Source organism: Mercenaria mercenaria, chromosome 5 (assembly GCF_021730395.1).
Source record: "Mercenaria mercenaria strain notata chromosome 5, MADL_Memer_1, whole genome shotgun sequence".
Lineage (NCBI taxonomy): Eukaryota > Metazoa > Mollusca > Bivalvia > Venerida > Veneridae > Mercenaria > Mercenaria mercenaria.
In genome coordinates, this window is record NC_069365.1 from 81,346,920 (window position 1) to 81,409,467 (window position 62,548).

At 34.4% G+C, this 62,548-nt stretch overlaps 1 protein-coding gene across 1 annotated transcript; it reads left to right on the forward strand.

The window, feature by feature from the left end:
* The first annotated feature begins 31,992 nt into the window (after positions 1 to 31,992).
* LOC123559174 (uncharacterized) lies at positions 31,993 to 41,562 on the forward strand. Its single transcript, XM_045350990.2, has 6 exons — positions 31,993 to 32,122; positions 32,604 to 32,744; positions 34,121 to 34,218; positions 34,770 to 34,835; positions 37,032 to 37,182; positions 37,705 to 41,562. The coding sequence occupies exons 1-6, from the start codon at positions 32,072 to 32,074 to the stop codon at positions 37,852 to 37,854; spliced, it is 657 nt and encodes a 218-aa protein (XP_045206925.2). The 5' UTR covers positions 31,993 to 32,071; the 3' UTR covers positions 37,855 to 41,562.
* The last annotated feature ends 20,986 nt before the right edge of the window (positions 41,563 to 62,548 follow it).

Here is a 62,548-nt window from a genome sequence, read left to right on the forward strand (position 1 = left end):
ATATTGTACTATATATACAATATAATATAACAAAGCACTTGGATTAAAATTTGCATATATAAAAACGTACAGTTGTTTTCATTTTGAAATTTTTTTGGCCAATTATACAAAACGTTATCATAAAAGGTATTTATAGTAACAACAAGGTGAAATTAACCCTAAAAAAATAAAAAAAAATATATAAGTCCACAAGAAACTCTTTACCAGGTAGAGATAGATCAAAATACACCTAAAAATTGGATGCACCATGCATGTTGTACCACAGAAAAGTGGTCTTGATTTTTCCCTAAGGCCAGTAATAAAAACGTTACAATATAATCTATTTATAGTAACAACAAAGGGACGTAATTCTAAGAAAAGTGTGCCTCATGGTGGTGAACATTTGTGCAAAGTTACATCAAAAAAATCCCTCCATGCATGAAGAAGAAATGCTCCGGACAAACTCATTCTTGAATTTGACCTTTGACCCCTAAGTGTAACCTTGACCTTAGACCTAGGGACCTGATTCTGGCGCATAACAATTTGTCTTACGATGGTGAACATTTGTGCCAACTTACATTAAAATCTCTCTATGCATAAAGAAGAAATGCTCCAGACAAAATCATTCTTGAATTATTTGACCTTTGACCTCAAAGTATGACCTTGAGCTTAGACCTGGGGCCGGAGCTTTGCTCACAACACGTTGTCCCATCCAGGGGAATGTTAGTGCCAACTGATATTTAAATCCTGTTTTGCATGACAAAGTTATAGACCGAACAGGAAAAAAACCCTATTAACATTTGATCTCCAAGTGTGACCTTGACCTTTAAGCTAGGGTTCTGGGTGTTTCGCATGACATGTCATCTCATCATGGGGAGCATTTGTACCAAGTAATATTGTAATCCCTTGATGGATGACAGAGTTCTGGACTGGACAGGAAAAACACCCTATTGACCTTTGGCCTCCAATTGTGACCTTGACCTTTGAGCTAGGGGTCCAGATTTTGCGCATGACATGTCGCCTCATCATGGGGAACATCTGTGCCAAGTAATATTGAAATCCCTTAATGAATGACAAGAGTTATGGACCGGACAGGAAACAGACCCTGTTTATGCCATGTTAACATTTGACTGCTAAGTGTGACCTTTACCTTTGAGATAGGGTTCTGAAAGTTATGCATGACACATCGTCTTATTATGAGGTACAATTGTGCCAAGTGATATTAAAATCCCTTCATGGATGGGAGAGTTATGGACTGGACAGGAAAAGGCCCTGTTGACCTTTGACTTCCAATTGTGACCTTGACCTTTAAGCTAAGGGTCCGGGTTTTGCGCATGACACGTCGTCTCATCATGGGGAACATTTGTGCCAAGTAATTTTAAAATCCCTTCATGGATAAAAGAGTTATGGACCGGACACGAAATTGCTGACGGACGGAATGACAGAATGACGGAAAAGCGCATTCCTATAGTCCCCGAAACTGGTTTTTAACCAGTAGGGGTAATATCGGTCCTACAATGAATCAACCATAATCAATACATTTAGCATAAGGGTCATATCCCAAGAACAATAATCAACTTTTGTGTGTGTGTGTGTGTGTGTTGTGTGTGTGGTTTAACGTCTTTTCTCATCACTTTTTCTGTCGCCTATTTGTAGCAGTGAGCACAATGCCCACCTTTTTAGTGCTGCCTCACTGGGCGCTCTACCACTAGGCTACCGAGGCGGTTGATTTCTAACCAACTTATTACGATATTTTATACATGATTTTAATGTAGTACAATATTATTTCCTCAGTAACAGACTATATCGTCAATTAATTTGAATTTAGTAAACTGTTTCAGTGAGTGTTCCAGTCCTGAGGGTACACATAATACAGTCATAGAAAAGGACACTCTAAAATAATTTTGTAACGTAGTTGTGACGCTCTTTTTACTGGAAAGGCTTCCAGTAATAGCAAATTGTTTTATTCAATTGTTTTGAATTTGATTACGAAGAAATGAGTTCCTATAAATAACCAGTCTCCAGATTTTAAAACAGTGTTCTTTTCAAAGGAAATAGAATTCTTATAAAGGATGCTCTTAGGTTTCAGTTCCATATATACATATATAATTAAGCAATCTATGTTTGAACCCTGTCGCGGTTGATATTTCAGGTAGTGTTCAGCATGTGGATGATTTGTTTGTTTTACCTATTCTAACAGTATAGACTGAATGTTGCGGAGGTAAATATGATAACTGCCGTGGGATCGACTAGAAATAAATTGTTTCGTCTATTCCAGGTGGGGAAAACCTATGCTTAACACGTAACTTTTACCTGCCTAAGTCCAGTAACACAATATACCCTAGTCGATGTCAATACGATTTTACATCGTTTTATTAACTGAAATATTCTATGGTGTATTAATTTTATGCGGGATAACATTTGCTGAGTAATCTATGCAACAAGCATTCTTGTAAAAATGAACAACGTCTGGAAACAAACGAATAAATGTAAATAGCGGAGAACGTCACGCAACAATTCTAGCTTTATATAATACGTTATGAATTATTGTATGTCGTGAACAGACTCAATTACACCGAAGCAGTATGTTCACTTCCTATAGATCTTTTTAGATTTCATTTGCGCGAAACAGTGCAGGCTTTCTTTGAAGGGACTGTCTCAAATATTGCTTCCATCATAAAATATTAATTGTACAGTCTGATTGTCAAAAGATGTGTTCTTATTTCATTATATCCCTTAGATTTTATGTTTGTTTCTTGCGAAAATCAAGTTTTTATTACAGCAAGGAAACATATCTTAAGTGCAATGTGTGTAAGATAGAGCTTTTGTCTCCATAAAAGAAAGTCGAAGCTTCAGCACAGGATATACAGAATACTGAGAAGAAAGGAGTTTTGCTGAATCACATGTCCAAAACATCTGTTTCAAATTCTTAGCCGTTGTTAATATATGCCATAATATGTAAATAAATATTTCAATCTCTTTAATTATCTCAAACCAGTAGGGTCAAACTGCTATGCGAAATATTGTTATTTGAATTGCATACATTTGAAAACATCTTTAGGCAAGAACTGTATTTTTTTTTAATTTTATAGAACATTTTATAATATCAAAGTCACATTACTTTTGACATCTATTGTGAAGAGTAATTGAGTTTCAAACAGAAATAAATACTGAATATACTTTAATCGAGTCAATGGCGCAATACAAAGGTAACCGTGTTGGACTGCCACGCCAGCAATCGGAATTCGATTCTCTGTCGCGGTTCATATCCCAACTTCGGAGCAGGGAGTTTTATTTCAACTGTTACTGTTTCCAGCAAAGTCGGCATCGACAGAATGCTGGGGAGGTAAATATAACAGACTTGAAATAACTTATTGCAACTTTTCCAGGTGCGGACGTAGGACGACTTCCAATGCTTAACAATAAATTTTGCACTTTCCACTTCCTCTCAAGAACAGACTCAGTCAAGCCGAGTCTGATATTTTTTTGCATGGTTGCATTTTATGCATACACACGATCTTTTTACAGATCATTAAGTTTCATTGATCCTTTTAACTTGTGTAATACAGGCGTATAGGCAAATGCAAGGTAGGATTATTATTTGACTCTTTGATTTGTCTCTAGTACTATATCTGCTACATGTAACGAAACTGTGTTTTATTGTGTCAGGGTAATCATGTTCTATCATGTGAACGTCTTATTTGCGGGATAATATTTGCTGAATAATCTTTATAAACAGCGTTCTTTTGATAATGAATTACGTCTGGAAACAAACGAATAAATGTAAATAGCAGAGAACAACAAGCAACAATTCAATCTCAAGTTATAACTTAACGTTTCTCGTTAACAACCTCCATTAAACCCAGACATTGTGGTAACATTCTATGCTTCCAAACGACTTTCCTACAAATCGTTTATAGTTCTATTTGCGTGCAACAGTATAGGCTTTTTGGCAGTTGTTGAATGTCTGGCACGAATATTTCTTCTGTCATAAAAAACGACCTGTAGTGCCGTGTTGTAAAAAAAATCAATCCTAAATTTGTTCGCATATGCTGATTTTATGTCTTATTCATGTCCAGTGCTCGCTCACTTCGCTCAATAGGAGAGTGCAGATCTACGGATCACGGGTTCGTGAGTTCGATCCTCGGGCGAGGCGCATGTTCTCTGTGACGATTTGATAAAAGACACTCTCTGACATAATTTGTCCTCTAACTCTGATTCATGTGGGTAACCTAGCAGTTACTTACAGAAAACAGGTTTGTACTAATACAGAATCCAGGAACGTTGGTTAGATTAACTGCCATCTATTATTTAACTAAAATACTGTTTAGAAATATCGTTTAACCTAAAACAAACATACATGTTCATAGTTTTTTTTTACAAGAATGAAACAGTCTAAGAGCAGTTAGTTTATTCATCTTTTGGTCTCCATTCTATTGAACAGAATATTATAAGCAGCAATATGTACAGAATAGTGAGAAGAAAGTCACATGTCCCAAACACCTTACTGTTTTGCTTCTGTATTGCGCGTAAAATGCATATAAAATGAAAATATTTATTCATTTCTTTTTTTTTTTTTTTTGCCACACATGAACCAGAACATAATGTTAGTATTGCTTCTAAATGAAATTTGTGTCTTTTGTTCCCTGAATTTGTTGATGAAATCATTATTACCGTAAATTATCTTGAAGTTCATCAGAGATATTCGTGCACCTAAACTTCATAGGTAAAATAACGGCTGGTTAAGAAATGTAACGTTTGGAATGTAAATCAAAATTGTATAAAAAATCTGGCTGCTAAGTACATGGGTGTAACAAACAACTGTGGAACTATGAACTACCAATAATGCTCGTGCTGAGAGCTGGTAAATTTACAGAAAGTCACAAGGCAACTTATTAGAACATTAAATAATTCAGAACATGACATATAGGGTGTAAAACTATTTTGGAAAATCCTTACAAATACGTTTGTACATTTTACAGAATAACATAAAAAACGTTATTATCTATATAATTATACAAAATCACAGAATTCATTGTGGAAGGACGTTACAGTGTGAGTCACTAAGAATAAAACTAAAAGTAAATCATAATATGACAAGAGTATTGTGTAAATTCGTTCATAGAGTACCCATCAGCTTTATTACTGTTGCTTTGCTACAGAACACTTAGCTATGTGCATTGTTAACCCTTAGCCTGCTGCCAGCAAGTGATTCTGCCTTTGCGACCATTGCAGACCAAGGTAAGCCTGCACATTCGTGCAGTCTGATCATGGTCTGCAGTGTTCGCCATTCAGTCAGTATTTTTTTTTTGGTAAGCACTCCTTTTAACAGCTAATGGTACTGTCAAAACTGAAAGATGTTCAATATAGAAATTCTAAGTGTTAAGGGTTAAACATTTTTTGTCCTTGTGAATGAGTCAAGATGATCAGGTCCGACCTATAGGTAACTTTCCTGTGACACTCCTTGATTTTAAGCCCGCGACTTTACATAATCACGGTATTCAGAGGTTATTATCCCTGAATGTGAAGCGGCCATTAAAAGAAACTTTAGCATAGTCTTGAAAACATTAACGATTTGTTCTGTTCACGAAATATTATTGTTAATATATAAATATTATAAATCTACCAGTTACAAATATTTCTAATAACACAAGTATACCTTCATTTTATCAAATATGTAATTACACTGCCAGTTAGTGATTTCATACGTTATAGCAATTAAGCTGTGATAATTTGTGCTCATTCAAAGATGTTTATTTAAAAAAGCAGCTTCCCACAACAGTAATCTGGACTCCAGCCGACATGTCTTTCCATCGTGCTCATGCAGACAGCACGTATTCTTCAAACTCTACCCAAAATAATATTCAAAATGTTCAGACAAAAGACATACCATCTCCGCAGATCACAATTGTTTTACATTTTACACATAATAAAAAAAAAAGAAAAATATCAAGCGTTCGTCACTGACAACTTGTGGCACATGCCGAGAGATGAGAAAATGCCACTTTTCAAGTGTGTGGACTTTGAATCAGCAGATTCCTTTGGCTATTTTACAGCCAAATACAAGCTGTTTCCCCTAGCCGAAACAGTTATATTTTCCGCTGAAATTTTATATATTCCTTTCAAGAAGGTCATATTTTCCCCTTGGGGTATAAAAAAGCCGGTGTATATATATTCTTCTACTACAATTTCCTCCCTGTTACCCCGAACTTGCGCACCTCTTATGGACAGATAATTATGTAACACTAACTGCGTTAATTACTCATTAGGTGCCAAATTCATAAGGACATCATTTGGCAGTTCTTGCAAAATGGTACTGTGCCTGTTATCATGAAAATCAAATGATTTGGATTTCCCCTTTTATCACGCTATATCTTCCTCTTCAGAAAGCCACACGTTATTTGAAAAATCCAAAATCAATGCCTTATCAGATCTGCTAATATCCTACTGGTTACAATCTTCATAGTTGCATTTCGCGGTGCATCTGAACACGATAGATTACATAGATTTTTTTTTATTTTCAAATTAAATCTTACAATAAACGATCGAAATAACTTCTAGGATGTCTGTGTGACGAAAAATCAGCAGGTTTGTAGCAGTTTAAAACCCCACAACCTACATAGGCTCTGAAAATAACCAAACAAACATAAACGATTTCTTACAGAAATGTTTAACGCTAATCTAATGTGGATATTTTTTGATATTTGGCGAAAGATTGCACCTAGTGAAAGACATAATAAAATATTCGTTCAATGAAAAAAACGTTCGTTGTATAATGCATCCGAAAATTTTCTACAGCAATTCCTTTTCATACACATACTTTTCGCCTAGGCATTGCAGGAAAGTTTTTGATATATTTGTATTTCAGTTACACCGCGTTTTTCGCAAAACAGCCGTAACATTTATACAGCGAGTTCATTCAAAGAACCCCTATATGTCTGTTTACAACAGACAGAGCACTTAAATTTCGACTTTCATGGGAAAATGAGAAGGATTCATGACAAAAGCAAGGTTTCTTCTGAAAGCATAAGGACGCACATTCCGTAGGCGTGCTGTTTATTTCGATATATAAATGAATAAGGAAGGATTTACCAATTATTAGGTTGAACCGAGGGGAAATGTGTTTTGTTGGAGGAACTCTCCAGGTCAGTGTGAAACAAAAAAAAAAACGTTAATAACAGTTAAGGAGGTAGGTTACCTTGTTACCAGGGTAAATTCAAATTAGTTGAACCGCAGTGATTTTTTGTATTTCGTATAATTTAATGTTTTAACTGCTACAATCTCAGTTCCGTTTATCTCTGTCCCTTCAAGTACAATTTTTATCCAGGTTTGAAGTACATGGCCCTCTTAAGGTATTTTATATAGAAAGAAGAAGGAAAATACGGATATTTAACACTTTTCAGTGTATTTTGGTTTCATTGTTATCCGTAGAAGTCTGCATAATTAATAGTTTTACTAGTATGCGCATTAGCTTTCTAATAAAAGCTTAAAATGTATATGTCGCGGGGCTCGTGTTTCCATGGTAACTCATTTTCTCTCATTTTTCAACAATTATGTATGAAAACGGGTTTTTCGACGGCTTCAGTGCCATTCTGTTATTGACCAACATGGAATATTTTGGTAATATGATTAGCAAAATACCAAGAACTTTACATAGTACTATGTTTTTCTTAAAGTTTAGAGTAACCATGGCAACAGAGATGTTTAAATTAGCTTATATGTTGCTTTTTATCGTAATTTCTTATAAAGAAATATTATATAAAATTATCTTTCTTGTTAATGTAGCTTTAAAACATCTTATTTCTAACGTTAGTAATATTTTCGTATGAAATGCAGTTAATTTAACAAATTTCACAGCTTAAAATACTTACAGCAGTGCCCGTTGTCTGACATTTTTATTGAAAAATCGTTCTGCATGCTTCTATTATTCTCATGGATATTGTTGAAATGAAAATAAAAAGCCGAAGCTGTGTTCCTTAAATAGACCAGTGTCAACGCTTTTGAATTTTACAATTAGACATATAGGCCACGGGCTTCGTTTCCATGGTAACATCAATTTAATTCAATACACCACAATGTTATACTGAAATTTGAACAATTTTAGAGCTTAGTTTTAGTATTTAAGTAACAAATTATCAACGGAAACTGGGAAATAGGTATAACAAATCAAACTGCCCAATTTTTATTTGTAAATGACCGTAATAAGTTACCTTTCAGCCAACTATATTCCATATTCCCAATCACATCAGTTACCATCATCCATTTTCTTACATTCCGCATAACATTTCAATATAATTACATAAAAGAAGCAAAATATTGATCATTTTTCAGAGCAAAAGACTAATAAAAATTATTTCAGCAAATAATGGCTGTTAAAATAGTTCAAATAAAGAAAAAGCACAGAATAACGTACTTTCAAAATAAAAGCTATTAATTTTGCGCGGTAGCTGACACGTAACGTCATGACGTCAATGACGTTATTTTAAGGCAACAATGTTTTGAAGCGTTTCTGCGGCAATTCATTCATTATTTCTGCATTATTAAACCATTAAACATAAGATCGGAGGCAGGTTCAAGATTTATTTCCAGAAGAATGGATATACAAACACATTTAGTTTGTCGTAAACGTCGTCGTAAATCGTCACGTTAGCTTCCGGTTGGACATGCGCACTTACTAATACCAAGGTAACCTACCTTCTTAAGCCAGACTGGCTCTAAAGGGTCGAGCTAAGATTAGATTTTCAATTGCGTTAACAGATGAATAATGCTTAAGTCTCCGAGAATCCACAATCTCATTGAAATATCGATAACACCAAAATCGACCAAAGCAAAAACTTGTCCAGCGAAATCAAATACGCATACATGTACTATATTACTTCGAGTATCGCAAAATATTAATGTGTGCTGTAATTGGGTAGCATCATGATTATCAGTCAAAATAGCTTCAATTTAGTCAAGAGCGTAGTCATCTAACTGTTTAGTCATATAGATTCAGCGGTCCTGTATTATTTAAAAAAAATGGTATGTGTATAGTTTCGTGTAAAACATCATTAGAGATAGACAATGTAAATTTTAAGCATACTTTAAAAAACGGTTTAAAGCATGCAAACTGCCACTCGTAATCCAAAACGTAAAAGCATGATATTTCCAACGAAATCCAAAACATTCTGCCATAGCTATTTTGTTGATAAACTATTTATTGAGATATTCCGACGCATGACAACATGAATCTTTTACAGCCCAAGTAGATTGAAGGTGTCAAAGATTTTGAAATCTCAAGGGCATATTCGCGGGCTAGGAGAACAGCTTGTACAGTGGATGTTTTAAATAGAAAAGACAAAAAACTATCCGATGTCGTAAAGTTACAAAAGAAAATGTCTTAACCTCATCCTACATGATATTTGTATAGCAAATTAAATCTGGCATCATGTCATTCCTCTAAATTCTAATGTGTTTTAACAAAGATAGAATTCTTTACGCTTTACGGTACACACACGCATTTGTTTCAACGAACAACTAACGATTGTTGGATAACACATGATTTGTTTCGCTAACATTTCAAATTTAATAATGTATTGATTTTATAACAACCGATAAAATTGGCGCTCAATACATCGTATAACCGAATCCCCCTTACATACACAAATTGCATCAATTCCTAAAACACACACCTGCACGTTTTGCGAATTCTTAAAGCCGCGAACGAGGCTGCTTACCATTTAATCGCTAAATACAACCTATGCTAAAATTACCAGGTGAACAGTATATCTATAATTACCGGTTGAACTTTTGGGTATTGAAGTCAAATAGCAATACATACTGAATTGATGCTATGAACAGACACATGTGATATTGTATATTTGTGTCATTATTTAGTGTTGTTTAATTGAAATTGAATCAACCTGAATATACTTACAATAAACTTATTTGCAAAATGGCTACAGGAGGAATTAGTGAACGGGAAGATCGACTTAAAAGGAGAAATAGGGAGAAAGAAATTAAGGAATTGACAGAGAATAGATTTAAAGAAAGGGAAGCATTACAAGAGAGGACTTTTGATGAAGTTTTTAGATCAAGATTCAGTGACTTTGGGGATAGAAGTGGGTACAGGAATGTAACAGATGATAGCATGCGGGCGCAAGGGATATACTCTGATATACCCTGATCATAGCATGCCATATATAGCGGATACACCTATAGGAGAATCAGTCGGTAGTAGTATGACTCAAACTGAGAGTAAATGGAAAAGAAAAAAGAGAAGGAAGAGAAAGAAAAGCGGACCCATATAAATTATGTACAACAGAGAATGAATCTGTCGAGAAATATGATAACGTATTGGACTTCTCGATGATTCATTTAATGAATTTAAAAAGAGAATACGGGACTTAAGTGTTTCGGTGCTCACAATTGATCAATCAAACGGCGATGAGAACACACACAGTGTAAAGGAAAAGGAAAGAAAAGAAATAGCTCTTGATAAAAGACAAACACTTTTAATAGAAGAAGAGAAGAAACTCCGTGAAAGAGAAGTGAATGCAATGAAAAGAGAAAATGAGATGATTAAGAGAGAAAAGAACCTGACCGAAATGGAACAAACACTATTTGAAAAGATGGACAAGTTAGAGAAAGGAACGGGTATTACATAGAAAGGAGCAGGAATTTAATTCATATATGAAGGAGACATAGAAGAAAATGTACGACAGGATAGATCAGTTAGAAAAGTGGTATCAAAGAGAGAGAGAGAGAGATTAGAGAAAAGGAACTGGCAATAGAAAAAAAAATGCAGGGCGAGAAATGCTTGATCATACACCAGAAAGGACTGACATAAAGAGTACGTCAGTAAGAATAGATACAAATAGAGATACAGATACTGCGGATGGTACAGACCGTACTGAAGAGCCTGATAGACGGAGATGTAGCGAAAACAAAAGCTTAGACAATCTGAACTTGAAACTGAACTTAACATCGTTTTCGGGGATAGAGCCAGTGCCTCGTAATGAAGCTACCTTTGAAGAATGGAAGCTAGAGGTAGAATGCGTGAAAGCAATCTATTCAGAGTTAGTAGTAATGCAGGCTATAAGGAAATCCCTTAAAGGGCAAGCTAAGAGAATCATACTTCACCTTGGCCCTTATGCATCTGTAGAAAAGATAGAGAAGAAATTAGAAAATGATTTTGGAAATAAGTAAACACAGTATACTCTCACAATTCTTTCTTGCAGAATAGGAAGTATTCGCCTGTCACGCGTGAGACCGGGGTTCGAATTCCCGTCAGGTAGACAAAATGTCACAGGGTAAGAAAAATGCAGCCGGATCGGGACTCGAACCCGGGGCCTCAGAATACCGTTCCGGTGCTCTACCCGACTGAGCTACCCGGCTGCCTGCACATTTTCTTCACTTTTGATTATAAGCCCTATACCGTGACATATTTCCCCACCGTTTCTGAAATTCGTCCTCGAATGTCAGCGGGTTCTTTTTATATACAAGCAATTACAGGCGTCGGGACTAACAAGGGTAATGCCGTCTCACGGCCCCACGTTAGGCGCATAATGTCACAGGGGGAGAAAAATGTGCAGCCGGGCCGGGACTAGAACCCGTGGCCTCAGAATACCGTTACTATGCTCTACCGACTGAGCTACCCAGCTGCCTACACATTTTCTCCCCTTTTTATTATAAGTCCTGTACTGTGACAATGGTATAACAACCAAGCTTTCAAGGTTATATTCTGAATGGTTAAGTGTGCATAACATGTGTGTACCTTTGTTTAAGTATTTACAATTTCAAGGAATGTATGTGCCAATTTACTTTGTTCCTTTTAAGAAGTAACTTAAACAAGTACAAAGTAAAAATTAATAGTAACGATTAATCAAGTAAATCATACAATACAAAAAAACAAAACAAACAAAAAACATGCTTCACTAGGGGTAAAAAAGAATATAATGTCAAAGCAATGTGATGTAAAATACCAAAGTGCAGAAAATTGAAATTATTCTGATTTTATTTTTGATTAACCAACTATTCAGTTTTGACGATACGGGAGAAATGTAGGTTGTATGGTGCATATACATTGATGCTACATGCTCCTCACTCCGCGGCACTGGGAACAAACGATGCCTTATTCTTTTTATAAAACTGTACAACTTTGTCCTTTCTCTAAGGAAATACTGTATTCAAGTGTATTCTGTTTATCTACTCAGAAAAGGTAATGTTATAATGTAGATGGGGTAACATATACATACAGTTATATCCTTAGCCTAGAATTTAAATTATTTATACTGCTTGGAATATGTTGATATTCTGCTTTTCCAAAAACAAAAAGCATATTCAAAGTTCAGTAGCAAATAAAACTGATAGAAACAAATGTAATTGAGCCATTAAATCTATAGTGTCTAATTAACTCTCAAATTACAAGAATCAATCTTTAATTAAGAAACTTTAACTGGATTTTGTTAACTTCCCTACAGCAATTCAAACATGACTCTTTAGCTATGAATCATGATGATAATTTTTGTATGTTTTGGTGCCTATGCTAGCTAATCTAAAACTAACAAGAAATATCTTTAAAAATGATGGTCGGCGAATTGTAATAAGGAAAGAAGTTTATGAATTTTTCATCTAACATTCATCTTTCATCTAACATTTTTCAAATTGCAAAACTAAACACCGCACTTTAACAATTTAAACGGTTCTCTTTTAATTTTTCGCAAAGGTTTCGTAGGGTTGCAATTTTGTTTCGTTTATCCTTAGACGAATAATTACAGCAGTAGTTTGATGAAGATTCATGAAGCGGTTCATGAGATGAGGTCATTAAACGTGTTTATATTTTTAGCTAAATTGGTCCCTATCCCCATTTGTAACAAAATAGCAGGAGACCTTACGATATTGTTACACATCGAGTTTGATAAAAATCCATTACATTTTAGTGGTTAATGCGAAGAAAGGCATATCTACTTTTAGCTGTAGTGATCCCTAATAGGGCCCAAGTTCCTATATAAATAAATTTAGAAGAGGACCTTATAATGATGCTTCAGACCAAGTATGACAAAGATCCACCAAGCTGTTCATGAGACGCTGTATAAAGGCATTTCTAGTTTTAGCTCTAGCAGTCCCTAAAAGGGGTTAAATGTCCCAGCTGAACAAAGTTGGCTGCGGGCCTAATAGAGATGCTACAAATCAAGTTTGATTAGAATACATGAGAAAAAATCAATTCAAGGATTTATTTATTTATTATTTTTATTTATTTCTAAAATAGGCCAACTGATCCCGCTTTAACAAATGCATATTCGCTGTTCATGAATCTTTGGACAATGATGTCACACCTATAAAAAAGTGAAGGTCAAGCAAAACATACAATTGTAATTATTTCATTATTTCTGTTTCATAAGCAAAGTTTGACCGTAGTCATATCACATAGATAAACTGTATGCAGCGTACATTCTTTTCAGTGTAATGAGATTCAGTCGTAATATAGCATATATATAATAAAACAGATTTCAACTAAGTTCAATATTTGCATACCATACTAAAGAAAAATATTCATATATACTAAATCAGTTAAATAATTTATAACAAATATATCAAAGCAAACAAGTACTCATTTTAATATGCAATCTGAATAAGTCACAAAAGCAAGAAACCTTTACATATACAGACGACAATTGTAACAAGGAAAATCTTTTTAAAAGCACTTCTCTATATAAAAGACTCACACCCTTATTCATGTGATACGCAGACCGTATTCAGCTCTTTCTTTAATTTGATATATGTTGGTATTTGAACAGGTTTTTATCATATTTATTAAACTTACTTATCATTTTGAGATATATCAATATTCTTGCTAAATATACTGAGCCAAAGTTAGCTTTAAAACTGTGAACAGCGTCGTTTAGGATAAACGCTTTGTCTACATTTCACTCAGCGTAGCACAATCAACAGAGTGAAAGAAATTGACACTCTCGTCCAATCAGGCAGAGTGTTGCATAAATTTTCCATTTTGATAAATTATCTATAATGCGTTATCAAGTAGTTTGATTTGCAAACTGAAGTCACGTGGCATAGGTAACGAAAACAAATTTAGACGGCGTCGCCGAAAAACTTCCATCTAAAATATTATTTGCTAATAAGAATAATAGCAGTTTTCAAAAATCCTTAGAATATATACTTGATCCTTTCTTAAGATGTAATATTTCAAGTTTATTTACATTGTGTTGTCTAACTTGTTGAAAATAGGGTGGGTGCGAGGTTGGCATGCTCTGAACGCGTTTAAACCCCGAGTTTCCTTTTTATAGGTTACTGACCGTTCCAAGGCGGTGCCCCTATTTTCAACTCGTTTTCCGTCTGTTTTGTGTCTGTTGCATAAAATGTCTTGTTTGTTGTAAGCGTTTTTCCTTCTCCTCACTCCCCCTATCGACCCCTCCTTTCCCTTTGCACTTGCACTCCTTTTTGCATCCCCTCCCCTTTACTTTGAGTTAGTTTGGTGGCTACCCTTTATGTTGGCTGCCGGAATCCTAAGGCGGTACACGATTGTTTTTTTCTGCTTATAGGGGTGCGTTTGTGTGCTTGTGAGTCTAAAGCGGTGCCCTACTGTGTTCTTGTATCATACTTGTCTGTTTTTCTATGTTAGTTAATTGGGTGTTGTTGTGTGTTTATCTTTGAAACATGAATGTCTGCGCTATTGTGGTTTACGTTATAGTGTAACTGTGATTAAGGGACGTAGCATTCCTTTTATATATATATCCTTGTTCTACTTTCCTCTTCAACTTCCTCCCCCACCCCATTTTACCATTTACCACTTCCTCCCCCTCTATGTATATTCGGCATAAATTTATATGTACTTGTTAGATTTTTGAAGCAACCCGTCTTTAATGTTTTTCCATTACAGCTTCTTTTTATTGTGGGCCTACTTTGCAAATGCGTAGCTCTGAGGCTGTGTTTTTGGTGCTCTATGCTTCCGAGAAATCTACCCTTACCTACTATCTTTTGTATTAAATTTCAAATCGTTACCATATACTCGCCGCAAATGACCATAACGGAGAACAGATGACAGTAAAACTACATGCGGATCATCATTGATTGTGGAATATTCAAACTTATTGGACTAAATTTTGAATATGCAATAAAAATATTTTCATTACCTAATGTTCATATAGACTGTATACAGAGCAAAGGCATTTTCATCAGCAGGTTCGTAAAATAAAATCCTTTTCACCACGAATATTTAAGAGAAAATGATCTATAATCATATTAAACAAATAGAATGCGTAGTTAAATTATAATTGTTTGTACTACCAATGATATATAGCCATTAATTTATAAGGTATTACCAATTATATTTCAACAATTAAGGGTATATTTACCAAGGAAACAGTAATCATTTTTTGTGTCTGTGTGTGTGTGTTCAGATTTAATGTCTTTTTCAACACCTTTTCAGTCATATAAACGACGGTGTCTATTTGTAGCAGTGAGCACAATGTCCAACTTTATAGTGCTGCCTCACTGGAATATCAAACCGTAAACACGTAACATGATATCCCACCCACTGGTCATTCACATTATACTGGCACCGGGCTGACCAGTCCTGGTACTATCTTAATGCTGAGAGCCAAGTGAGAACGCTACTAGTACCATATTTTACGTCTTTGGTATCTCCCGCACTCGAAGCGGGCGCTCTACCACTAGGCTACCGGGGCGGTTGTAATCATCTCTTGATCTCTAACCAACTTATTATGACGTTTTATACATGATGATTTTGATGCAGTTCTTCATATTCGAATCAATATTATTTTCTACAATGCATCTTTTGATTAAACAACGATTTTTAAAACATAAAGATGTACTAAGCTCATTCGGCCAATGAAAATGAAATACTGTTAAAAAACGGCGTTAAACCCAAAACAAACAAAAAATCGGCCAATAAAGAAGACAAGGTCATTTGTTTGGGTTTTTTTTTGCTTGACCTGATTTGAAAAATATGTATCTCTGTCAAATTAATCATTAGCTTATGTATGTCCTAGCAAATACTGGCTTAATTATACAGTAGTGTGTTATCATAATAATAAAACTACTTTCCTTAAATGACCTCGATTAGAAAAATATATAACGATAAATATTCAAATTTTAAACATTCATCGCAGTTGCAGGAAAGATACTTTATCTATTTTCTCTTTATAAACCATAAACATATTGTATTTTCCCCTGTAACTATATCGTTATTCAATTTGAATTTAGTAAACTGTTTCAGTGAGTTTTCCAGTCCTGGGGGTACACATAATACAATAATAGAAAAGGGCATTCTAGAATAATTTTGTAACGTAGTTGTGAGGCTCTTTTTACTGCAAAGGCTTCAGTAATAGCAAATTGTTTTATTCAGTTATTTTGAATTTGAAAACGAAGAAATGAGTTCCTATAAATAACCAGTCTCTAGATCTTAAACCAGTGTTCTTTCCAAGGGAAATAGAATTCTTATAAAGGCTACTCTTAGGTTTCAGTTCCATATATACATATATAATTATCATAAGTGTTTATTGAATTGCAAAACTACATCGTACTGACATATAGTTTATTTACTTATGATTGAAGGACACCTTTTGATTTTTTGCTGTCAGTTCATCATCGGTCCAAGGACACAAGGAAGGCCCTTGTACGAAATGAAGCATGAATTCCTTAATGTTGATAATATTCACAAAAGGTTATTGTTATGCATTCGGAATTCCGGCATAAATACTGTAGCACAGAAATACAACTAACACTGTTTATATTTCTTGTTTCTGTATTATTTCATGTGAGAAAGCTCACATGTCCACAACGTACAAAATAAAACAGTCAAACAGAAGTAATAACAATTAAATAATTCCAATGTTGGTAAACCAAGCAAATATTTTAAACACAGGCTATTAATTCTAAAGGAAAACCATGATGTGAACATCTTGGAGACCTAAGTCTTCTTTTTCTCTCTAAAACAGACTATAATGTAATATACAAGCATTTTTTCTTGACCAATAAAATGACTTCAGAAATAAATATGCAAATTTATATTAACCAATGAAATATCAGCATCCCTTTTAACATCATTAATCTTCAAGGGCTTCAAACCTATACAAGTGTTACTTCATAACTTCTTGTCAAGCCTAAACACAATAAAAATGCTTGGACAATATAGTCTGCATACAACATTTTATCACAATAAAGCCTTTTAATCCTTGATGGGTGTTGACTGGAAATCTTTGTTACGAAGAAACCTTTTTGCACTTTTTCAGCTGCAATAGTTTCGACAATTTTAAAAACATGTCTCAAGAAGTTCTTAATAAAATAAGTGACAATTGTTATTTAAACTATTATTCAAGGAAAAATTTCAATAATATAAATGTCATTAATTTCAGTGATTCTTAACAATATAACATTTAAATGTAAAGACACAAAAAATTACAGCATAACACTTTCCCTCCCTTCAAATTTATTTTATTCCTATTAAATGGAAGGTTGAACACCTATTTTTCTGTTTTAGCTGTCAGTCCACGTACATATCAACTTAATTTATCATTTACATTTGGCACCATACACATGATAACAAACATTATTGGTCTTTTAAAAGGAATACAAGATTCCAGTTATATTACAAACATATAAGCCTTTAAGTATCATTCCTTAATACCAAATATTTTGTACATCACATGAAAATATCATATACTTCTATAATTCACAAATAAAGTTGAAATGTTGCTAATGTAAAGAAATTAAGATAATTTCTTTCTGTTCGGAGAGCATATTTTATAAATTCGTTACGTTTAAATAATATATTTTATAAGAAAGTAAAGGCGAGACGAAACAAGGAGAAATCTAGGTTAATTAATAAACGCGCCACTACATCAAAACATGTTGTTTTTTCTCACGAAACGCACATTTTGCCCTTAAAACATTGGTCCAGGTCATATTAGTGTCATCAGAAACACAGGTTAGAAAAACATGTCACTACTACACACGAAGTGCATATAAAATGCCCATTAAACAATTTAGCCGGGTCATGAAGTGTTAAAATGCGGTATATTGATCGACATCAGGTGTAACTTTGAGTGACAACTTATGTTTATTTTAGTAGAAATATTTTTATTGTTTATTGCTTTTGCTTTTTATCTGAATTCATTATTTTTGCTTATGTAAATGAGATATGCTACTGATCTGTATAAATACGAAACAAAGTTGTACAGTGTCAGAGCGAGAGGCAGAGCGGCCCGAGCACGATAAGTTGAAAGGCGGAAGGCCACATTATGTTAAACTAAGTTATTGGCTCTGTCAGTTAGAAGTTATACTAGTGGTTACGGAAAATAAATTAGTTAGATACAAAAACAGTGTCTTAAGTTATTTATTCAGAGGACTTAAGGAGCGGCTACGCTACACTGTTGATTTGGCGCCGTACGACCAAGGATCGAACAAACACGGAAACATTGTCGCGGAAACACAACAGGAAGTACTACACTACAGGAAACTACACCGATCACAAGAACGAGGTAGGTGGACATTACTTTGATATCTGTATTACACTCCAAAATGGCTAATCAGGAAGCAGATGTTGGGGCAATATTTCAGAATTTATCAGTACAATTAGCAAAAGTTTCGGCTCATGTTGGAACTCAGGGGATTGCACAAATTGTAATACCATTTGAGGGTGACCCCAAACAATTTAGGGCTTGGTTAAAATCAATAGAAAAGTATGCTCTATTAACGTCATTAGAGGATGACAAGGTTAAACTAGTAGCTTACCAAAGCGCTCGCGGCGCAGTCAGTGACTTTATACATCGCTATATGGCAGATCATAATGATCACACATGGGCACAGTTAAAAGCAGAATTATCAACACGTTTCGCAGAAATAACAGATCCCCAGCACGCATTCGTTCTCTTAAGAAATGTCCAACAGAATGAACATGAACCAGTACAAGTATTTGCTGAAAGGTTGCTTAACTTAGCTCAAGAAGCATTTGTAGACAATAACATTAACGATATTGCAGCAATTGAAAGACAAATCATAGGCTTTTTCGTAGATGGGCTGCGGTACGATTACCTGAAGTTGAAGGTTATGCGAGATGCTCCAGCAACTTTTGCTGCAGCGGTCACATGCGCTATGAAGGAACAGAATTTAAGGAGTCGCTTTAATTTAAGAACGGGTAGGAGTAGTTCGGATACATCCGATTACTATAGGGCCTCAGATGGACCAATGGCAATGGAAATTGACCATCTTAGACCAGCTAAACGTTGCCGAAATTGCGATAGACGCGGTCATATTGCGCGGGACTGCCGCTTGAAACAAATAAATGCAGTTAGCAGTGAGCAAAGAGACTATAAAGCTAACAAAAAATGCTTTAATTGTGGCGAACTAGGTCACTTTTGGCGCGAATGTAGACAACCAAATAAGCGCGGCAGGCGCGAATACATGCAAAAAGACTGGTAACTTCTTATCGGAAGAGAGCCTATGATAAGAAGAAAAACGTGTCAACTTATAAAATTTCAGTAGCAGGAAGTCCTAATTCATGCTTAATAAAAATAGAAAACAGAAAATATAGAACTTTATTAGATAGTGGGGCTGAAGCATCAATCTTAAGCTTCAGTGCTTATAAAAAATTACAGAAAAAGCCGGAGCTAAAACAAAAAAAAGTTAATTTACAATCTGTTAACGGAAATAGTTTACATGTAAAAGGAATTATCGAACTACCCTTTAAAATCGGCAAAATCAAATTGAAACATGAATTTTTTGTAGTAACAAATATGAACCGTATGGTAATTTTGGGCAAGGATTTTTTAACCAAAAACGGGGTTAGGCTATATTTTGATTTAGGATGCATAAGACTTAGAAACACATATATCCCTATGGAACAAGATATTCATATTGCTTCGCTAGTTAGAATAAATCAGTGTGTTACCGTAAAACCGCATACCGCGGTTGTTTGTTTGGGAAAAGTAAAAACACGCCCAAGCTTACCCGTTTCTCGACACTATTTAGTGCGGGGAATAGATTCTGGTGTTTTGGCTGAAGAACCAGGTATCTGTCTCACTGATAGCGTTGTCACGCTAGAGAAAACGCGAAGATTTCCAGTAATGATTTCAAATAACACTGCAAAACACATAACTATAAAAGAAGGCAGAGTAATAGGTCGTGTTGAGCAGGTTGAAGAAGACGAAATAAAGACAGTCAACTCAATAACACAAAATAACGACATAACTGATGGACGAAATAACGAGAATTTCTACAACGATGTCGTCGCGCCTGAGGCACATATAGAACGCGTTAAGTCTTTGATTAAAGAAAACAGAGATCTATTCGCATCTAAGGACTCAGAACTTAGTCAAACATCTACAGTAAAAATGCAAATTGACACTGGTACGCATGCACCAATACGGCTAAAACCATATCGTACACCATTAAACAATAGAAAAATCGTAGAGGAGTCTGTTCAAGAAATGCTACAAGCAGGCATAATAACCAGGAGTCGATCAGATTGGGCGTTTCCATGCGTTATTGTCCAAAAGAAAGATAAAAGCTTTCGTTTCTGCGTGGATTACAGGAAATTAAACAAGATTACACGATCTATGGCTTATCCCTTACCGTTAATCGATGACTTACTAAGCTTATTAGGAAAAGCCAAATACTTTACTTCGCTAGATTTGAAATCGGGGTACTACCAGATCCGCATGGATGAAAAAGATCAACACAAAACGTCATTTGTCTGCCACATGGGACAGTTCCAATTTTCAGTCGTCCCATTTGGACTTAAAGGGGCACCTAACGTGTTTTCGGAACTCATGGCAATAGTATTAGAAGGCCTTGGGCATTATGCTTTAAATTACCTTGATGACATTTTAATATTTTCAGAAACATTAGAAGAACACTTCAAACACATAGAACTAGTCTTTGAGCGCCTAAGGCAACACCAGCTTAAACTTAAGCTTAAAAAATGTCACTTTATGCTTGAGGAAATTAACTATCTTGGATTTCTCGTAAGCAGCGAAGGCATAAAACCTGACCCTCTCAAGGTAGAAGCTATTAAGCAGTTACCAATTCCATCAAATATTCGCGAATGCCGTGGTCTAATGGGGTCTTTTAGTTATTATAGGAGATTTATCCCTAATCTATCAGAAATTGCCAGACCAATAATCGAGTTAACAAAAAAGTATGCCAAGTTCCGCTGGACGGAAGAATGCCAAAGGGCTTTCGATTATTTGAAAGAAAAGATGACAATAAAAACACAAAACAAAAATGTAACATTTCAAGATAATACCATTATACCTTATAAAAACACTGACGATAACAAATTTTTTCAAAAATTTCTGTTCTTTCTTTCTTTTTTTTCTTTCAGAACAATTCATTCTAAAAAAAAAAAAAAAAAAAAAAAAAGGAGTTGTATAAGTCCATAGATGAGTACAAATTTGAATATATGAAATATCAGTTGCTAGACATTCCTAATTACAATACCCAATTGTCCCCTCTCATTCACATTTTTAGATCATGCGGCTGTCTACGCTAATAGTGTTGTTACACCTTTTTAGCCTAAGGGAATGCGTCCTTATGCATCATAATGTTTTGTTTCACAAAATAAACGAAGTCTCGACATCAAAATCCGAATGGCTCATAACGTTTGTTCTAGACACGATGCCCTATCAATCATTCATAGAAAGGTTAAGTTCGGACATCAACCAAACATCACAAATTGCTGACACGCTAATTACGCTTTATAAAGAACAGCAGCAAGCCCCCAATACTATGGGTTTTCTAAATAATTTCATCAGCTTAAGAGCCGAACTAACAAGTGTGAACGAAACACATTACGCAATTATAAAGAGTTTTGCCGATTTACAATATGTTCAAGGCCGATCTAAACGAGCTTTGTTCAACTTTTTCGGCGACATTATGCACTCACTTTTTGGCGTTGTGACAGACGGTAATCTTAAGAACATCAAGAGCAACCTGCACAAACTAAAGCAAAACCAGTTAAAAATAATCCACGTCATGGAGCACAGTCTGTCTATTCTTAACACATCAAGGATGCAAATTTCAGAAAACAGGCAAAGCATTGGCCAGTTAACAGATACACTTACTATGATGGATCAAAAGATTAATAGTGTCGCGGCCATGCTTGAGAAGCGTATTAGAACTTTAGAAAAATTTACGCACGCGTATTTAAAAATAGATGCGTTAGTACAAGAACTTAAATTATTAATGCAACAAGCGAAATTTCACTTGCAAGACTTTAAGTTACAATTGGCAATGTTAGGACTAGAGAAATTATCACCCACACTAATTACGCCATTTCACTTAAGGCAATTATTAGTTGAGATAAAGTCACAGTTACCCCGGCATCTAAACTTGCCGGACGACCCAATTAGAAATCTCTGGAATTTTTATAAATTTCTCAAATGCAGTACGGTTATTGATCATACGCAAATTCTAGTGGTTGTATCACTGCCATTATTAGACTTGAATGGTAAATATGACATGTTCAAAATCATAAATCTCCCCGTTCCGACTTCATTACCCAAACATAATGCTGAGGATAAAACAGCTGACGTCACCACAAACATGGCGGCTAAATACAGCTTGGAGACTAATGCGCTATTGATAAATGCGGAGCGAACTCGTTACGCTTTACTATCTGACAACAATGCACAGGCATGTCAAAACAAGATTTCTAAATCTTGCACGATCACCTCTCCCGTTTATCAAGTAAGCCTGTCAAAATTATGCATAATTGCATTGTTCACGCAAAACGAACAAAAGGTCATTAAATACTGTCAAAGTGTGGTCATGCCGAACACAATTCTGCCACTGGCCACTTACATTTTTGACGGAAACTGGTTAATTTCTACAGAAAAAACATTAAAGTTTACCATAATTTGCGACACTGAAAACAGGCAAAGAGATTCTGTCATTGTTAACCCACCAGTGGGGTTAGTCAAATTGAACTTAAATTGCCAAGCGTACAATTCTTTCTTGACGCTCACGCCGTACTATAAGAAAGATTCCATGTTTGTTAATCCCAGCACTATAGATCATATTTATGACAATTATAACGTATCAGTTAAAAACATCTGGAAACCATTCAGTGCGGCTTTCCCGAATTTAACTACCATCAAAATCCCAAGGAAACTCTCCCAGGTCAAACAAATTCCGATGCAAAGTTTCATTGATACGTTGCAGGGGCTAAAACAAGGCCCCCCGCTAGAAACTGACTGGCCAAATATCTATTATGTCCTAATAGGTCTGGGTGCGGCATTCTCAGTGGGTATCGCTATATTCTGTTACTGTCAGTTTAAGGGTGTTAAGATGCATTCCTGGTTGGCTAAAAAGGGTGTGGACAGAAGTAAACGTGATAGTCCACCTAGTTACAAAGCCGAACGACCGACAGCACCTACGGAACATGCGGCAGCCACCAGTATGGAGGCCGGACTTTTACAAAGCCTGTACCCACTTTTGGATACCGCCACTTACAGTCGGGTAAACGAACAATAGATCGCATTGCGATGACGCAATCAACAATTAATGGACAATGAACGATATATCGTGGTCATTATCGACAGACACATCAAAGTCAACAAAACATACCTTGGAAAAAGAATCTTCATTATCTTGACGAGTGCTGTATACATTAAAGAACATAAACAAGTCACTGTCAGCCGGTCACTGTCAATCAATTGGTACAACTCCGGTATAAAGGTCTCTCCGAAAAATCGTATCTCCACTAAACAGCTTGTTCTACAACAGAGTACACAACACTAGTTTCATTACATCATATTAATTCAGCATCGACATGTCTTGTGCGCAGATCATATTAGCCAGCACTATCCGAAAATGGCTGACGTCATGGATGACATCCATGTGCATTAGTTTTATAGAAAGGAGGCTGAACGACAGATGGGCGCGGACAAGGGTGGCACCCTATGGTAATGGGGAGCTAAATCTCTTCCACTTACTCGAGAACTATAACAGTGCGGTGGCACACGTCAAATGGACGGTCCAGGCAGATTACCGACTATTTTACATCACACTCCACGGACTGGCGGAAGTACTGGACGACACAAATTCGCACTTCCGCTTAATAGAGTATGTAGAGGCCTGCAATCCGCAGAAGGTGCGGGCTATACTTGAAAGCCCGCAACTGCACGAGGACGTGTTCCGACGCATAATGGAAGAAGTGGAACAGAATCGGCCACCGACTCCAGGAACGAACCAGGGTGACGACAGTCAATCGCTTGATCCAGACTCAAACCAGGACGACGACAGTGATTTCCAGAATGGTTCCGACGCCGACCTTGATTAAGACAGCCGAATCGGGGACTTAAAGGGGAATATAAACAGTACTAATCAAATTATTAAGAGGACAGTTTTAAGTGTTTCATCATATTAGAATGTTTTTACGTTGTTTTTTTTCTTTGGTTATAATATTCGTTTCTCATGTTGTTTTCATAATATATCATATCATTTCATACAATACATTTCAGTAATAAGCTTCTCAGAAAAAAGAATTATTAAAACAGTTTTAAGTGTTTCATCATATTAGAATGTTTTTACGTTGTTTTTTTCTTTGGTTATAATATTCGTTTCTCATGTTGTTTTCATAATATATCATATCATTTCATACAATACATTTCAGTAATAAGCTTCTCAGAAAAAAAGAATTATGCAAAAAAAATAAAAAAAAAAAAGAAAGAAAGAACAGAAATTTTTGAAAAAATTTGTTATCGTCAGTGTTTTTATAAGGTATAATGGTATTATCTTGAAATGTTACATTTTTGTTTTGTGTTTTTATTGTCATCTTTTCTTTCAACTCTATATTCTTTCAGAACAATTCATTCAAAAAAAAAAAAAAAAAAAAAAAAAAAAAAATTTTTTTAAAAATTTGTTATCGTTAGTGTTGTTATCACCATTGCGTCATCATTTCTTTATGTCATTTAATAATAAAATCAGTAGAAATAGTATATTGGGTTGTTGTCGACGATGTACCGCAGAAACATAAACTTGTCAAATATGCAAAATATGACAAAGTAAGTCATTTACCTTCTATTCCCTGCATTCTATGTCCTTTTAATCCTTGCTTACTTTTGCTTACTAGGTTACTGTTAAGAGAAGCCGGGTAGAATGATTTGAATCTGCATTCTACATGATTTATACCCGATATAAGGAAGTGTCATACTATGAGATGAGGAAAAGTCGCGAAAACCTGAGTAGATAATTGCACTTTGTCCTGTCTAAAGTCTGAAAGCAAGGATGTGTCAAGTACAGCTGAGTAACTAATTGCAATTAGCGACCATAGCGCTCAGTTAATTATTCTAAGGGTTATTAATTCCCAACTAAGGCAACCAATCCCCTGTATACAGTCAAGTTAAGAATTTAATTTCATTCAAATGAACTTAAAGTCTTCGTTGCCATGGGAGATGTAAAGAAATTAAGATAATTTCTTTCTGTTCGGAGAGCATATTTTATAAATTCGTTACGTTTAAATAATATATTTTATAAGAAAGTAAAGGCGAGACGAAACAAGGAGAAATCTAGGTTAATTAATAAACTCGCCACTACATCAAAACATGTTGTTTTTCTCACGAAACGCACATAAAATGCCCTTAAAACATTGGTCCAGGTCATATTAGTGTCATCAGAAACACAGGTTAGAAAAACATGTCACTACTACACACGAAGTGCATATAAAATGCCCATTAAACAATTTAGCCGGGTCATGAAGTGTTAAAATGCGGTATATTGATCGACATCAGGTGTAACTTTGAGTGACAACTTATGTTTATTTTAGTAGAAATATTTTTATTGTTTATTGCTTTTGCTTTTTATCTGAATTCATTATTTTTGCTTATGTAAATGAGATATGCTACTGATCTGTATAAATACGAAACAAAGTTGTACAGTGTCAGAGCGAGAGGCAGAGCGGCCCGAGCACGATAAGTTGAAAGGCGGAAGGCCACATTATGTTAAACTAAGTTATTGGCTGTGTCAGTTAGAAGTTATACTAGTGGTTACGGAAAATAAATTAGTTAGATACAAAAACATTGTCTTAAGTTATTTATTCAGAGGACTTAAGGAGCGGCTACGCTACACTAAGTGTCGTTTCTATAAATTATGTGATTTTACTAATAAAAAATTTATAAGTACATAATATCATCCAAATATAGGTTTCACTAAATATCACTACAGTTTTGTTTTTCACAGACTATTGTCCATCACAGTATCTTATTTTTCTCTGGTGGCTTCTTCTCCATGCATACAGACCCCATGGTTTTTCTGTGAGTTGTTGATGCTGATTTCGTTTCTGCTGGTAACGGTTATTCCAATGAGATTCTATTTTTGCTTTAAAGTCTTGATTTCATTTTTCTAAATTGAACACATTTTTGATGAGAGACTGAATGTCACTTTTCTTCCTTTGTTTTAAGTGAATGAGCAGAGCTATGTGAAATTCAAATATCTCAAGTACAGTTCCTTTTAGCTGTGTATTAGACTAAGTGTGATCTTGTCATGAAACACTCAGTTGAGGAAGTTCCTGTTTTTCATTTGATAATGTTTCAATACGTCTTCTACATGTTAAATTTTCTGATTCTGATTTTCGAAGCGGTGCCAAATTTCCTCAGTTTCCTTTAATTTTGCTTTGAGTAATTCTTTGGATTTTGAGAAGTTCAAGTTGAGTTGTTTGTTGTTGTTTAGAAACCTAAGATTTTTCTTGTTTAATCATTTTGTTTTATTCTTGGAATTTCAATAAGTCTTCTGCCATTAAACTGATTTTGTCATCTTGCTCATCAATTTCTTCACATTTTAATTCCAGTACATTCAATGCATGTGTTAGTTCATCTTGTAGTGTTACATTTTTGTTCTCGAAAAATTTGATTATTTGTTTTCTAAATTTTTGTTTTGTAATTTCAAAATGGTAATTTCTGATTTGAGGAGATCCCTCTGTACACAAGCCGATGAATCTGTTGTGTTTTGCTCAAAATATTCATTGTCCACTGAGTAGAATGGAAACTACACTGAAATGTTTTTTGTATGAATGAAATTAGACATCCTTTCCATGTTACGCAGTCTTGCACTGTGTGATTTTTCCTTCTCCGTAGTTTCAATTTGACAAACGCTGCACAAACCTTGAAACATCTGTTGCATCTAGCACTGGTAGCATGACGATGTCCTTTAATATGTATGTTTCCATATTTAGAGCACTTCGGTTGTATAAGTTGTAGATTCGTTCTTTTGTGTCGGAAGAAAACCGTGTCGGACTATCACGCCACCATCGGAATTTGATTCTTGGTCGAATTCAGTGTTGGGTGTTTTATTTCAGTTGTAGCTGTTTCCAGCAAAATCAGCCTTTACAGATTCTTGGGGAGGCAAATATGACAACTACTATGGGCCCGACTTGTTTAAGTTATCTGAAGACATACAATATGCGTTTTCTTATTAACATAAAACGAATATTATATTACGTATGTCTCATGTTTGCTTTGAACAGATATTGATCCAGCTGGAGTGATCTGGAGCAGGTAGAAGATATACAATTCTAACAGGGTAAGAGTAATATATATTTATTTTCATTCTTTTTTATATTATTATTTGTTTTACAAACATGGTATTAACATTTTATAAAAAATAAACTTGGTTTCAAAACAATCAGCGAAATAATGACATAGATTGATTATCTTAATTTGATCATTTGAACATAAATTGAATAAAATTTTAAGGTAGATTTTTATTTAACACGTTTTACTTTAAGTCAACTCCGAAATTTCTCATTAATTTGTTTAGTTATATTTGTCTTTTTTTTTTGTCTGATTATATAAGACTATTATCATGATGAATTCGAGACAATTTATATTACTTATCATTTCCTTTACAAGGTTAAAAGGTTTAAATTTGAATTTGAAATATGTAGCTGGAATAGGAGTCTGTTATTATCACTATCATGTGTTATTATGAAAACTCTACAGAACAGTTTTAAAGTTCTATGAATCCCCTTACAAGCTTTCTTTTTATACATTTACTTACATCATAGCTGGAAGAAGAATTTTACATATGCTATGTCAACAAACCCTGAAATAATTTAATGAATTCCCTTATGAATCTTAAATGAGCCGCACCATGAGAAAACCAACATAGTGCGTTTTGCGACTAGTATTGATCAAGACCAACCTGCGCATCCGCGCAGTCTTGTCAGGATCCATGCTGTTCGCTAACGGTTTCTCTAATTGCAATAGGCTTTGAAAGCGAACAGCATGGATCCTGACCAGAGTGCGCGGATGCGCAGGTTGGTCTGGATCCATGCTGGTCGCAAACGCACTATGTTGGTTTTCTCATGGCGCGGCACAGTTAACAATTTTACTTATATAACAAGCTATTGAGCATTCCAAGTATATTTCCACTGGACCCTATCATGGCTGCATTGTATATACAGACATCACTTTAACATTTAACCAATATTTTCAATGTAAATTATGAAAATGTTTATAATTTCTTAACTCTGAGATCAATTATTATGCTTATTGTTGTCGTTAATGTTCATCTTTAATGTACCCGGTTGTATGGTTTCGGTACATTTGGATGTGGTTCCAAATCATATCTGGTAGTTGATCCGAGTATTTACACCACGTGTAGGGACATCCATTTCACGTGCATTTAAAATAGTTTCTGGTTACGAAAACTAGCTCTTAAACGTTTGACGAGCATGTTAAAAGAACAGTCATGTAGAATGCTGGAACGTGGAAATAGGTTTTAAATTATTCATTAGCAGGTCTTGAGAAAAGCTACTCTATGTATTATGTATGATAACGTAGAAGCGCATGGCGTGTATGATTCTAGATCAATTTCGACAGGAGAAGAAAACTTTTTTACTTGAATATACGTAAATGAAAGGTGAAATGGCTTTATCAAAAATAACTTAAAGATTCCTTAAAGAAAAACATTACAAACATCTTTGTACAAAATTCTAATTTTCATTATATTGTTCTATATAATCACACTAAACTCTTTATTAGGGACATGATAGACCGGTAAACATCGTCAAAAGGTCTAATTGACACAATACTGCGTCATTTGGTGTATCAGAAAATAGATTTAAGCCATGATTAAAAATAAAAGCTTTTCATAATTATATGAAACTCTCCTCTCGTTAGGATTAGAGAAGTTGGCTGCTTTCAAGAATGTGTAGAACTCTATTTCATTTACGTTACGTAACTTTCTAAACTGTTTAAACTAGTATGGCATAACACAGTCTACGTATCTTAGAAACGCTCTATTGGTCCAGTCGAGGTCTTGAAATAATAGTAAATTATTACTATTTGAAAACAGTCGCATTACATGTCAGGACAAACGTAATTACAGCCTAGAATAAATATGATAGTACATTTCATGGCTGACATTCTAACACGATCTGCAGCAATTGCTATATAAACATATAGCGAAATCGCCTATACATGAATCTACGATAAAATATGGTTGGCTATTACATTTCACCCCCTATGATTGTGGCATAAGAGATTCTACTTCAGTTCCATTACATACAAATTATTTCAGGGCCAAACGGTTGAAAACAGCATTTCAAAAACATAAATATGATAAGAAGTCATACTGACTTATTTGTAGGACCGTAAAACACGTTTCGATCTCTACGAGCGAATTCAATTAGCTTAATTAAGATTCAGCGGTGACGTCATAAATGTATGACATAAAGTATGACGTCATAATGATGTGACGTCATATAAAGTTAAGCTCGTAACTTGTAACACAGGGTCAACTCGCCTAATTTCAAATTGATGATTCTCTTCATAATTAGTTTGCGAGTTAGATTACTAAATTATAAATACTTCTCAAAATTCTGATAAAAAGAAACAAATATCTATACGTTCCATTGGCTATGCAACTCGTTCTAACCATAGGGGGTAAATTGTAACAGCATATGGCCCGAATGACGTATTACGCTGAAAATGTAGTACTGTAAAATGCGAATTATTTGCGTTGTTAGAATCGAAATAATAAATATGTTCCAATAATTTTATCAATTACTAAAACATGGGCAGTCGTTTGGATGCGAATGATTAAATCACTCGTGCTACGCACTCGTGATTTAATTATTACGCATCCAAACTCCTGCCCATATTTTATTAACTGATAAAATATGGGAACAGATTTATTATTTTTTAATTAAAATATCTTTCCTGGAACGTCAAGATTTCTGAGCAATACAGAACCCGAGAAATCACAGACAGAAACTTTTGAATTATTAATGAAGAAAAGAGTTCTAAGACTTTTAGAAATTATCATAAAATTGAACGTTCGTATTTATCAGTAATAATTCTAATAAAAAGGCGTTTTACACAAATAAATAGCTTGTTTAATGATTTCCAGAGATTGTCTGTATTTCCACAGTTTGAGATGTATGGCTACGAAAAGAAAACAAAATCAGATAGGCCTGTATCTGCTACATTTTTATTTCGCATAAATAATACGTAGATCTAGTAACAAAGATATTTTCACAAATCTGTTCAAGAAGATTTCTTTTACTTTTCTTACTTAAAAAACAACAAAGAAAAAGAAAAAAGCACGATAAAACATTTGACGGCCTCACATAAAACACTCAGATATATCGTCCCCTACACTACTGTGAATTTTTTTTTTTTGAATGATCCCAGTTAAGCGTTGATAATTGTAGACAATATGCTAGAAATAAGTTTCGAACTTGGAATTCAGCGGGAAAAAATGTGTCGTTAAAATTTTAAATCAGTATTTCAATGAAGATGATGCCATTGAACAAGCTGTAAAGTGTGTGCGGACGGGTAATGGTTTTACTAATTTGCCCACGTATCCTTACATAATGCTTGAAACTCTTTATTGTCTGTTTATAATTCACCAACAGACGCATGTGTAAATTAGAAATTGCTTATGTATTATTTAGTACACAATTTGTACCGTTCATTGAAATTAATTGCACGGTTTTGGGCTCGAGAATAGTTTTAAAATCGGTATGATATGTAAAACAATTATTGGTTTTACGAATCCGATAATATATATTATTTCACAATAATGTATAAATTATCTAATATGCAGTGTTTGGATGATCAAATTGGATTAAATACTAGCACACTACTGATTTAATTTTGTCCAAAGCCAATTTATTCTGATAATATCAGTGAAAAGTTTATTTTTTAATTAAAATTCTTTCTGGACGTCAAGTTCGAATACAAACGAGATCCTAACAGTAAATTTTGATTTATGAGAAAATATTCTGCTTTTAGAAAATGTAAAAAATTTTCGTGTTTATAATTTCTATAGGCGTTTTAATAAACAAAGAAATATGCGTTGTTTAGATGCAAGATGTCGTATTTCCTTTGAGAGATCGGCAACGGAAGAAAAAATGCAGATAGCCGTATGAACACATAATCGCTAAATTAAACGTAACTGTGTAAAGATAACAATTGTCATTAAAGATTCTTTGTAATTTCTATAAAACATCAAAGAAAAAAAAAAAGAGATAAAACAATTGCCCACAAAACACCATATAGCCAACTACGGAATTTTTTTGGATCCGGTTAACGTTATAATTAACATTACTAAATAAGTTTCGATTGGCATTCAAAAAGGTCAGTTAAAATAACACAGTATTCTCAATTGAATTCATTAAAAGGTAAAGTGTTGCGAAGGGTTAATGGTTAGACTTTGACTATCCATACATAATGCTTGAACCTTTATTGTTGTTATATCACAAAATGCGCATGCGTAAATTGAATGCTATTATTATTTAGTACCATTGTCCGTTATTGAACTTCAATTCACTTGGGATCAAATAGTTTAAATCAAACGTTATTGTAAAAATATTTATTTACTATCCGTTTAATTTTTGTGATCAGAAATATACAGGGCCATATTTTTGCAGTTTTGCGTAGAGTAAACATGGAAGAATACGCAGAAAGCAATTATTCCCTTATCTTCGTAGAATAAAATCACTGTATATACAGTACCATGGTTCATCATGACTATAACAGTGGGCGGGGTGTTTGTAGCAATTTTCGTTTCAAGCAGATTGGCATATACAGTATCTGGCTATGACACAAAACATGGACACATTCAAGTGATGCAGAATCATTCGGGGATAAGAAAGTGCGCCGATGCCGTTCTGATGAAGGTACAAAGACAAACTTGCTTTTTTTGGGAACTTTTCATTTCATGTTTTAGAGTTTCTTTTTGGCAGATACTATTACGTTGATAATTATAATTGTCAGTTAGTAAATAATGTATGTTTTACATTCACTAAAAGACGTTTGGACTAAAGTTGGAATATGTATACCATAGGTGGAAACAAATTCTGTTTGCCGTTATTATATGCATAGTGGAAAACTAGAAACCATCTGTCTTATATTTGATAATTGTCCTGCTAGTGACGCAAGAAGTGTGCACATATTACATAAGCAAGGTAAGACATCAAGGGTCTTTTGCTTACGAACATGACATCAAATCGCAACCGTCAAATCGAACAATCTTCGAGAATCTATGATATTGTCTTATAGTTTAAAATACGTCATTCTGTGTTTCAAATTATTATTTCAACAAGACTGTAACGTATGAATTGTTGTGATTTCTAGACATATATCCATGTCTTTTCCTAGAACGAATATGTTGGTGGTCGTGTATCTCAGCTGACAGGTGAATGCTATGGCTTACCACATGCCTGGGGAATGAATCAAACATATGAGAGTGGATATGCATACTTCAAGAAGGAGTTCGTGCAGGACAACTTTGAACCGGCGGTACTGTTTGTAATCAAATGTTTTGCCTTGCGACATGAAATACTTTAGCCGTTTGTATGATATTTGTTTTCACGGCACATAAACAGAAAATGTAAGAAATATATACATATAAAGATAATTGCAAAGTTGCATACCAAAACGTTTTTGACCGTGCAACCATTTTAAATATCAAGCATCATGCAAAACTCAGGTGGTTATCATAATTATAGTACAGTTGAATTTTTTTTCAAGCATTCATACTTCGTTATTTGTACAATTAAGGCAAAACCTTGTTGACTGAAATCATATTTATCTTTTTCGAACAATATGAAATTTACTACCAAAACAATCTTGGTACAGGTATACGTTACAGCATTAAATGTTGTGCTGCATAACATCCGTGATCCCGAACATTTTAGGAATTTAAGTTATTACAGCGTTCCGAACCCGCAACCAACACCAGGAATGTTGGTTAAATAGTGTAATACACTGTCAACCTTATTTAGTCTTCCGTGTTATTTGCCACAATTATCCATGACACTGCTAGTACAGGTATGATATACACCTGCTTTATGGTTTGATTTTACTTACATATTTGTGTCCAAGCTATCTTTATGTTACCTGTATCCCGACTATCATTTTGAACTGGTACATATAGTTATCATTGATATGCATTAGTAATCAATATCAGAATGATCTTAGGAACTGAAAATAACACATCAGCTGTCTAAAAACTCACAATGGTCTATTGAAATTACTTATACTGTTACATTAATTAAGATCATTTTGAAGTAATAACGCAACCAATTAAATTTATGGCAGATTCAGTTTGACTAAATCTATCCGCGAGAGGTAATGAAAAGTGAATACATTTCTCATTTCCCTGGCACCAGCTTATATGGAACTTAAAAAAATCTACTTTGTAACAAGACTGGGTCAAAACACGTAAGATGAATGTTCAGTTATTATTGTTAAGGGTTAGAAGAATCATTTTTGACCATAATTCTTTTCTATTGTTGTTATTTACTCTAGCACATTGTCAAGATACGGAAATACGGTTTTTAGAATGTACCTTCGTCTTCGAAATATATCTTATCTCAATAACAACTTTGTCTTTGACTAGCTGACAAATGTGTGTGTGCGCGTATGTGCGTGCGTGCGTGCGCGCGCGCATGTGTGTGTATCCAACCTAGTTTGTCAGTTAGTCAATGACAATGTTGTTTTATATACATGTACTAGGATATATTTCATTGCCCGATGTATAAAGACGTAGGTACACTTAAATTACATGTAACAGTGGATAATATTTCAAAATGTTAAAACATCCTAACCTTAATTCTACACTTGATTTTTGAAGAAAATGAATTATAAGTAATCGGAAATCAATATTTCTCCAGCGTAAGGTTGTTAAAAGTGAACCAGTACTATGGGCGATTCCTGGTGTGTTGCATACCGGTGCACAATTGGATCTGGTTATAACGGATGCGAGTAAAATGTAAGTTTTTACATTTGACTAATTACAAAGAATGTAGACATTATATTTACATAATTATTGAGCCATATAGACTTGTGCGAAACTGTGTGTCTTAGATGTATAATATATCTCTTGTTCAAAATTGTTTTGTTAAATATCTATGCTGATACTTCATGGCTTTTTTCATTAGTTGAGCAACATTTTCTCCTTTTTTAGCGCAAAACAATTATAATTTCTGATCGTTGATTTAAATATATTTGAGCATTAATACAACTTTTAAACTCCTTTAAATCATTTTCTTCGTTTTCTGTATCCTACGAATGGTACCGAACTTCAAGGGCTTTAACATACATTTAAAAAATTAGGTTTTGCTCTATGTCATCTGTTTACCTATGGACTGGCAATGCAATGATTACTTGAAGAAGTCAGTTACTTAGAATGTGAAAAGCCGAAATAAGCAGCATAATATTGCAATATTCTTTTTTTAAAATTACTTTTTGTTCTGTTACGTGATTGTATTACGAAAGTGAAGTGTTTGAAAGTATGTCATCATGATTCGTTTAAATTTGCAGTGTAGAAATTGTTCTGACTGAGACGCATGAGGGTTTCACAAACAGAAGCAACACATTGACGATGAGGTAAACCGACGGCCAGTTGAACATTATATAACAATTATAACTATTGAGTAATAAATTCGGTATGCAAATACAATTGCATTATAAACCGGTCATTTCGACATTTAGCAATTACTTTTCTTTAAAAATTTCGCTGTTATACTACACGTCTTTCTATACTTAGCTAAGTTACCAATTTCTCATAAGGAGAGACTGTCTTTAATTCTAAAATGTAGCAAAGCAAGACAGACAAAAAAGCTCAAGTCATTCCATTTAAAATTTTTTACAAACTTGTATCAAATGAAAGATGAAATGCATGCTTCTTTGTTCTTATTCTCTCAGAAAGTGGAAGCATTGTCCGTCCCACCTTCCGCCCCGCAATACTTGTCTGAAATAGTTTCAGCTGTGATTCGTTGGAATTCAGTCTGCTTTGACTTTTGATTTTTCAAGATTAGTAACTATAGATATGTCCTTGTAAGGGTAATTTCTCAACAACCTTTAGCAGGAATTCAGCAACAATTCATCGAAACTTTCACTCTCAAATAGAGACGTGCATGATATCTTTATGTTTCGACCGGATTAGCTTCTTGATTATTCAACATTAATTTAGTTATTTATATAAGTTCACTTATGTTAAGTTGACTAACATCGTAAAAATATTACTCCCTGTTTTTGAAAATATTCGTTAACTCACATGGTGAGCGTTTTCATGTAAGTAGCCTTTCAGACAGAAAGCATTGTCTGCTTTTGATATACATGTACATTTCTTAACTTTTTATCAGATAATGTCTTTTTTAATATTACCAGCTTTCCTACTTTTACCAAACCAAAGCCGCTATTCAATAACAAAATCTTACAATTACGGGTACATGTATAATACAGTATCCGGGGTTACTAATTCTATCTACGCTCTAAGAAAAAGAGTAAAAACTGGTGTATAACCGGATATTTATACGAAACGTCTTCCATAATTTCTTTGGACGTTTCCTATCAAGCTAATGAAGGTAAGGTGTTCCATTTTGAAAGTTAATATAACACATTTCGCTGCGAATGAGACATGCAAAATCAGAACTTTACAAGAAGGTAATGCTGTTTCAATGTAATGGCTTCTGAAAAGTCCTCAGAAAAAAGACATTATTCAGTGCAGTAAATTTACTTTCAGATTTGTCTTAGACATAAGGAAGTAATAAGCATTTCAATATCTTAATGGAATGATAGTAATTTTTCCATGACAATATATAACAAAATGGCGGAATTAATTTACTACTTTTGATTTTGTTAAATGCATTCCTTTAATTCTGTAAATACTTCCTGTACTGTTTTCAGTTAGAACTAAAGAATAAAGAATTTTCCACGCATAACATCTTTGATCAAGAATCTTTAGAATTCTAAGTATTTTAAAGGTAATTTTGCTGCTGTCACAGTAAGATATCATTCTAGCAGTTTTCAGGATTAGCAGTAATATAGGGCCTTACTATATTTTAGAGGTTTATTTAAAAATGTCAGTTGTGTGGCAAAACAATGTGTTTTGTGGTTACCTTCGTAAAATTTTAGTTCATGAAATTGTAGAAAAAACCACACTTTTTTCCTTAAAATTGCAAAACCTTTTTTCATAACAATATAAGAACATGTAAGTTATTTAGTTATGATTTTATTTGGTTTTATTGATGTCGAAAAATTTACAATGGAAAATTATTTATTGATAATATCAAAACCAATTCCTATAAATAAACACAAAAGTTATACATTGTGTAAATTTTACCATGATATTTGTTTTCAAATAATGTATAATATGAATGGTAGAGTCTGTAATTTTTTTTTTTTTTTTTTTTTTTTTGTGCTTTTCCTTCTCTCATTTTCAGAATGAATTTATCTTGTATTTTTGTGTGTCACTACGAAGTTATACATTTTTCTACGCTGTAATAGATCTACCATTATATAGATACAATAATTGCATGAAAAGTACCGGAACAGATATATATGTGAGTTTTTGGGGAGGGCTGTCGCTAATGTTATTAAAACGTGTAGCCCGACCCATTTGCACTATATATATGTATACTTATGTATTATTACCATTCACGTTATTGTAATAGTTGCAGTAAAATACTATTATTCCAATAAACTAAAAATTTAGAGAGACATCTAAGGGAAAAATGTCGATACGGATAAGATAGACGGAACAGTATTCTTTTTAATGAACTTCTACATTTTTTCCTTTAGGAGAAGAGGGCAAGTTATCCATGTTACCGAAAATGTCATCTACACGGATGGCATATTCCGACCCCAGCCGCTTGGAAAATACTTTTTGACGCCTGAAACTTCAAAAGAAATGTATAAAATTTCATTTCAATCCCAGTCTGATGCAGTTAAGGTAAGTTTGAGAAATGAAAAAAGATTTTATTATATAAATATCTAGCAACTTGTTTATTAACACAGTGAAGTGTTTTATGCAGCTCGTAGTAAAACAGGTATCTTAAACGATACCTTTTGTCTAGCATACTATGTGTGTGTATGTTCCTAATACTGTAATGTTCCGATACTTTTCTTGCAGGTGCGTCGTATTTGAATATTTCTAAATTTTTTGATAATTTTGTCTCTGGCTTGTCCTTTAGTACTTTAAAGGGGCTTGCGCACGTTTTTATCACAATATGTTTTAAAACAAATAAAAAGCGTAATTGAATGTTATAATTATAATTGATTTAAATAGATTTTTAGTAAGATAATACTGATGCACAGTTTCATTCCTTCTACATTTTCGAACAAATTCTTTTAATTAATAGTTAATGCAATAAGGAACAAACTGCAGACATCTGTATTATACATATAATTCATGAATCAAATACAATGTATGGGCATTGCAACATGTCTATTTGTGTTTGTGAATGTATTTCAGATACTATTTGACGACAAAGATGTTACAGTAGAAACAACAGAAACGTTCAAACCTTTGCGCTTTATTGAAAAAAGGCAGATCTATGTGAGCAGATCGGACACTGAAGGCGATCCTGTCTCGGTTCACCGATATCAGTTCAGAGCAAACTGAATTGGCATAACAACTGGAAAACTGAAAAATTTTCGAATTAGTAGAGACCTGATGCCTATTTCCTCGTTGCTTCTGTATGTCAATGTGCTAGTTTGTCTGTTATTATATGAATATCATGTATTGAAATGTCCTCAAACGAAACTTTTTTATTAATAGTTAGTTAATTTTCTGATTGTGAACTGTTTCTTCAAGTACACTTATTATTGATAATAAGCAAAATCCATATTGTCTGAAGAGGCTTGTCTTGAGTTGATGTTATAAGTGATTTTGGACAAACCCATTTTTAACTAACACTTTTCATGCAGTATGTTTTATGTGCTGTTTTTACGCATTGCTGTATAATAACAATTCATGAAAGCAAAAAAAAATACAATCATTAAATCTTAACAAAAGGGCATTAATACAACCAAAAATGAAATAATAAATGATGCTACGTTAAGAAAAAAATAAGTTATGGCATTTTAAATTACAGTATTTGAACTTTGGAACTTTGACAAGTTCAAAGCCGTACGCTAGAGTCTCTTTATATGAGATGGGCGAAACTTTTCTCAGTAACAGAATTTCTTCAAACTTTGGATATTGATTGACAATCATCTAAGAAACAAAGATATGCAATAAAAGTTATGGGTCACGATAACAGACTTTGGCATACGCCTTTTATGAGATATCTGGAAGCTGTTCCGTGTTATATAGAGAGTGTTTATTGATAATACTGGCATATAACAATGAACATTTTAACTGTTTAAAAGTAGTAAACATATCATCTTTATTTTAAAACTACACTATAATGCGAATAAATAATGGGCAATTCTTTTCAAATATACTTCAGTAACAAGACACGATCATAAAGAAAAACACTCACCCTTAATGAAATATAAAGAATTAAAAAAATTCTTAGATCTTATGTAACATCTTTTCAACATTAATATCATGATGTTACGGTACTGTGACGAGATGACGTATTGCACGAAAATTTGTGTAGGTAAAGTCGGTATTATTCGATAAAAAATAAAACCAATAGAAATCAAACAAAAAAAGGAAAATGTGATTGTTTTACGATCGAAATATATTTCAATGGTAAACACCGTTTTTCACATGTGCTAATTTCTATTGGAATGGCATTCGACCAGTGATAATGGTTATGGAAAAAAGCTAACAGAGAGTTCTTGCTAGCTCCTTTGAGATTTCCTGCAGGATCCTGTTATTGACATTATCAAGCCCTACAACTTTACCTACTGAGAGTGATTTAAGTGATTTTATTACTTCTTCTTCCGCTGTGTTGTTGATAAAGTCATTTTGGATGAGTTGTATCAGTTTAAATGTGTGGTTTGCTATTTTTGTTATTATCGTATAAAAATGTTTGATACAAAAAAAAAATAAGTAGATTTGCTTTATCTGTATCTGCTGTTACTGAAATACAAGTATCATTTACTGTTGGAACAGATGTTTTCTCTGATGATGATATGAATTGTTTTAGTATCTTTCAATTGTCGGAGGTTGTAACGCTTTCATTTTGTAATAGTTTTTGCGAACGTTGACCTTTTGCGTTTCGTAATTATTGTGTAGTTTTGTTTCTTATCTGTATGTAACTGATCCTGTTCAAGTGATTTTCACTTTGAGTACGTTAGGCCATTTCATATGCACTCTTTCTCTTCCTTATATGTTATTTTATGTCGTTATGCGTCCATGGAGGGTCCGATTATTTTCATTTTTACCATTTTCTTAGGAATGTCCTTTTGATATGAATCATTAATATTTCCCACGTTTGTATCTATATCATCATCAGCTAACAGAGGCTACTTCTCGCCTCATGTTGCCATAACACCTCCCCCCACACTGATCGAATTTCTATATATTTCGCTTATACTTTTTCAGTCATGTTTTGAACAATTAATATAATATTTTGGCCAACGAATGGCTCTTCTACTCCTGATACGTAACCCCATACATGCAGAAGATACCAAAAAGTGATCGATAAAAGAGTGAGACATGTTTCAGTGAATTTGGTTGGCTCATTTATGATCTGATTCATGGTGTATTGAGTAGTCGTTTATTTTTCTATATGTGTGTCGGTTTTGGCATATCTAGATTAATGTCACCTCTTTGATGATTACACTGAAAATGTTTGTGTCAAAAGGGTGGCATAGTTTTTTTTTATAAATTGACGAAAGAACATGGGAATGGCTTTTTATTTAATTCATGAAATTATTCAAACCCTTTTCCAGGCATATTTAAGTGTAATCAATATTTTTCAAATTAGCACTTCATTTTGAACAAAATTAATGGTCTGAAACTACATCATCACTATTTCAGTTCGACTTTGCCCTTAGAATGCACCAACATTGTTCAAAGATATACCAGAAATTAAATATACAGTTTGTGGAAAAAGGTTGCTAAATTTCATTTGAGGTATTTACAGACTAAACCCGGGTTTTTTGTGTACATTATTATGTCGTGATATGTTTGACCGTAGTTGTCTTGTCAAGGGTTTCTTATTTTATAATGCTGGATTCTTTGAAAATGTAATGTAAGTTAACAGTTCAGTAATATTCGAATCATTTTGCGAGAATTTTTGTACTGTAGTTAAGTTAAATTCAAACTGGAAAAGTGTATATCTTTGAAGTTAGTTTCCCGACTCCAGGAGGTAGGATGTAAATAGTGTCTTTCGGTGGTTTAAGTGAGAAAATTGTGTTTATCTGGTAAATATGACGGATTTTGTTGACAAATCATCACCCTAGGGCGGATATATTGCCAAGTATGTGGGTTTTTCTTTCACTTTGGAAACATTGCATGCGTGCATTCTGTGACCACGCTATTTTTCTCCGCCCGACAATTGACCCTAAGTCTGTGTCTGACGCCATGTAAACGTTATTAAACGCTTTATACGGGGATAAATAGCTAAGGTCCTGCTCAAGTCCACTTTTCCAGCGTTTTTTTTTTGTAAAAACAGTACACCTTCGACCAAACGTATGATAGCCAAGACTGTATAATTATTCATTCTTAGGACTGCGTAGCACAAGTGCAAGAACCTTTTAACTTAAACCATCGAAAGACACCATTTACGTCCTACCACATGCGACTCTAAAGAATTGCCATACAGACAACAATATATTGTATTAAAACACTATACGGAGTATAGGGAGATTCGTGTGTTTTTTGTTGTTGTTTTTTTGTTGTTGTTTTTGTTGTTGTTGTTTTTTTTTTAATTTCAGATATCTTTGGAATATAAGTTCTATTGTACACATTAGAAAAAAAAGGCAAACAGCAGAAAACTGTCATGGTTTTCTGAATAAAGTCATAATGTTACATGCAGTTACCTGACAATATTGCGAACAAGAAAAATATGCAACAAAAAGGCCAAATAAAATAATTTTGTTATTCAATAGGTGGCAAATTCCCCAGTCATCTTCAAAGAGAGAAGTTGTAAAGAACTATTTTAATTTCAATTTCATGTACTATTCTTGACTATCTTATGGCAATTTCGATGCACAAATGACTTCTCAAGGTTTAACTTGCATCAGCCATACAACATGAAAAACGTTATTTCTGAGAAGTGAGATGGATTGTAATCTTACTATTTTAAAAGAATGTTTCTGTACCTATTATGCTTACTTAACATGTAAACATGAGTAAGCAATCACAGAAAACCTATGTCTTTCTTTTATTTATTTTTATGAGTCAATAAAAGTGTTGTAAACGAAATGTGAAACTTGTGTTATATGATGTAAAAAAAAAACAACGTTAAACATTTAGTTTGTTTATACTAATTTGCTTCAGCTCGATTGTGATGATAGCTTCAAGCTTATCTGAACCACTCTCGGGTCTGCTTCTGGGAAAAACCACTACTGGTGTCATATGAGTAGTCCTGGTCCCAGTGGTGCTCGAACCCACCAGCCCTGGATTGAGCGGCCGATACCTTATCTACTAGTCCACTGCTCCCCTTAACAATTTAGTTTCACCATTGTTCAACAAAATACATGCTACAGTCAAATAGTAAAGCTCAATATTTTCTATAAGAGTGAAGTTGACAACTTGTCTAAAGTTAAAAAAATAATATAAGAGTTATTATGAAGTGACAAAATTGATCTCTACTATGTTGGGTTTAACGCCGTTTATCAATAGTATTTCAGTTATGGAACAGCGGGCAGTTAACCTAACCAGTGTTCTGGATTCTGTACCAGTACAAACCTGTTCTCCGCAAGTAATTGCCAACTTCCCCACTCTGGAGGACGAATGATTTCAGACACATTGTCTTTTATCAAATCGCCACGGAGAACATACGGCCCGCCCGAGGATCGAACTCACTCCGTAGGTCGCCGTTCTTCCTATGAAGCTAAGCGGAACAAATTTATCTTAATGATTCCTTCATGAAAGTGATTTGTACTCAGCGATCTAAACCACTGGGCCACGAAGAACCCTGATATATATCTTTTTAAGTTTGAAGAAAGTTACTTCTTTGGTGTCTGGTTTTGCAGCTATGAAACTACTTCACCCATTCTCGCTTACGTATACATACTTCATGCTAGCAATGTCAGCTTGACAAACTAATTCCGCAGTCTTATTCCATCTTTAATGATTTAACACCACAAGTCAGACAACTTGTACAGGTGCGCATGTATTTGAAGACATTTTATTCACAAAATTGTATAACTAAATATCACAAAATAATGAATTGTCTAACAGAACATGCGGATGCGTCTGTAACCGACAGTTTTTAAACGTCACTGGATCTGAGCTGTTTTGATATCTGTTTTCTGGCCTGTTTCATCGGGTTCTTAAGGTTATATCTGTAGATGCACTGTATTCTGCAAATCATTGAGTGCATTTGTTTCTTTTTTTTTTGTACTTTAGGTACTTATGGTTCGCTTTTTGAATAAAATTTACAAGAGCATTTTTGTGTTTATATACTATGCGTTCTGTTGCTATTACAAGTGTAAGAGATTCACAGGGCAGGGAAAACATATATTTACACTGTCCTATGAATTTGGAACATGGTGCGGTTTAACACAGAGGTTAAGTGCGCACCATAAACGATAAAGCTCCTCAAAGGTGGCCTTCAAAGGCACTGCCCCACTGTGTTTCTGCTCTATGTGTGCGTGTGTAATTTTGAGAGAGTGCATTTGGTGGTCTTGTTGAGGTCTAAAGTTCACCGTCTAGGGAGACTTCATTTTTGGAGCTTGGCTCTCCCTTTTGATTACACATTCTTGATCTTTTTATTTCCACTTGCCTTAACACCCAACCCATTTGTCTAACCTACACCCAGTTTTGCATCGTAAATATAACTAAAATATACCTATTGTTGGATTTTTGAAGCAACCCGTCTGCTACATCTTTACACTACGGTTTCTGTTTGTTGCAGGCCTATTTTGCTGCGCATGCATCTGGCCGTGTTTACTGTGTTTTTAGCTTCCGGGAGATATACATTACGTTTAAATTATTTTTAGCATTTAAATTTGTTGTATTAGTAAGACGTTGCCTATGGGACCTCACAACGTCTTGCACATAATACTTCGAAGAGAAATTAGGCCTCATATCCACAACGTACACTGCGATAACTTTTTTTTTGCAAATTCATTTCAATGCTCAGTAAATTTTTACTTTAATGTAGGTCTGGTGCACTAGTACAAAGTAGACGCGTGGTAGTAACAAAGGTTTAAAATATTTTTACAATTGGATGTATTATTAAAAAGGAATTTCAAATATTAAAATGTCTAGTTGTAGAAGCCCAGAATTATATATCATAAACAACAGTGCTCTTTTCTGCTTTGTCCCGATTGTGAGATGTACGTCAACGTACTTCTTCAGCTATTATTAATATGAGCCGCGCCATGAGAAATCCAACATAGTGCATTAGCAACCAGCATGGATACAGACCAGCCTGCGCATCCGCGCAGTCTGGTCAGGATCCATGCTGTTCGCTATTGCAATAGGCTTTGAAAGCGAACAGCATGTATCCTGACCAGACTGCGCGGATGCGCAGGCTGGTCTGTATCCAGGCTGGTTGCAAATGCACTATGTTGGTTTTCTCATGGTGCTGCTCAAATAGTTTGCTTATGTACCACCAAATATCAGTTAAATGCATTTAATGATAGGAGAGGAGAATACCTAATTAACAACTTGTATTCTTATAATTGCGAAACCTAGGGACCATATTCCACGATGACATCATTTTCAAAAGTTTGAGATAATCGAACCTGAAAATTAAAGGTTTCTATTAAGCTTTTTTGATATATAATGATGAAAAACGTTTTTTTGATATTGTCAGCTCCGTGTAAACGTTTTATCTAAAGCTCAACTGAGGATAAAGTTCTCCGGTAGGACATTGTGTCCACTCACCGACAGTCTTAGGGCGCCATTTCGTCCGTCTGTTCGTCAACACTTTTCTTCTAAAGGCACCTTCCTGAAACTGCTGGTCAGGATTACACCAAACTAAGTCATTTACATCCTGGCAATGTCCTTCATCAATACTTTTCAAATAATTGGGCTTTGCCCCTTTCAGGCTATTGTAAGGGCTAAAATAGTAAAACCTTTAAATTACTTCATTAATAGCTGGATAAATTTTCATCAATAAAATCTGTAAAACCTAATCTGTAGCATCGCATCAAAGTCTTCCCACAGTTTTTTCAATTGTGGGCCCTTAGCCTCTTTAAGCTATCGCTAAAATAGAATTATCTTTAAACAACTTCTTCTCATGAACTGCTGGATGGATTTTCATCAGACTTGATTTGTAGCACCATTATTGGGTCCTCTTCCAAATATGTTTAAATGATGGAAATTTGTCACTGAGCTAAAAATAGAAATGTCTTTAAACAACTTTTTATCATGAACCGCTGGATGGATCTTTACCAGACTTGATCTGTAGCATCATTAAAAGGTCCTCATCCAAATTTGTTCAAATGGGGCCTCTATAGATAATACTAGAAATACTTTCAATAAACTGCCTGATGAATCCTCTTTAGAGCTGATTTGTAAAATTATTGTAAGGTCCTGTTTCACATTTGTTCAATAGTGGAGCGTTGTCCCTTTCAGGGGCCAAAAGAGCTAAAACTAGATATACCTTTAAATGACTTCTCCTCATGAGCCGCTTGATGGATCTTCCTCAATCTTAAACTACTCCCAATTTGCTAAAAAGAGGTGGTTTGACCCTTTTAAGAACCACTGGAGCTAAAAATAGAGTTACCTTTAGACAGCTGCGGATCTTGATCAAACTTATCCTGTAGTATCGTTATATGATCTGCTCCCTCATTTGTTCACATAGGCCACGTGGCTCTTTTTAATGGCCGTTAAAGCTTAATAAAGAAATACCTTTAAACGACATCCTCTCATGAACGGCTTGGTGGATCTTCACCAAAGTTAGTCTGTAGCACCAGTATAAGGGCTTCTTAAAACCGTGTTTAAATGGTGGCAATGAGCCGACTTTTAAGGGCACATAGAGCTAAATATAGAAAAAAACTTTAAACAACAACTGTTAACCGTTAAACAATAGATCCGGTAAGGTTAAATAGGTTGATACTACTAGCCGATTGTTCATATTGGGTCAGTACGACCGCTACAAACGTCTACACTGAACTAGAGGCTAAAATGCGCGCAGTCCGGTCAGGATCCCTGTTGTTCGCTTTCAAAGCCTATTGGAATTAGAGAAACTGTTAGCTAACAACATGGATCCTGACTAGACTGCGCGGATGCGCAGGCTGGTCTGGATCCATGCTGGTCGCAAACGCAGTATGTTGGTTTTCTCATGGTGCGGCTCAAATGTGTATTTGCACCCGCATCCTAAAAAGAGATCCACACAAGAAAGCAAAGATGCATTACCTCCCAAGATGCTATGAAATACTTCAACATCCGTGACACTCCTTTTTTAACTTACGGACCGCCACTTTCCTACGGCAAACTGTATTCCGAGAAGCCCGTGCCGATCTGCAGGGAGATACAGACGGCTTTTTTATTCCCCGCTGGCAAATGGCTTTTGTAGAGATGAAGCACAGTTGCAAAACAATGACATTGCTATGTTTGAAAAAAGTACATTTTGGAAAATAACACACGTTTGCTTATAGTACTGTATTTTGTTTGTCTCTCGATCTTTCCGGTAAGCAAAGCATGTGCTCTTTGGGACTACATGGATCTCCAGCCTTAGTACAATGATATAATGTACTCGTGTTGTCCACTTTGTACAAGCAAATGAATCCGGGTATTATATTCTATAAAGAAAAGTGGAAAAAAATATAATCAAGGAAAGTAAGTACATAGTAAAATGGTATTGGGAAAACTTCCACTGATGACTACCTCGTTATTTTTTATTTACACTCGACTATCACCTTTTTAGGAAAATTGTGTTAACACCATGACTGATTTCGAAATATCAACTGTAATGTTTGGAAAATATCAACCTCTGCTAACATTACAATCTATTTCTCCTATTTTATGCTTTTCTTTTATAACATAAGACGATAATGGTGATAATTCTTACAGGAAAAACACTGCTATTTCAGTCCCACACCGGCATCGACTCAAGAGCATTTTAAAAGCAAGAAAATTAATATTGATTAGTGTTTATAAAATGCAATGTGAATGCAAAAATTTAATTTAAAATCCATTAGGTTTGAGGAGGAATCTAATTCCCGGAACAAAATGCAGCCTTTGCACAAAAAACAAACTAAATCAAAAGATGTTAAGTGAAATCGACAAAGTAGTGTACTTTAACAAAATTGAAATGCCATTCCTAGGAATGTCGGAAAACTTTCGAAAACAGTGTACGGTCAGCTTGTGTAAAATATATTACTTTTGGCGAACGTTTAAAGCTTCAGTTTTTATTTTTAAGGTAATGGTAAGGGACTTTTCAAAGTTAAGGTATATACGTTACAATCACTGTTTTTTTCCTTTATATACATCTCAAGCCAATTGTCCTCCGTTTCTGGTTCATATTGTGAAACTGTCGGTTACTTGGAGAACTGACACAGGAACATGGTTTCAAAGAGATCTGTCGGCGGTTTTTCTGCTGAAATCCCTTTGAAAGCCAGTGTTTTACTATCTAACAACCAAACAAAGTAATTTATAATAATTGCATCATTTTGTCGTGGTTGCCATAATTTAAAACAACTATATCCTATTAATTTTGCACAAGTTAAGTCTTTTTGTTGCTTCTGTTTTTATGGGTGCACAGCATTTTGTTGTCGAATAAAGTCCGAGCCGTTGGATCCATGTATTGCTTCCATTTTTATCAAAAATACCGAATTCAGGGAGCTTTTTCGTATTGAATTTTCAGTCAATATGTTGTTTTTAAGACTGTAAAATACATTTTCATATGAGTGAAACATGTATATTGTCAAACATGAAACAGAAAACTATCCCAGGCAAAGCCAAAAATTACCGATGTGCTCCCAGGCTTCGTCAAAATTACCTTTAATCCTGCCAAAAGCATAGGCATGTGTAATAAGAATAGCTACGCACCAAGAAGATAAACAAAATCTGTAAAAAGATCATTTGGAAGGATATAATGTTGTCAAGTAACGTAAAAGCAGACTCGGGTTTACTAAGTCTGTTCATGAGAGGTAATGAAAAGCAACACGCCACTCGCTCCTAGCACCGGCTTATAATAATAATAAGCGGAATTCCAATAAAGTAAGTTTGAATGTTCTCCGTGATCCCAAGGGCCCAGATAATATAACATAACTGACTCCAGGTACGACCTTATTTCAAAAATATGTATGTGTCGTTCCATTAAAATTATCATTAGATAAAGACATTATGTAAATTTATTTCAAAGACTCTCTTAAGCATACTTGATGGTTATCTAAATCAAAACTTACCAGCAAAATATTTTCAAAGAAATCTCCTACTCCTTTTCAATACTCTTGAGAAATTACCATATGAGATATTCCGACACATGGCAACACAAATCATTTAGATTCGATATAAGCTGAAATATTCTCATTGGCAAATGAGGATTCATAAACATAGACTCAGAATATTTTAAGTAAAAGAGACACCGATCTAAGTCGTAAACAAACAACAGAAAGTATTTTAAAGTTCTCCTACCTACTATTTCCACCTGTTTTCAAACCCTAAACTTATAGTCTCTTTTGGGGGTTAAAACTACTACACAGAACGACTTCATTTACGGAGAACTTGGCAGGTTGAAATTTCAATCATTACGATTATTCAAAATTATAAAATATTAGCTAAAAGTTGTAAACACACCTGAAAGAATTATATTTCAATTGTATACAAACTAATGTTAAGAAATCTTGATGTTCATCCAAATAAGACCATTTCAAGTATGGGCTTTTACGAAGTGTAACTCGGATGTAACTACATGTGTATCTTTCTATCAATTTTTAACAAAGAATACAAAACATACAGTTGCGAAAGTGGACTAACAGGATCAAGCAGAGCATTATTTTATAGATCCTTTTTAACTTTTAAGGAGGTAGGTTACCTTGTTACAAGGGTAAATTCAAATTAGTTGAACCGCAGCATTCTTTTGTATTTCGTGTAATATGAAGTTTTAACTGCTACAATTTCAATTTCGTTTGTCTCTGTCCCTTCAAGTTCATTTTTTATCCAGGTTTGAAGAACATGACCCTCAAAAGGTATTTCATATTGAAAGAAGAAGGAAAATACGGATATTTAACACTTTTCAGTGTATTTTAATTTCATTGATATCCGTAGAAGTCTGCATAATTGATAATTTTACTAATATGCACGTTAGCTTTCTAATATAAGCTTAAAATGTATATGTCGCGGGGCTCGTGTTTCCATGGTAACGCATTCTCTCTCATTTTTAAACAACTATGTATAAAAATAGGGGTTTTCGATGGCTTCAGTGCCATTCTGTTAATGACCAACATGGAATATTTGGGTAATATTATTAGCAAAATACCAAGCACTTTACATGGTACCCTATTTTTCTTAAAGTTTAAAGTCACCATGGCAACAGAGATGTTTAAAATAGCTTATACCTCGCTTTTTGTCGTAATTTCTTATAAAAAGTATTGAATAAGATTATCTTTCTAGTTGATGTAGCTTTAAAACATATTATTTCTAACGTAAGTTATATTTTCGTGTTATTTGCATTTATTCAAACAAATTTCACAGCTTAGTACAGCAGTACCCCTCGTCTGGAATTTTTCATGGAAAAATCGTTCAGCATGCTGCAATTATTCTCATGGATATTGTTGAAATGAAAATAAAAAGCCGAAGCTGTGTTTCTTAAATAGACCAGTGTCAACGCTTTTAAATTTTACATTTAGATACATCGGTCACAGGCTTCGTTTCCATGGTAACATCAATTCAATTCAAGAAACCACAATTTTCTACTGAAATTTGAACAATTTTAGATCTTAGTTTTAGTACATAAGTAACAAATTATCAACGGAACCTGAAAAATAGGTATTACAAATCAAACTGTTAGATTTTCTATTTGAAAATGGCCGTAACAAGTAACCTTTCACCCAACTATATTCCAAATAACATTGCTTATCATCATCCATTTTCTTACATTCCGCATAACATTTCAATATAACTACATAAAAGAAGCAAAATATTGATTATTATTCAGAGCAAAAGACTCATAAAAAATATTTCTGCAAATAATGGTTATTTGAAAATAGGTAAAATAAAGAAAATGCACAGAATTACGTACTTTCAAGGTAAAAGCTATTAATTTTGCGCGGTAACTGACACGTAACGTCATGACGTCAATGACGTCATTTTAAGGCAACATTGTTTTGAAGCGTTTCTGCGGCAATTTATTCATTATTTCTGCATTATTAAACAATAAAGCATCAGATCGAAGACAGGTCCATGATTTGTTTTCAGAAGAATGAATATACAAACAATTTTAGTTTGTCGTAAACGTCGTCGTAAATCGTCACGTTAGCTTCCGGTTGGACATGCGCACATACAAATATGAAGGTAGCCTACCTCCTTAATTATCAAAAATATTTCAATCAAGTAAAGAAATTAAGAAATAAAGGATTGCACTTACTAGATTTAGAGTCTCATACAAAAACGGGAATGTGGAATGATACACCATTTAAAAATAGAATATGTCTGATCTATAACAAACTAGAAGACAAAGACCATTTTTCGCTAGAATGTGTTTTGTTTAATGATTTAAGAAAGAAATATATGAAGCCATATTTTTATAAAAGACCGAGCATGCACAAAGCAATCGAATTATCAACATCTGAAAACATAAAAGTCATAAGAAACTTAGCTACTTTCATATAAAGCGCCTTTGAAAACAGAAAATCTTATGTGTAATTGTTTAATAAACAGTAAATATAAATACACTGACAGTATTTAAATTATATATTTTTTCTTTCTGACTGTACTTCTACCGTACTGGAACTAAAATACATAGTCTCCTGTCACAACTTTTTTTATGCCTGTACTTAAACTATTTAAGCATATTCATTCAAAGATCTTCCATAGGGAAGTAGATATAATAATTCATTAAAAATCACTCTTTTAATCACAATAAAAGAGTGATTTTTAATGAATTATTTAAGCATATTTCCGCCATCGGTAATCCTTTTCAGAATTTGTATTAATTGTCACGTTTTGATCATGGGTCATGTTGACCTACATGAAATATATTATGTGACGTGTAGTATCATGATTGAATATTGAATAAACTGTTTATTTTACCTTCAGGTCACGAATGATATTTTTACTGGCACTTGCAGGTACTTGGGTTTATATGGTACCTGCTACAGTTGTCAAAAATGCATGAAAAACAAGTATTTCATTTAATAAAATTCAAGGCTATGTGCAAAAAAATGGTGCTTTTTTTTACTATTACTTTTCACATGTTTCACATAAATCCATATCATATACTTTCTGATTTATCTAAAGCAATAGCTTTCTTGGCGTATCCTCCTCAAAGTCATATACAAGTTATGTGACATTATTAAAAATATATTTGTACAATTTTATTTAAATGTATTATTTGGCTTATATGTATTCATTAGAATAATTCAGTGAGTAATTTATCATTTTTATAAAAACTTATTGAGAAAGCTGTTCTTTACAGATTAAACAAACATGTAAATCAAAACAGTCTTTTGCCTAAGAACCAGTCTGCATACAGGAAATACCATTCCTTTGAATCTGCGCTACTTCGGTTAGTCAATGATCTTCTAAGGGGTATGGAGAAAAAGGAAGTCACGGCCCTTATTGCGATTGACTTAAGTGCGGCATTAGGAACTGTCGACCACGACATTCTTCTAGATGTCCTAAAAGCACAATATGGCGTCTGTGATACAGCTCTTCAATGGGTAGACTCCTACTTAAGGCTTCGTTCTTGTAGGATTAATATCAACAATGTATATTCATCAGACCGCCATCTTGAATGCAGTGTACCCCAGGGCAGTTGCCTTCGTCCTTGGCTGTATCTCACCTATGCTGGAACTGTTTTTGATGTCGATCAAAAGTCCATATCAGTCTACGGTTTTGCTGATGATCATATAGCAAATAAAAGTTTGTCCTACATCTGTTTCCGTAGAATCACAAGCGATCGGAGACCTTGAAAGGTGCGCAGTTTTAATCAATGACTGGATGAATAGAAACAAACTGAAAATGAACACTTCCAAAACTGAATTTATTGTGTTTGGTAGTTTCGGTACTATTGGTCCAAAACTTTGGAATGAACTGCCGTTGGAACTACGCAAATGTAAATCACTTGACACATTCAAAAAAAATCTTAAGACACTGTATTTCAGAGATTGCGCGGCATTGTTTTAAATTTTCGATAACTGTTTATCATGCGAAAACAGCAGGTGATAGTTCTTAAATTTTTGTAAAAGGTTTTACATTTCAACATTTATATCTCCAAGGTTTGTTTAATAAACACACTTGTCAGTAAGGCTCTATGGATAGGGTAATGTGTAGTATTGCTTTATTAAATAGTATATGATCGCACCATTAACCGTGGAGTTTGAACCTCTATATGCAGCTCGTCTGGGCGTACCAGATGCTTTTTTTTTTTCTTTTTTTTTTTTTTTGGTTGGATTTAACGTCGCGCCGACACATGATAGGTCATATGGCGACTTTCCAGCTTTGATGGTGGAGGAAGACCCCAGGTGCCCCTCTGTGCATTATTTCATCACGAGCGGGCACCTGGGTAGAACCACCGACCTTCCGTAAGCCAGCTGGATGGCTTCCTCACATGAAGTATTCAAAGCCCCGAGTGAGGCTTGAACCCACATCGATGAGGGGCAAGTGATTTGAAGTCAGCGACCTTAACCACTCGGCCACGGAGGCCCCACCAGATGCTTTAAGCACTGGTATTGGCAATAGGGGTAAAATGACCTCAAGGGGAGGGGTGCGGTCATGATTATTACAATAAGGCTGCTATTATTATTATTGTCATTATTAATATTGTTACAATAACAATTATTATTATTATTGTTATTATTATGTAAAACGCCATTAAATATATCATTGTATAAAATAGGCGTTTAATCAAATTATTCAGTTTCAGTTTCAGTTTTCAGAATTCGACCAAAAAATGCGAACAATGTGACTGAAAAAAAAAACACTTCATAACTCTGGTTTAGTGGACCCTTACCATTCTTAAACAATCCAAATTAATCTTGTAAGTAGTAATGTCATTTTGCTTTTGTTTTAATAGAGAAAATATGTTTGTAAAGCTAATGAAAGTACCACTTAAAGGTAACAGTTTTCAGGCTTTATTCTTAATTTTTCTGTCATATTCCATATTCTACCTGGCTTTGAGAAAATGACAGACATTTAATTAACTATAAAAAACGAGGGATATCAAACTCTGCCTTTACTTAAAAAATTACTTAAAATGCTGTTACATCATTTAACAATTATTACATGCGCTTTTGCAGGTGGTTTGAAACCATGTTATTAGTCGCTGGTAGAAACCGGCGACTATATTTGATACGCTTTAGGATTCTGCAGCTGGTAGGAGAAGTTATTAAAATGTGACAATGAAAACATGATATTGTACATAAAAGAAAAATTAGGCAGTTAATGAAAGGCTTACATAAAGGAATTAGGAGCTGAAAATTGCATAAGATTTTTATTATTTCCAAAGATAGCTTTTTAGGAAAATAGGAAAAAAATGTATAAAGAACTTATCCCTATACTCCGTATCAATAAGCCCTATCACGTGATCTGACACAGGTAAACATTCTCACTACACTGCACAGAGAATGCCATTACAATGGGTTTACAACCATGTCAGATTAATAACCACAGTTAATCTATCTCTTATCACTTGCTAATAAGTAAACAATTAGACCCCCAACCTACACAGAATCCTAATTTAATCCCAGTATTTACAACATTCTACAGATAATTTCAGAAATGGCCTATAGTAGTTCTTTGAATTGGAGTAAAGATTAAATTGAATTCTAAAATATTGCTGATTACATAAAAGAAAGAGGAAATTAAACAGGGTCTTTGAAAAAGGATACGTTTTTTTTATTGAAAGTAATGTACACGATGCCTTTGTTGGTAAAACATACAATAAAATCCTTCTAAAACATTTAAACAATTGAAACTTAATTAATTTTTTCTGTATTACCTATTCATTGACATTCGACCGTTTAAACAGTTGAATCAAGACGACCCAATTGCTAAAATAAAGCTGATAATGTCTGAAATTTTAACCTTTACCCTGCTAAATTTCTAAAATTGATTGATCTACCATTCAATTTGGGCAGTACCATTTATTATTTGAAGGGTTGTTCACTGAAAATTTATTGACTGAATAGCGACCAGTGCAGACCATGGATGTGCAGGTTGATCTTGGTCTGTACTGGTCGCAAAAGCAGAATCACTTGCCGCCAGCAGGCTAAAGGTTAAGTAAATCCAAATGAATAAATATGACTAAACACGAATAATATTTTTACTTTATATTTCAACGAAACTTTTATGCCTCGCTTGAAACATTAATTAAAATGGGTTTCAAAATTATTCAGACTGACAGGATTCTCAGTACTATAATCCTGAGTTTATCAATTTGAATAAATATCTGTAGACCTTGCTAGAAGAGGAGAAAAAACAGTAATATTAGAAAGAAAATACTGTAAAAGCACATATTTTCGCGAGGTCAAAATTTCGCGAATTTGAAATTCGAAATTTTGAGTATGTTCGCGAGGTTATGTAATGTAATATTTGCGAAATTGTAAAAATGGTATCAGTCTTGAATTTGAATTATACTACTTGTGAATATTTACGCGAGGATTAATTTTCGCGACATGTAGGGTCTCGCGAATATAGCGAAAATTAAACCCTCGCGAAAATTTAATGTAGCGGGAAAAACTGCTGGTACTCGGTCCTGTTCCTAACGTCCGTTCGGCTACGACGGCAGACGACAATTTCCGTATAGGCCTACTTACTGAGGGTCGAGCGGAATTTAATAAGTGAGAAATAAATAAGCTGTTATTGTGTTAATGTAAATGTTAATCTGATCTAATAGATCTACTCAAATGTTCTGGTAAAGTCTGTGTGATATCCGCATTTTATCTAAAGTTTTATTTACAATGCTGCTGGTCGGCTCCTGTATGGTTCTCTGATCCTCCAGGGAAATGTTAGTTATAATATTATGTTAGTATTGTTAAATTTATAAAGATTTATTAAAGAAATTGGACGACTGTAATTTTGGGAGGTCCTGGCCGAAAATAGAAAGTGAAAAGCTGGGGTTCCGGGTGCGCATGCAGTTTTATATATTCTGCGCCATAATACTTCGATTCCAAGGCTGAAAGCGGTGATTTAACCGTCCATCCAATCAGAATCTCGGATTCCACCGAAATGGCCATTTTCAATCAATCTGAAACTCTGCGAAATTTCCCTTTCTGTGTAACCATCCGCCACTCCAGATGAGCAAAAAATAGTCTTCCATCGGGCTTACTATAATGTTCTTAATCTTACGCTGAGTAAAAAGGGCTCCTACCATTTATAAGTCACAATATAAACTACCAATAACAGGAAGTACGACGACAATATTTACAAGTGAATGTGGCGCCGATAGTCAAACAAAATGCGTTAGTTTGTCAAAGTAAATACTTGCGAGATTTCTGAATAATTGCATATTCTGCATCTGGTTTAGGTAAGCACTCGATGCATTTCATTCGTTTGTCATTGACATACAGTTTAAAAAGTTAAGATATGCTTCGAATAGCTTTCGTTTTGGTGAAATGTCATGCATTTTCACGACCCGGAAGAAGCTGCAATAATGAGGTTCTCGTATGAAACAATGAACGCCTATACGTTTTTGAATGATAAAATGTTGAATAACATATATGTATGAATGATCAGCTTATACCTTGACACAATAGATGTCACAAGAGGACCTCATATTACACTGCATTTACAGTAGTGTTATATTTGACAGCTGTCATTACGTTTACGAATTACAGTTATGTTCGATGGGAACATCTTAGCTGAAATGAAGAAATTTCAATGTTCAATGCAGCAATGGAAATACTACAAACAATCTAATTTAGTAACTACAGAGTCTAATTTCGTCTTTAATGACGCAACATCGATCGAATTTTATGCGGTTTGATTGATTTGCATCATTAGATAATTAACCCTTGTTTACTACTTGGGAACCTCAGTTAGTTAATCACAACAATAAAAAGAAAGTGTATGGAAATTACATACTCATTTCCTACCTATCCTATCGAAAGCGATTAAATACCTATTTGTTGTGATTTAGTAGATCGTCATTATGTAAGATTTCTATAACCGTGTATTTTCTTTTTTCTGCAAGGTTACTTTTCTGTACTTAGGTAAATGTAGACAATATTTTAAAGGTGTAGATTACCACTCTAGCGGAATAAATAGACAAACTGCATGTATTAAGATGAATGTAAAATGTTTCTTAATTAAGATCGCTGCCTTCTGTAAAGAAGTGTTGACGAATCATTATTTTTTTATTGATGTAGTGACCTAAAACCTGGATATAAAGCAACATAATTTATATCGATATCAGGAGACAAAACAACCTAGTAGTAGTATTACACAATCTTCTCTGATGACGTCACAATTTTCCCTGATGACGTCACAATTTATGTGTTCTTGATATGGAGTCATACAGCACGTCAAGACAAACAAACTTATGTAAAAAATTCACCATTTTACAAATTCGAGGTAGAATGACGACGAAACTTACGAAATATTGCTACATGAAATAAAAGATTTATTGATAATATCTGAATATGCGTGATACCTTGAATTATAATTTGACGTATGTTCACTCGAAATACAGAAAACGGTGGTACATTTCGAATTCTATCGCCGCAGCACGGACTTTTCATCACAATCATCCTTATTTGTTTTGTATTCTGTATTTTGTATTATGTTCTTCACAGAAAAATGCTGGTTAAATTATTACAGCCCGTCATCTGCTCTACGAATGACAGCACGTCAGCTGCTTTGTGTACTTTCAGCACGTCAGCTGATATACGTATTATTTACTTCAGCTGATGTACGTTATACGCACTTCAACTGTTGTATGTATTTACAGCACATCAGCTGTTGTATGTATTTACAGCACATCATCTGTTGTATATATCTACAGTACATGAGATGTTGTATGTATTTACAGCACATCAGCTGTTGTATTTACCTACAGCACATGAGATGTTGTATGTATTTACAGCATATCAGCTGTTGCAAGTATTTACAGCACATCAGCTGTTGTATGTATCTACAGTACATGAGATATTGTATGTATTTACAGCACACCAGATGTTGTATGTGTTTACAGCACATCAGCTGTTGTATATACCTACAGCACATGAGATGTTGTATGTATTTACAGCATATCAGCTGTTGCAAGTATTTACAGCATATCAGCTGTTGAAAGTATTTACAACACATCAGCTGTTGCAAGTATTTACAGCACATCAGCTGTTGCAAGTATTTACAGCACCTCAGCTGTTGTATATACCTACAGCACATCAGTTGTTGTATGTATTTACAGCACATCAGCTGTTGCAAGTATTTACAGCACATTAGCAGTTGTATGTATTTACAGCACATCAGCTATTGCAAGTATTTACAGCACCTCATCTGTTGCAAGTATTTACAGCACCTCAGCTGTTTCAAGTATTTACGGCATATCAGCTGTTGCAAGTATTTACGGCACATTAGCAGGTGTATGTATTTACAGCACATCAGCTGGTGTATGCATTTACAACACAACTTTATTTTTATCATAGATGAGGAAATTTCAGCTTAAGTTTTCTGCCATTTTATTTAACCAGACTATGGAACAGAATTAGGGCAAAACCTGCATTGAGCTTTCGTAAATCCAATCTTGCGATTTACATATATTCATTCGTGATTCTTCCTTCGGACATCCCATTCTGCATTGTTACATGACCATTTGTGCATTTTATGTTTACGTGTTCCTTTCTGACATTCATACATGCATAATAGTTTCATTTTAATAACATGGTTACTTCGTTAGTCTATGACATTATCTTGCTTTCGGGCATGATGCAATGTGACATGCATCACTCGGTATATTAGCTTGTGGTTAACCTAAACATACCTTCCCCATGTGTTAATGTTGTCTCTATGCTGATGATATGGACAGAAGTCGCTCCTGGACAGGTTGAATGTGCTTACTGGTACGCATGAACAGCTATCAAAGTTTAAGACACACACAATCGCACTTTTCACTATGCAGAATGCAGCATAGCACTAAGCATAGTGAAGTTACCATAATGTACATCTCTCATTATGATACCAGAGGGCGCTCTTATCTTCGTGCTCGGTAGCTTCCGCTAAGCCAAGGAAAAAATACGACACTGCGCATTTTGGCTATGTGTCCGGTGACCGGACCTAACCTGTTTGATTTGTCTAGGCGTCCGGTAATCAAGTTCGAAAAGGCCTGTGTATCATCAAACATGTACGCATCTTATTTATTGCATTAAGCCAATTGAGATACCATTCGTTTCTAAAAGCAGCATTAAAAAGCGACTTTTTGACAGGCAGCTACGTTTACTATCCATTGAAAATCTCCCTTTTAATTGTTAATTATTTCATATAAGAGTATTGAACTTAAAAAAGTTCTGTGCTGCGGGTGATACAGCGTTGGCTGAGTAACATTTTAGTCCTAATTAAGTTCAAGCCCAGCTGGCGGCACATTTTTTAACCGTTTTCTTTTTTTGTTTTCGGTTTCTGATTAGTTTTCAAATATGATTCCTGTTGGTTTGCTGAAAAAAATGTATTTATTTTATTCAGTTGTACAGAAAATGATCATAAAGATGAAACATCTGGTAATGACCAAGTGAACTTTTGATTTTTACTTACATGGGTTCTACGTAGCTTCAACATATTTCCTACCACAATTGTAACCCCAAAAAAAGTAATGGCATTCCTGTCAGATGTTCTTAGACGAAAAAAATTGTTAAAAATACGTAAACATGTAAATATATTGTAATTTGCCTCTATTTGCTGGTTTTCGAAACAGATGTATCTTGATGATTAATGGACTATGTATATATATAATTTAGCGGCGTGAAATTTACTCGTTTAATGCGAATACTTGTGTCTACATACATTTCTCTCTATACATATAAATTTGTTTTAGAACTTTACAATATTGCAAATGATTGGTCTGTAGTAATACTTTAACCATGAAATTCTTCAACCCACCTCAAAGCACGCACACGTACACGCGCACACACATTTTGTCATGTTTTTAAAAAGACTCAGACTCAGATCATACACATTCTTGAGGAACCAACTGAAATGCCTTTTCACATATACTCGGAACCGGAAATTTGTATTGTCTCATGTACCGGTCGGATGATTTTACACAGAGTTATTGCCCTTTGATTATTCAACATTAGTAAACTATAGCGCCATTCTTGTCCAGAGATTTCCTCACCAACCCCAGGCTGATATTAAGCGGAACTGCATGGGAAGTTTCACTCAGCAAATGTTTACTGGAGTGCCAAGAAATTTCTTTGGAAGCTTCACTACTAAAACAAGGTATGTGCTTAGTCGGTGAATTTTGTACTTTTAATATGCAATAATCATACTTTGGGGAACATCAATCGCCATTCGTTTTTCATCCTTATTATCTTGTTTTCCTCTGCCATCGCGGAATTCTCCCTTTGTGGATCACAATACCAATTTCATGCTCCGCCGTCTACTTTGGAGTCTTTTTATTAATAATATCCAAGCAGTGAAAACTCTAGCCGATACCGAAAGGAAAAACAACCGGGCCGGTGTATGTGTGAAATGACCTTTAATACAACGAAATTAAATCTCAGCAAACAAGTTCCTATTGTTTTATCTTGGCAAGTGGAAATCTACTATTTCATTTCCCAACAAAATAGTTGTTTTGAGCAAAACCATGATTTTTTTTACGCACGAAATGAAAAGGTTTTGCAATAATTGGATTTAAATAATTTACCAAAATACGCCCAGGTCATTATATTTTACCGAAATTTAGATACATGAGCTAGTGATTAATTCTTATTCCTACTGATGTATCTGTGTGCGGTAACTTGGGACGATTCCTGGATTTTTGCTTTAAAGTTTAACCGATACAGATATAGCACTACCTTACATCTCAATTTAAGGCTATCAAAAATATATGTATACGCTTGTCCGATTATATGGGGAGACAATTAATTCAATTCCCGAGTTCATGTTGACATAATTTTGTTGTGTAGGCTATTTAAAGCGCGCGCTATAAATATCTGCTGACTACACAATAGTAAAGGTAGAGTGTTTCGAAAACAATGCTTATTTCACTTGGATTCAGATAAGAATATATGTTGTTTGTCCGGTTACCGGACGTGTAGCCTTAACACTCTCGGTACAGTTCGTGTGTTTCCGTATTTTAGTACAAGGGGGTTATCTCCACTTGAACAAGAATTTGAGAATGTATCAATATATGTTGTCACAACGCATCATAACACACAGCTAAATTTATATGTAAGCATCAAACCTCCCTGCATTTAAACATTTATTTATAATTTAAGGAACCACTTTTGTTCTTTTCATCAATTAGTATACACCATTGACGCTCTCAAGAAGGCACAATGCAAGTAACCACTAGTAAATAAGATGAATGATGAATGTATAGTATGTCAGATTACAGCATGTCCGAAAGTAACACGAATATTTTAAAAAAATGTTGCAAGCACAGATCATTTCTCAGAATTAAGCATGTATGAATATCCGAAACAAACACACAAACATAAGATGGACAAATGGTCATGTCACAATTCAAAATGGGATGTCAGAAGGAAGCATGTGAACATGAGAATCATAAATGCATATATGTAAATCGTAAGATTGAATGTACGAAAGCACAATGCAGTTTTTGTCCTAATTCTGTTCCATACCAGACACATTCATATAAATATACCTACGAACACCTACTACAATTAATACTGGTGTTCTACGAGTAGGCGTACACGTATGTGTCTTGAAACCTGATTTCACTGTTATTCAAAATTCCCCATCGAAATTTACATGGCAATTATATTTTAATTACATATCGGTTTACTGTACTGGCAGGAAAAAATAAAAGCCGTAATCAATATTTTAAAGTAGTTCACGGTAAATGAAACATTGGTAAAATACAATATTTTAATACATCTTCATCTTATGAATTTTTTAGGCCAAAGTTATCAAATAGTAATATTTTCCAGAAAATATTTTGTCCATATGCATTCATGTCTGAGGAGCATGTGCTAATTATCTTACGGTATACATGAATACCCAGAGTTTGGCGGCATAACATGAAACGTATGCTTGAAAAATAACGTACGAACTTAGTTGTTGAAAAGTAATTAACCTATTTTGTCTTCAAGTTGCCTATACCCATATGCCCTGTATTTAAGACAGATCAGGAATGTATATCTCATAACTTAAAACGTCCAAAGATATCATCTTTTTAATTAAAGGCCAGGCTTATATCAAAGAACATAACAGCTTAGTCGGGAATATAATTAAATCCCTGTGCGGTATCGATTCCGGTGTTAATGAGGTTTACAAGATAAAGTTTACCACAATATATAGGTCATTTGAGATGTATATGTATTGGGAAACCGTTATTTTCTTTAAGTCAGTAAATGAACTCGTAGCTAATTAAATCCTACTGCAGGCACTATTTGATTTGCTTCCGTTTGTTCCCAAAAGAATTTTCATATATTAATTAGACAGAGGTGATTCTGGAGACAAAGAGGAAATAGTGTAAACATGTCATCAAGAAGTAAATTAAGGCCTAATCATTTTCTTAAGGACCCACTACGACCTAGTGACCTACTTTTTCCTCCCACATGAACTTCGTGCAAATCATTCTGATAAATTAAATACAGATATTCTACAAGATGATAGGTGGACAATTTAGGCCTTCTTTGAATCAATGTGTTTTCACAACTTCATCTGCAAACTTATTCAGTCATTCTCTTCTCTGTGTAGTTTTATAAACATAGAACAATAACTTATAACAATAATCATACACTGTAGAAACAAAGTGTGGTCTAAAATACCTTAATACATCAAGTACTGTGCATTCTACTACATTAATTTAATAATATACTAAGACATTAAACAAATTGTCTTGGCCTTATATATGTCAATGTCAAGTTTTAACTTATCTAGATACTTGTTATTTCTCATTTTCTTCATGCAAATCATGTATTATTACCATCATGGAAATACAAAAGAATACAGTTATTTTGTGGTGCGTCTTTAAGATGTACATGGATACTATGCCCCAACGATAACTTGATATTTACAAACATGACTATAAATAGATTAAAATGTAACCTAGGGAATTCAACATTTTCCTAACATGTTACAATCTAAATACTTCAAAGTTTTGTAGGAGTTACGAATTAGCTCAGTGGTAAAGCATACAGTCAATGTTCAACAGATCTTTTGCCGTGTGGGTTCGAAACTCAGCACTGACATTTATTTTTTTTTAATTTTTATTTTACTTTTGCATAAAAATTAAGATTCCTTCATGAGCTCTGTGACAATATGACAGAGAGGTATCTAAAGGCATATCAGAATAGTTTTTACATAACAAAGATGATATTGATTAAATGCATGCACTAGCCATGCAAATAATGAACATACTAGTGTGTTATATAAAGACATATAAATTATACAAATACAAGTATGCCCACGGGCAGAATGTCGAGCCCACCAGCACCTTTCACCTATAAGTGCGACCTTGACCTTGGACCTGCTTCTTACGCATGACACTCCGTCTTATAATGGTGAACATTCATGCCAAGTTACATCAAAATCCTACCATGCATGAAGGAGAAATACTCCGGACAAACTTCAGTTTGACCTTTGAGTTAGGAACATGGGATTTGCGCATGCCATGCCTTCTCATTGAGTTAAACATTAATGCGAAATATAAACAAGATTGTTCCATGCATGTCAAAGTTAATCTCCGGACAAAATTGGACGGACAGACGCACGCACGCACATACACCGAAAGTGGCGACTATACCGAGCTCACCGCAAGCGTGCTCGACAACAAATCATCAAAGAAAGAATCAAAAGTACGGAAGAAAAGGAATAGGGAAAACAAAAAAAAATCTGAAAAAAAAACAACCCTTGTGAGGATTCGAACCCACAAAACGATCTGCTTACACCCAATTATTGTCTGCATTTTACCCAACTGAGCTATGTTGCCATATACTTATATACTTATTTGAAA

Excerpts from the sequence above, each read along its gene's own strand:
- LOC123559174 (XM_045350990.2), top strand. The coding sequence starts at position 32,072 with ATGCAGAATCATTCGGGGATAAGAAAGTGCGCCGATGCCGTTCTGATG. Across the intron at positions 34,836-37,031 it reads AGCAACACATTGACGATGAG|GAGAAGAGGGCAAGTTATCC; the intron begins GTAAACCGACGG and ends TTTTTCCTTTAG. Across the intron at positions 37,183-37,704 it reads CCCAGTCTGATGCAGTTAAG|ATACTATTTGACGACAAAGA; the intron begins GTAAGTTTGAGA and ends AATGTATTTCAG.